The sequence below is a fragment of the Lytechinus pictus genome, chromosome 7 (genome assembly GCF_037042905.1).
Source record: "Lytechinus pictus isolate F3 Inbred chromosome 7, Lp3.0, whole genome shotgun sequence".
NCBI lineage: Eukaryota > Metazoa > Echinodermata > Echinoidea > Temnopleuroida > Toxopneustidae > Lytechinus > Lytechinus pictus.
Genome location: NC_087251.1, coordinates 9,119,474 through 9,180,421, shown reverse-complemented (window position 1 = coordinate 9,180,421; position 60,948 = coordinate 9,119,474). Strand labels below are relative to the sequence as shown.

General features: G+C 36.1%; 2 protein-coding genes across 2 annotated transcripts in view; both read left to right on the top strand.

The window, feature by feature from the left end:
• The first annotated feature begins 272 nt into the window (after positions 1–272).
• LOC129265017 (protein YIPF4-like) lies at positions 273–22,722 on the top strand. Its single transcript, XM_054902996.2, has 6 exons — positions 273–428; positions 9,625–9,790; positions 10,627–10,798; positions 13,146–13,223; positions 17,686–17,799; positions 18,691–22,722. The coding sequence occupies exons 1-6, from the start codon at positions 350–352 to the stop codon at positions 18,826–18,828; spliced, it is 747 nt and encodes a 248-aa protein (XP_054758971.2). The 5' UTR covers positions 273–349; the 3' UTR covers positions 18,829–22,722.
• Positions 22,723–54,721: 31,999 nt separating this feature from the next.
• The window catches only part of LOC129265547 (mitochondrial basic amino acids transporter-like), an 8,693-nt gene continuing 2,466 nt past the window's right edge, over positions 54,722–60,948 (top strand). The window contains exons 1-3 of the mRNA XM_054903532.2: positions 54,722–54,766; positions 55,682–55,765; positions 57,141–60,948. The exon at positions 57,141–60,948 is cut by the window's right edge and continues 2,466 nt beyond it. Of these exons, the coding sequence (XP_054759507.2) occupies positions 57,162–57,854 (693 nt within the window). The 5' untranslated portion in view covers positions 54,722–54,766; positions 55,682–55,765; positions 57,141–57,161 and the 3' untranslated portion in view covers positions 57,855–60,948. The remainder of the gene's footprint in view (positions 54,767–55,681; positions 55,766–57,140) is intronic.

Below are 60,948 nucleotides of genomic sequence, written 5' to 3'. Positions count from 1 at the left end.
CGATTCTCTCTTTTGCATGTATATTGTGCTATAACTATTTTGTGAAAATTAAGCGAAAATTTAGAATGTCATAACTTTCTTATTTTAGATCCTATTTAGATGAAATTTTCAGCATTATGCTTGTCTGATTTTTCTTTTATTGATTTAAATCAACATTTTTTTAAGGTGGACTTGACCTTTAACGTCTATGATTTGGGGAGCTCAAAAGAAGCACTGTCTCAAAAACTGATCAGTGGTCTCAATTCACAGAATACTAGATTTCCGCCCTCTTTAGTTATGTAAACGTGGAGGATTTTAACTCTGAGACTCCGAAGATTTTCTTTTGAAGTTTAGACCACAATCCCGAAACATGTCGAATTCAGGCTCAGTACCACCAAACGACTTTGTATTCGTTCCTCAAACCGAGCCTGATGGGAAAAATGACAACGGTATGTGGATGTTACTATTTTCTGATGATAATTTTCTGGCTGAATGACCAACGTTTGCGTACCATGGTCGTTTGCGTTTGTCTTATTTGGGTGTCCCACGAATGTATTTTCGTGTTTGTGATTTTTTCCCCCGAGATTTTTTTTACAGATAGAGTCTAGATAGATCTAACTCTGTGATCTAACGTTAGCCACATGTATGAATCATCTTACAGATGTGATGCAATATTTTCCTTTTTTAATTGCACAACATACAATTGAGGATGCAGTATAGTTTTTAAAAAGTGTGAAAAATATTGCGATCGAAATTAGACAGCTGGCAGCCGTCTGTTTCGAGGAGTTTTTTAACTTTTTTTTTTTTTTTAAATTTCTCCTCGTACACAGACGGCTCGCTAGCGTGCAGCCACCATTAGGGGACTTGCAATGCAAAATCCCCCCGTCGGGGCTCTTCAATTTTTGTCTTTAATGAATAAAAATTTTGAAAATTAACGCGACCAAAATGCAAATTAATATTCCCTCTTGGCATTAATTGCCAAAAAACGGAGAAAAATCAAGTTAAAAGGAACAAAAACAGTGACTTACCTCGGCTGTCGTGCAAATTCACTTCCCCGTTTTATCCGATCTTAAGTACATAAACATATGGCCATTGAGTCCCCTGTACAGATCGCGCTAGAACTTCGGTCTCTGTATTTGGTGAGTGAAGCCAACGGAGTTCAGCTGAACAACCAACATAACAGAGACCGAAGCTTTTGGTCTAGATCGAAATATGCCATATTCCAGTAGAGGCGCACGGCCAATATGGGAGACTCTCTCCAATACAATAGGGGAGACAATCTCCCACATTGGAGACTTGCTTTGCAAAAGGACAAAAGAAACAACACCAACAAAAGCATGATTTTTTCCACCCAAAATTTTGTCTCACCGAGGTCAGAAGCCCATTTGTTTTGTGTGCATGTGTGATTGACAACAAAAATCCTTACCAAAACAAAAGTAGACGGTAAATATTTAAAGTAGACGGTGAAAAGGGGTAATTTTTCATCAGGAATCTGCTTATCACATTTTTATTTGCCGCCAAGGTAATCCTTTTGCAGCAAATGTAAACAAAGGAAATTGGACTCCAAAACTGGAGACTGTCTCTGAAATTGGATACCCAAATTCTTTACAAAAGTCTCTGATATTGGAGATAATCTCCCACATTGGAGACAGTCTCCAATATTGGCCGTGCGCCTCTACTGTATTCTGACCACTCCTAGTACCAATGAGGTCCAAACATTAGCATGTATGGACCTCATAGGCGACAATGCGTTAAAAACAGGTTAGAAGTAGAACCGTTACTGTTTCCTGCACCAAAGTATGATATTACTCCCTAAATACGATTTTTTTTTCTCGTTTGTTTATCATTTATTAAAAGATTGCCCATTAAATATCATCTTATTTCTACTTAGAATATAATAAAATAAAGGGAAACTTACATTTGAGTCCTTTTTCGATCTTTTCTTGGCAGTCAGACCAGTCGCCGTCGAGTGCGATCAAAGCGGTATGAAGCTGATTTTCAGATCACGTGATACGTGTAGTCATCACCTGATCTATCGACTATCCTTTTTTAAAGACCGCAACAATTATAAATTTTATTATAAAATATATATAGAATAAATAATTGCATGATATTATATATATCTCTACAAATAAAAATATTTTGTGATATAAATTTAATATTTGACGTAAAAATCGCTATTCAACAAAATATTTATTAAAAAATAAAACAAAATAAAAACACCATGGACACAGTGCAAAAAACCTAACGATTTGGCCGCGTTGTTAACAACTATCGTAAGGGGCGCTCTATTCATAAATAAAAAAGAATGTACAGATGTCTACCGCGACGTGGTTTGTCGCAAGATTTGGGACAAATCCGTGGGAATTCTTGAGAAAATACATCGAAAGAACTGGTGAGTACCGATTAAACATTATCAAAGTAGTAAATAGGTTATACATAACTTGTAGATATATATTTTAAATTGATATTGATGCTTAGTTCCAAGCTAGGGCGGCCCAAATGTGCGTGAGTGGAGTCCCAGTTTATTAACACGGGTAAGTATTGGGGTGTCGCCTAGAGTGATTCTGACTCTGAGTTAGGTATCAATTATCATGTAAAGTAGTAATGTCTATGGACTTATGGTCAGTTCCCCCCATGTCTGCGCGGTCTCCCAAGTCTGCGCACCCGCGTATCTGCGCGATTCTAGTAAAACTAAAAGAAGATGCGCAACGAGCACGAACTTTACACATGCAATACATAGACAGGTATTCATAAAAAAATCTGACTCAAAATGGTGGAAAAATAATGAATTCAGGGCATTTCATGTGACGGCCTCAAAATGCAGCCTTTGTCATCAAAATCCCCGAATCGTGTGCAAAGTGAATGAGTGCGCAGACATGGGGTACCATTTTTTTTTCAATCTGAAAATGACTGCCCAAAGGTTTTTTCAAGAAAATCTTAATTCTTATATTTTTTTTCTTTTTTTAATGAGAAATTTGGTACACTTACTCTTAATGATATAAGGAACACTATTAACCAAAAGATTTTGTGAAATAAGAAGAAATTCATGTTAAATCTTAACTCAAATTGTTAGGTGCGCAGACTTGGGGCCCACCATCATACTACTAAAACTACATGTTCGCTAGCATGGCCAGAAGTCAGTTATCATCAGATAATTGAGTGAATTGAAAAGACTATATAATTACATTTTATCATTTCACAGATGAGTATGTCTTCATTACAATGTACTACTACAATAGAAAATTAAGAAAGCAGTCATGGCAGTGTGGTTAAACATGTGGAAAATATTGCAATCAAAATATGTCATATTCTGAATTAGATATTGCATCAGTCAGGATAGCCTAGTGAAACTAAAGCTGAAGCTTTGACATGATACCTGCATAAACTGCAGAAGTGGTAATGTCTAATGAATTTGTTCGTAAGATAAAAGACTTGCCAGTCTTTAATGACAATATACATGTAGGTCATTTCTAGCAAGTGATATAGAAGTAGATTATGCAAAGGTGATCTATGTTCATTATATTACAAGTAGAGCATGAATCTAATTCTCAATATTGATTTTTTATAATCGGTGCATGGCCACTAACTTCAAGATGAGGTTATATAGTTAATGGTTCACTGATAATTTTATCAAATATATAAACATATAATTTATTGCACCGAGCAAAAGTTACAGATTTGGGGACGCCAAATGGCATCAGGTATAAATTGCTTAAACTATCCGTCATCAATCGTATTCATGGGTGTCGATGATTGACTCAAGTTCGGATTTATGGCGAGTCTCAGTTTAAAAACAAATTTCAATAACCTCGTACGTAGGATAAGTGGGTAGCAGCAGCTAGCTAAGATAAGATCATATACTCACGGATATTTAGTCCACGTTGTGAGGCTTTGTGATTTCGGTCTTGATTCGAGTATGAGCTTTACGCCAACTAGTCGAATTCTCGTTGACACATTTTTGTTTTTCCGTAGATGATAGGCTTCTTTCTCAAGTTGATAGCGTATTTTTTTATGCTCAGCTGGTAGGTCAGAACGTATCGTGATCCGCGGGTAATCGCTGCGAAGACTCTTGCTTACGTCGTCGTTTGGTCGTCGCTGCAACCTATCTAAAGCGTTGAATACTTCATCGCGGTCGGACATCGAAACAAATCGAGCGATAATGGGGTTGGGCGTTTTGATGTCGTTGTTCGGCTTTCTAGGCAGTCGATGGACATTATTAAACATCATCCTGCTCGTCTTAGTTGCTGGTAGGTCGAGAGATCCGATGACGATCCGGATAATCTCTTCGACGTTTTCATCTGTTTTTTTCTCGATACCATAGAATAGCAAATTTCTTTTCCTCTCGTGAATTTCCTGTGCGATGATGGCGTCGTGCAGGTTTTGCTCACATTCTTTTTGTTTTCTTATTAATTTAGGAATAACTTTGTTTTCAATGGTTTCCACACGGGACGCAGAATCAGTTGCCGCTCCTTGTAATATAGATACATGTATCGTAGATTTCATGTCTTTAATCTCTTCTCTGATATCGGAAATGCTGAAAATAACGTTATCTAACTTTTCTAGGATTTTAGAAGTAAAATTGTCAAAATGCAGTCTAAAATCAGTCAGTGACTCAGCAGTGGCGTAAGTTTTCGACTTACTTAATGTAGCTTTGGGCGTGTCCATCTTGCCTGGTGCGCAGACATTGGGTACCATTTTTTTTTTTCAATCTGAAAATGAGTGCCCAAGGTTTTTTCCAAGAAAATCCTATATTTCTTTCAAATTTTTATGAGATATTTGGTACACTTACTCATAATAATATAAGAAAAATTATCTGAAAGATTTGTGAAAAAAAAAAAAAATTATGTTACATGTAAATCTTTACTCAAATTGTTAGGTGCATAGACTTAGGGACCACCATCATACTCTTCTACAGAAATAAAAGGAAGCCCGATGTGTCTAAATTCTTTGAATGCGCAATTTTTATGATTACTTGACTAATTATGCGCACCAATATATGAAATACCTTCAAAAACATAATTCAAGATTATTATTGGCGATGATAACACTTTTTTGCAAATAACTTAAAACGATTACTAATAAAAAAAATTGAAAAAAATCTACATACCTTGAACGAAACAAGCAGTACAAGCTTTGTTCGTTTGTCAATAAATACGGTCTACCAAAGTCTATACAGTGGAAATATTGGACACTAAGGGGACCTGCATGTCATGTTACAGTCGGAGGTCACATGGTAAGGTCAAAGGTCATTTTCAGGTCAACATTAAAGTTGACATGCAAGACTCTTATGACACCTAACTCCGCAACCGTAAATCACTTTTCTACCAAACTTGGATGCTAGATGTACTTAGGCAACTTGCATGTTATGCTGCAGTCGGAGGTCACATGGTAAGGTCAAAGGTCATTTTCAGGTCAACGTTAAAGTTTACATGTAAGATTCTCTTATGACACCCAACTCCACACCGCAAGTCACTTTTCATCAAAACTTGGATTGTCCATGAAGTTTTGAGACCTGCATGTCATGCTGCAGTCAGGTCACATGGTAAGGTCAAAGGTCATTTTCAGGTCAACGTTAAAGTTTCCGTGCAAGACTCTCTTATGACACATATCTCTGCAACCGTAAATCAACCAAACTTGGATGGTAGATGTAATTAGGGGACCTGCATGCTGTAGGGAGGTCACATGGTATGGTCAAAGTTCATTTTGAGGTAAACATTAAAGTTTACGTGAAAGACTCTTATGACAAGTGTTATTCCATCCCAGTCATTTCACAATGAAGTTTTGATACAATTTTGTTGCGTGCCCTCGCAAATCACGATATTTCTGGTTATTTTCATAAGTGGGCGAGATACAAAATCGCTTTTGCCTTGTTCATTTTTCTATCTTATCCATCCTTGCCTTTTCTTGGTTTCATCTATCTTAATTTTTTTTCTTTCTTAGCTTTCTTTCCTGATCCTTTCTCTCTCTCTCTGTTCATTTTTTTTCTTTCCTTTCTCTTACTTTCCTTCTTTTTCAAATTTCCTTTTTGTCTCACCTGCATAGCAGAGTGAGACTATAGGCGCCGCTTTTCCGACGGCGGCGGCGACGGCGGCGGCGGCGGCGTCAACACCAAATCTTAACCTGAGGTTAAGTTTTTGAAATGACAGCATAACTTAGAAAGTATATGGACCTAGCTCATGAAACTTGGCCATAAGGTCAATCAAGTATTACTGAACATCCTGCCTGAGTTTCATGTCACATGACCAAGGTCAAAGGTCATTTAGGGTCAATGAACTTAGACCATGTTGGGGGAATCAACATCAAAATCTTAACCTAAGGTTAAGTTTTTGAAATGTCATCATAACTTAGAAAATATATGGACCTAGTTCATGAAACTTATACATAAGGTTAATCAAGTATCACTGAACATCCTGCATGAGTTTCACATCACATGACCAAGGTCAAAGGTCATTTAGGGTCAATGAACTTTGGCCAAATTGGGGGTATCTGTTGAATTACCATCATAACTTTGAAAGTTTATGGATCTGATTCATGAAACTTGGACATAATAGTAATCAAGTATTTACTGAACATCCTGTGCAAGTTTCAGGTCACATGATCAAGGTCAAAGGTCATTTAGGGTCAATGAACTTTGGCCAAATTGGGGTATTTGTTGAATTACAGCCATAAATTTGAAAGTGTGTTGGTCTAGTTCATAAAACTTGGACATAATAGTAATCAAGTATCACTGAACATCCTGTGCGAGTTTCAGGTCACATGATCAAGGTCAAAGGTCATGTAAGGTCAAAGAACTTTGGCCACGTTGGGGGTATTTGTTGAATTGCCATCATATCTCTATAAGTGTATTGGTCTAGTTCATAAAACGTGGAAATAAGAGTAACCAAGTATCACTGAACATCTTGTGCGAGTTATAGTAGTTTTCAAAATCAGCACCGCTGCTATATTGAATCGCGTGATGCAGGTGAGACGGCCAGAGGCATTCCACTTGTTTATTTCCTTCATTATTTCATTCCTCAAACTTTTCTTTGCTTCCTTCTCCCTTCCTCTCCTTTTTCTTTTCATTCTTTCTCTCCTTCCATTATTTTCTTTTTTTTCTTCATTTTCTCCTTCCTTCATTCTTTCCTCCCTCTTTCTCATCATTTCTTTCATTCTTTTTTCACCTTCTAATTCTTTTCCCTTCCTTCCTTCCTTCCTTCATTTCTTCCTTCCTTCCTTCCTCCCACCCTGTTTTTAAATTTTCTTTTCATATTTTTCTTTTTCTTTCTTTCTTCCTCCTTTTACTTACTTTCTTTTTTCCTTTCTCTTGTTTTTTTCTTTCACACATTCATTCATCTTCCCTTCCTTTCTTTTTCTTTCTTTCTTTCTTTATTCAATTCAAAGAATGACAGAAACCTTTTTTTTATTGTATTCTTTCTTTCATCTTTCTTTTATTCTAGTTTTCTTTTACCTTTTTTTCATTTTCTTTACTTCATTTTATTTTCCCCTTCATTTTTGTCTCGCCTGCATAGCAGAGTGAGACTATAGGCGCCGCTTTTCTGACGACGGCCGCGTCGTCAACATTGAAATCTTAACCAAGGTTAAAGTTTTGAAATGTCATCATAACTTAGAAAGTATATGGACCTAGTTCATGAAACTTGGACATAAGGGTAATCAAGTATTACTAAAGATCCTGCCTGAGTTTCAGGTCACATGACCAAGGTCAAAGGTCATTTAGGGTCAATGAACTTAGACCATGTTGGGGGAATCAATATCGAAATCTTAACCAAGGTTAAGTTTGTGAAATTTCATCATAACTTCTAAAGTATATGGACCTAGTTCATGAAACTTGGACATAAGGGTGATAGTGTATAACTGAAGATCCTGCCTGAGTTTCAGGTCACATGACCAAGGTCGAAGGTCACTTAGGGTCAACAAACTTTGACCATGTTGGGGGTATTTGAGGAATTGTCATTATAACTTTGACATTTTATGGATCTAGTTCATGAAACTTAGACGTAAGAGCAATAAGTATTCCTGAACATCTTGTGCAAGTTTCATATCACATGATCTAGGTCAAAGGTCATTGAGGGTCAACGAACTTTGATAATATGGTGGGTATTGGTGGAATTATCATAACTTTAAAGTTTATAGATCTAGTTCATGAAACTTGGGACATTAGAGTAACCAAGTATCCCTGAATATCTTGGGCTTGTTTCTGGTCACATGATCAAAATCAAAGGTCATTTAGGGTCAATGAACTTTGGCCGTGTTGGGTGTATTTGTTGAATTTGCATCATAACTTAGAAAGTGTATGGATCTACACATGTAGTTCATGAAACATAGACATAAAGGTAATCAAGTATAAATGATTGTTTTGCACATATCTTAGGTCACATGATCATGGTCAAAGGTCATCTTGGGTCAATGGACATATTATTCTTTTGTGAATAATTAGTTAATAGCTGTTTTCAAAGTCAGCACTGCTGCTATATCAAATTGCGTAATGCAGGCGAGACTGCCAGAGGCGTTCCACTTGTTCTTTCTTTCCTCTCAATTCATTTCTTTTCTTTTCTCTTTTCTTTCTCTCCATTGTTTTGTTCACCCTCCCTTATATTTTACAAGTCTAACATTGTGTAGCCTTCTTTGTTGAATTTTTTTATCAAGACCTGGCTCGGCCGATCCGACTTGGTCGATCCGCTCGGGCATCGTGCTTTGTCGATTGTCCCGTATTTCATTTTGAGAAATCTGGTCACCCTGTTCGACAGATACCCCCAACTTGGCCAAAGTTCATTGACCCTAAATGATCTTTGTCCTTGGTTATGTGACTTGAAACTCAGGCAGGATGTTCAGTAATACTTGATTAACCTTATGTCCAAGTTTCATCAACTAGGTCCATATATTTTCTAAGTTATGATGACATTTTAAAAACTTAACCTTAGGTTAAGATTTTGATGTTGATTCCCCCAACATGGTCTAAGTTTATTGACCCTAAATGACCTTTGACCTTGGTCATGTGACCTGAAACTCAGGCAGGATGTTTAGTAATACTTGATTAACCTTATGGCCAAGTTTCATGAACTAGGTCCATACCCTTTCTAATTTATGCTGTCATTTCAAAAATTTAACCTTTGGTTAAGATTTGGTGTTGACGCAGCTATCGCCAGGCCTATAGTCTCACTCTGCTATGCAGGTGAGACAAAAATGATCTGTGTTTGGATGTTTTATTTTTTTACATGTATTTTGAAAAAGGAAGAGTGAGAGACAATTATATCATGTCAGATTGCCCAAGAGATTCCAAGGCTCTATATGCACTATCCTAGCAAACCTGCTCGATATCAAGATTAAGTTTAAAATACATTGCTTGTGCTCGTATCATTTGGACAGTGGAGATGATAGTTGTAATATCGCAATATGAGAGGTTGGCTTGGCGGCTTCTTAACATTTTTGTATGGACAAGCTTTGAAATCACAGCTCAGTCAATGTTTTTTGTGTGTGCATGCACGCTTGTGACATCAAAGACATGATGCAGGAACACAATTCAGCCAATGAGAGGAAACTTTGAATTCGTAAAGAAAAAAACAGCTGCAATAATGATAGAAAATTTTCATCCTCTTTTTGGAATGTGTTTCAAATTTCTGCTGATTTATAAATTTGTATCCATAGATATGAATGTGCAGCTGGATCTTGGGGAGATGAGTTACGACAAAGCTAATGAGCAACCAGAACTTAGACCAAGAGGAAATGCTGCCTCACAGTTTCTGCAGAATAAGGGTTATGGTTGGTTGCTTGAAGTTGATGATCATGATGATGATGACCAGGCTCCTTTGCTGTAAGATTATTTATTATGTATTACAAATCATTTCTAAATAATCACTTGAAAAGTAACAGAATAATATGTTATTAATATTTGATTTAACGTTTGCAGAAGATAAATGTATCATTTTGACAGTTGAAAATGACCCTGCAAGTGGGTATGGGGAGAATAACATTTGGCAAAAAGGCTCATTAAAGGTGTTGTTTTGCAATTTAAAGTATGATCTCTTTAGAAGGGACTATTCATGTGTAGCTGATTATCATGCATTTGTATGTTCATGTTTGGAATATTGTATTAAATTAGATTAAGAAATTGGAAAAAATAAATTATTATATTGAATTTCAATTAATACATTTATTTCTTTTTATGAAGCTGTCATCATTTTCAAGCCTAATGATAATCGCTCATGATGGCGGTCTCCTGCATTCCTCTAAATTATATTTTTTGTATGAATGAATAATATGTTTTGTTATTTGTTTTCATTGCTTGTTTTATGACCACAGTATTGTTGATTTGTTATATTTATTGCCTCTGTATATGTCATATTATATATATCATGTGAATGCAGAAATAAAATAAAATATCACAATGAAGGCAATGTGATACATGCATGAAAAACTACTGGTGATACCATTGTATAAATGCTATAGACAAGAATGAACACAGTCCATGTTATATGTAGAAATCCTAAAGGAAATTAACAAAATCGTTTGTTGCAAATTTCCTGACCTTGAAATCATTGCTGATAAGTCACTGAAATTTGCATTTTATTAGGGTTGATACTTGTTGAACATTCAGAATATAGAATTTCACTAATGAGAGATGTTTTTCTCCTTGGGGAATGCATACAGGGATGAACTGGACATTGACTTGAAAGATATCTACTACAAGGTACGATGTGTGGTCTTTCCATGTCCATTTCTTGGCTTCAAGAGGCAAGTCTTGAGGGATAATCCAGATTTTTGGGGACCTCTGCTTGTTGTTCTTCTCTTCTCGATGGTGTCAGTTTATGGGCAATTCAGGGTAAGCAATGTTCTTTCTTCACCATATTTCATGGTATATGGCTACCTTGAAAAATGTTCAGGATTCTTTACCCAAAGTGCAACATTTATCATGTATTCAAAAATAAAATACACACAAGTGTATCCTTAACTTATCTTTTTTATACAATTTATCACATTTAATACTGAAAATTATGTCAATGTGCAACATTGTATGTGTAGCTGTAGTATTTACATTTACCATGGTTTGGTGAAATGAAAAGTGCAGTTAGCAATTATTTTTGAGAGTTTATGTCCCTAAAATCAATGTGGATTTTTGAAAATGATACATCATCTTATATCTGTATCTGAATACTAATAACTATGTATACATAATTTGCCACTGTACAACATGATAGCTTAGATTTTCATTCAATTCACATTTACATGTAGTATCTGAATAGAAGGGATCTGTCTCCCAGACATCATCTTGTTATTACTGGTTGAAAGACAACCATAATAAATTATTTATTGCTTCCCTAATTCTAAGGTTGGGTTTCCCTACTTGTACTTGAGGGTACACATTGCATGTTATATTATTATTGTTTTTTAATGTAATATTGGTATTTTTATTAGTTTGTTTTTAAAGTAGACACCCGAAGACTCAAACATGTTTTATAATGATTATTTTATTCATCACTGTAAAGGGGAAGTATTACTAATTACATAAATACCTTTCCTTGTCCAAATAGTGCATGAGGCTTCCAGATATCAGCCCTAAAAAATTATTCAGTCCATATTTCTGCCTTCATCGGTCCTCCGTCGAGCTACCATATGAGTGACTTCACACTATACACAGCCGACAGCAGCTCAAATTCGCATACTTATTTCAAGCTGTGTCTCTCCCACTCTTATACCTGTCTCTTTTGCTCTCTCCCTCCCTCTGATCTCTCTTCCATCCATTCCCCAGCCCCCACGTATAGCTCATGTAATTCAACTCCAGTACAGTGCATTGACAATTGAGGTCCTGTGTTTGATGTGACTTGATAGAGAAGTGGTCTGCAATCTCTCGCACCAACTGAGATTTACTGACCAATTCTATATCATTTTGCAGTCTTCTGAGCTTAAAGGTCAAGTCCACCCCAGAAAATTGTTGATTTGAATCGATAGAGAAAAATCAAACAAACATAACGCTGCAAATTTCATCGAAATCGGATGTAAAATAAGAGAAGTTATGACATTTTTAAGTTTCGCTTATTTTTCACAAAACAGTTAAATGCACAACTCAGTGATATGCAAATGCGAGAGTCGATGATGTCCATCACTCACTATTTTTTTTTTTTTTTTTTTTTTTGAATAATACAATATTTCAATTTTTACAGATTTGACAAGAAGGACCAACTTAACTTAACCATAAACTGTTAAAACAATGGTAATTCCACATGTTCAGGGAGAAATGAAACTAAGTTGACAAGGAGGAGAAAATTAGAATTTTTCATATTTCATATAAAAAAATACAAAAGAAATAGTGAGTGGGTGAGGTCATCAGTCTGCCAATTTGCATACCGACCAGGATGTGCATATAACTGTTTTGTGAAATTAAGTGTAACTTTAAAATGTCATAATTTTCTTATTTTACATCCGATTTTGATGAAATTTTCAGTGTTTTGCTTGTTGGATTTTTCTCCTTTTTTTTTCAAATCAACCTTTTGTTGGGGTGGACTTGTCCTTTAACTATTCGTTTAAATCTCCACAAAAAAGAGACATGTATATGAGAGGGAGAGAGTGAAAGGACCCCTGACCCCTGTTTGAACTCTTGGGAGGTAGCTAGCTTACCACATGTGTGTGTGTGTGTGTGTGTGTGTGTGGTATAGCTCAGCTCATTCAAAGTGCACTGCCATACGGCCAGCATATACACATCACAGGTACTTAGATTTTCAACAAACTCTCTGCATTGTCAAGTCCAAACTCGGGATTTACAGTCTATAATTTAATAAAAATGAGTAAAATAACATAGCTACTGTTCACTACAGTGTATGAGGAAGTCAAAACCAGGAATCAAATATCTACATGGGGAAAAAAACGGTAAAAGCTAAAGGAAAAACAAACACCAAGGGAAGTGCATGCATGCATACGTGGGTTGCCAATTGTGTGACGTCATAATTGAGACTGTGTCCGATCACGCAATGTCTTAAGGGGGGGTGAGAAGGGTCTCTTATAATTGCATTTCTTGCAATGACATGACATGACATCTATAAAACTTTTTAGTGACTTATTTGAGAATAACAAGACAAGACCTTTCCATCCATATATAACTTGTCTACAATTATCACGTATCATAAATATGTTTTGGGTGTCTACGTTAACAGATGAATATGGTTGTTTTGCAGGTTGTATCTTGGATTATCACTATCTGGATTTTTGGATCACTTGTCATCTTCCTTTTAGCAAGAGTTCTTGGTGGTGAGGTAAGTTGCATTCAAACATGGCATGGCAAAGTTTACACAACAAAGCTCAGCAAGAAAGCTTTAGATTAGCAACACATTGCATAAACAGTCACAGGATATCAATAAGAAATAATTGCAGACACACTGGATACATTTTATTTTTGCTTAGATATATATATTTATTAGAAAATTGTTAACCAATCAAAGTATTAAAATAATAACTTGAAATTCTTTTGTCCAAAAACTCCAAATTAATGTTAAATATCTTCAGTCAAAATTTGTGTGGTTAACTCTAGGGGGTGTTTCACAAAGATTTAAGTGTGACTTGGGTGCGACTTAGAGTCACACTTAAATTCCCAGTTGCGTGTGGTATTGCAGGCATCACCGCATTGCTCAAATCATACTAAGATTAATTACACTACTCTATCAATCAATCAATAATATTACACGTACATATCACATGCACATCAGTATTTTTGAGCACTTAAGTGACTCTAAGTCACACTTAACTCTTTGTGAAACATCCAACATGACATATCGATTGCTGATGTGGTTTACGGTACACCATGTGGAGTGTTATAGAAACAGTGGAAAGAAGAAGAAAAGGAATTGGATAGGCGAGAAAGTGGAAATTTGAGAGTAGAGTATTCTTTTCTTGAAAGTAGTCCTGAAAAGGACTGTAAACCAGAAGAGATTAATGAGTTGAAGAAACAGCTTGAGCAGTAGTCTGGATGAGGAGTTGCTGGCTTGAGTCGGCGAGTAGAGATGATGAGTAGAAGCAGTAGAGAGACTCAACGTTTTGGGCAGGTTGACTGTCCGTCTTCAGGAGTGAGTGTTCACTCGGCGTGCGGCGGTACTTGTGGAGTGCGTGCACATGGTGTACCGTAAACCACATCAGCGATTGTACATGCCACCATGCAAACCTTCAAACAATATCTGACTCAGCTCTACGGGGAGCCTACTCAACGCATCGCCAGGCAACTTTAGCGCGACCTAGTCAAATCAGCCAAGCTTACCAACCACCTTGCCTTCCTCAAACGCTGCCGCGACTCCGACATCATCCCTCCAGGACTACAACTCAAATCTTCCGTTGACACTCCAAAAGCCAAACGTATCCTGCACCAAGCCAGCTTAGACCTTACTCGTGAACGCATCGCACACACCCGACACCAACTCCACGATCTTAACTCAGCCATCACTTCTACTCAATCTCAACTTAGCAGACGACTCAAGGCAGACGATCTAGACAAAATTCAGACATGCAATAACTACACAGCTGACCAAGCCTTCCAGTCCACTAAACTGAAGCAAATCAACAAGTTCGACCGACTCCACTCCCGCAAGCCTACACAAGCCAACCAACAACCTTCTACCGGAGTAACCAAGGACACTCACTGTAATCAACCTCAGCCGACACCAACTTACTCAAGCTGAACACAAAGTACTCTCCCTCGGACTCAACTTCGCCCTAGCTCCTAAGAAGATCCCTTTCTCCGACATAGTACAACAAGTCGAACCCAAGCTCCGCTTTCTCTCCAAAGCAGCCGCCAACAAAATAAGACTCAAAGTGACCAATGCCCTCTCCGACGCCAAGCCACCTAAACAGAACCTCTCCAAGGAAGAACACACTGCCATCCAGGACCTCCGAAGTAACCAAGCCATCCACATCCTTCAGGCTGACAAGGGCAACGCCACCGTTATCATGGACCAAGACGTATACGAGGACAAGATCGAAGACATTCTTCAAGACAAGGACAACTACTCCAAACTCAGAGACCCAACTCCGGCCAACGAAAGGAAAATCAACCAACAACTGCTGACCCTACACCGATCCGATGCACTACCCAAGGCACTCTACTTCCAACTCTGATCTTCTTCAGCCAAGTCACCTATCCTATTCGGACAACCCAAGATACACAAGCCTTACACTCCTCCCCGCCCTATCATCTCTACCCGCGGGTCACCCTGCTACAACACAGCACGCCATCTGGCCAACATCCTCCAACCACTCGTAGGCCAAACCCAGCACCACGTCACCAACTCCAAGCACTTCATTGATGTCATCTCCAAGACCAAGATCCAGCCCTCTGACACACTCGTCAACTTTGACGTCGTCTCCCTCTTCACCAGCATACCTGTAGACCAAGCATGTGACATCATCAAGCAACGATTCATCACCGACCCAGACCCCACATCCAGAACCAATCTCACACCAGACCAGATCCACGACCTCCTCACCTGTCTTCACTCCAACTCCTTCAAATGGCGCAACAACTTCTACAAAAAACTACAAGGAGCAGCCATGGGATCACCTCTCTCACCAATCATCGCTAATATCTTCATGGAACATTTAGAGCACCAAGCACTCAAGACTGCGGACAAACCTCCTTCACTCTGGCTCCGCTACGTCGACGACACCTTTGTCATCTGGCCGCACAGCACACCTGACCTTCACCAGTTTCTTAACCACCTCAACCACCAGCACCCCAGCATCAATTTAACCATGGAGACCCAATGCGACAACTCAATTCCTTTTCTAGACGTTCTCATCACCAAGACACCATCTGGATTCCCATCTCACCAGGTTTACCGGAAACCCACCCACACCGACCGCTACCTCAACTCCGCTCACACCACCACCCATCCTTCCACCAATCAGTCGCCGACTCTCTCATCAGACGAGCCCACCAACTCAGCGACAAGGCACACCTACAGCAGGAACTCAAGCACGTCACCCATGCACTCTCCACCATCAACCAATACCCCAGAAGAAGGATCAACACTTAACCTTCCCACCACCAACCCAGCACCAACAGCACTGAAAACCCAGCAGTGTATTCCTGAATACCCTGTATGCATTTCAGAAACATGGCCAAGATCAAAGGTCATTTAAAGGTCAATGAATTCTGGCCGTGTTGGGAGTATGTGTTGAATTGGCATCATAACTAAGGAAGTTTATGGATCTAGCTCATGAAACATCGACATAAGGAGAATCAAGTATGAATGATTGTTTTGCACATGTCTTAGGTCACATGATCATGGTCAAAGGTCATTTTGGGTCAATGGGCATAATATTTTTTTATCATATTAGTGTTTTCTTCTGTGAATAATATTCATAAGCTATTTTCAAAGGAAGCACTGCTGCTATATCGCATTGCGTAATGCAGGCGAGACTGTCAGAGGCGTTCCACTTGTTTCCATATCCTGTGGGTAGATTTACAAAAACATTGCATCCTTTCAGTGCAGATTTAATTTCATAGACTTGCAAATCCTTAAATCGGTCAATATTCAGCATTTTAGAGGCATATTCAATGCTCTTTGATATTTCGTTGTCACTCTTCGCCAAGAATCCATGGGTCGCCATTTAAGATGAGCTGATGAATATTCAATATGACGTCATAGCAGCCCGCGCTCTCATTGGATGATTTTCACCAACCAGTTTTTGGTCGGAATATTGGTAAAAACAATAAAAAACAAAAGAAAGTCAGTGAAATTTCGGCTCAGATGTCAAGAGGCCCTGGCTCGCTGTGCTCTGCTTTGCTATATCCCTCGCTTTGCTCGGGAAGCAGCCGCTAGGGCTTCGACAAGAGGCTACAGTAGGTAGGACCTCCAAAACATTCATTTTCAGTTTTTTGTTTGCTATTCAGTAACAAGGCAAATGCAATGTTAAGTTATTGTTATTAAGATAATCATTAAATATGAGAATGGTGTTTTTTGTGAATAATTATTTCATATCAGTTTTCAAAGTCAGCACTGCTACTATTTTGAATCGCGTAATGCAGGTGAGACTGCCAGAGGCGCTCCACTTGTTTTAATTACAACACCGTTTTTGTTACAAACATGAATTAATTTCTTTTTCGGAAAAACAAACCTTATTTCATTTTCAGACTAACAAACCTACGGATTACCGAACCTTATTTCGTTTAGGGACTGGCGAACCTTCTGATTAACGAACCTTGTTTCGTTTTCGGACGAACGAACCTTCGGAATTACGAATCTTATTGCGTTTTTGGACTAACGAACCTTCGGAAGAACAAACCTTATTTCATTTTCGGACTGGCGAACCTTTGGATTTACGAACCTTATTTCGTTTTCGGACTAATGAACCTTCGGAATTACAAATCGTATTGTGTTTTTGGACTAAGAACCTTCGGAATAACAAGCCTTATTTTGTTTTCGGATTAACGAACCTTCGGAATGATAAACCTTCGGAATTACGAACCGTTAGAATAAGGAACCTTCGGAATGATTAAACATTCAGAATAATTGAACCTTGGGAATAACGAACCTTCAGAATTACGAAATTCACCCGAAGTAGGATTATGACATCATTGGCATCTGGAATCATACATTACAGCCATGCCTTACTTTGGCGCAAATCAAACTCCAGTAAAAATACCTCCTATTTTACTCGCACGGTGGATTTTGATTGTATTTTTTTTTGCATAATGTAATTCTTGCTTTATTCTGTTTTCCTCTTCAGGTGAATTACTCACAGTGCTTAGGTGTAATAGGCTATTCATTACTGCCTCTCATTATTGCTGCCACTGTACTTCCTGTGACTAGATATATTCCTTTTATTGGTTCAATAGTAAAGGTAAGGCTTTGTTATTCATAGCAAAAAAAATATTCACTTAGAATATATGTTTTCTGGAATTTAGTAAAGAGGTCAACATAGAGAATGCTGACCATCAACTGTTGACAGCTCTTCTGTCTTATCAGGAACTTATTTGCATTTGGTTGCAAATATCACCCTCAAAATGATATAATTCATGAATAAATTTTAAATATAAAATTGATTGCTTGATTGATTGATTGATTGATTGCAACCCTTTTTATTTAACATCTTGTATATTCTGTTCTGATATTTATGAATTAATGTATTCCTACTTGTCTCCTTTATTTAGACAGTAGTTCTCTCTAGAGAACAGAGCATTATAGTTATTTTTTTAAAGGCAGACAAGTTGCAAAATGTGGTGTCCTTTAATACTTTAACACTGAAAATATTTGAATAAACCTTAATCCCACTATAATAATAGGCATTTATAGTGCCATCTATCTAGAAATAATCTATTCCGAGGCGCATTTTTATTGTCATTTTTATTATTATTATTGCTGCCTTTCAGTGCTCAGTGCATTCAAGGAATTAATCCTGCCAAGTACCCATTTACCTCACCTTGGTTGAGTGCAGCACAATTGCACTATAAAATCAGACCATTACCCCAAGCTCTTTGTGTTTAGTTATACAACCCTTTATGTTAAAGATTATCCTGATTAATTGATTTCCCTGTTTCTATTTTTATCCTTTCACTCATTTTATTAATTTTCTTCCTGACTTAATTTCCCTCTCTCTTCCTCTCTTCTGTTCTATCCCTTCCTCTCTATCTTTCTTCTCTCTCTCCTTTAACTTTCTTTCCCTTTTCTCCCGTCACTCCCACCCCCCCCCCCCTTCTCTCTTTCTCCTATAACTTTTCATTCATACGTATAGCTCATTGGTGTTTCCTGGGCAGCATACAGTGCAGGGTCATTGCTGATACAGGAAGAACTTGCTCAGAAAAAACCATTATTACTCTACCCAGTCCTTCTACTCTACATTTATTTCTTCTCCTTATATACTGGAGCTTGATTGAAGGATCTGTCCACCAAGTTGTCCAGTGTACCTTGATAGAACCATTTATCTTTGATATATAAAGACATTGTGAGACATTAATCTTCAAGGCAGCTCAATACCATACCTTAACTGAGAAGGTTATTACTTGTAGAATTGCTGAAATTGGAATACTCTGTAGTTGCTCAGTTTTGAGCATTGAGAGGCTGAGTGATCTAAAAAAAATCTTACATAATATAATTTAATGTGTATTTATCTTGCTTAAGATTTGTATTTAATTAGGGAATGCATGAAGCAGCATTTTATCTGTCAAATTGAAGATGTGTTATGTTACAAAGTTGTGCAGACAAAGTCATGACATCATATTTTTTTCTAAAATTTAATTGGTTCTAAGTTTTGTACTGTCACCAGACTAATATAAGTGGCTCATGAATATACATTATATAATCTTTTGACTTTGTACACCAAATTTCATTTTTGGTTTGGTTTAGTTTGGTTTTTATTTACCGTATAAAAATCACAAGATATGAGATTAAATATAGATATATAAACATGCACATAAAACTATACAGATGGATCACTCTATTCAGAGCCATTGATATAATGGCTCTGTTCTCCCTAGAGGTCCAGTCAAAGTAACATGAGAAATAATATGACACATATAAATAATGATACATTAATGATAACAAGTATTTAAAATATAATTAATTGAAAACAAAAATAAATACTACACAAAAGCGAATGGTAAACAAAATAATGATTAGACACAATTACACAATAACAGTCCTAAACCTTCCCTTTTCCTAAGGGACTTATCATACACACATGTATGAAAATATGAAATTATTATAATTTCATGTAATAACATAGAAAAAGGAAAGTGGGGATGTGACATCATCAGCCCACCTAATGAATATTCATAACGATATGTGTATAACTGTTCTCTAATACCGGTGATTATTTTCAACCCAAATATGGAATTATAACAAGTCCTAATAACAACTTTTCTATCTCTTGTATCCTACATGTATTATCAGGAGTTTGTGTTTTTCTGTTACGCACCTTTTCCCACAGGGTTATAAACAAAATGTGAAATAGATATCATATTAGGTGAATCTTTACCATAACAAAGTGTTTGCTGTAGCCCACTTTGGGGTGAATGAGCTGAAGCGAGCTTCCGTTTACATGATTGTGTCTTCATCAGAACAAAGTCAGACCAGAGCTTGAACCTTCAAGCTCTTGCCTTAAGCAGAGCTGCCAAGTAGTACGATTTTTCCGTATTTAGTACGTTTTTGCAACAAAAATACAGCAGTACGTTTTTTCTTTTAAAAATACATTTTTTGTAAAAAATGGTTATTAGATCAATGTAATTTCAGGTAACTTGTTTTTTTTTTCAATCATTTTGTAAAAACCAGGGTGAGATATACACAAGTTTCAATGTTTTTTTTTTTCATCTGCAAGAGCAGTGTACATTTTAGCTTGCATGCAGCTTGAGCACCGTGATTGGCGAGTGCGCCAAGCATTTTAATATGAAATACACTTTTTTGGGGAAAAATACAAAATGTTTATCTCACACGGTAAAAATACTGATTTTTTTTGTCAAAATACTGATTTTGGGGGATAAGAATACTGAAAATGCAAAATACAACTTGGCAGCTCTGCTTAAGTGCTTGCTATGCATGAATGTGTGATGACTTCGCTGTATACCGGTATCATTGTAAATCTGTATGGCATGCTCCGTAAAGCATTATGGGATCGACCTTTATTGTGGACACTGCATACTGGCGCACTTATTCGCATTTTATCAGGCTATTCTGGAAATGTTTTGGGCATACTTTTTTTTCTGCAAAATAAGGGGATAGTGGAAAAATGAGCCAATTTTTTTCTGAGCAGGCCAGTGGGCTAGAGCACCAATATCATTTTGATGGAGACGTCCTTTATGATACCTGTATATGTATTCAGAATAACAGTGAATACAAGAGAATAATTCCTAAAACTGATAGAAAATATTTTAGTGACAAGTCTTGAGTTCTGTAAGATAACTTTGAAGCTACATGTAGATAATTATCTTTGAATCACAACAGTGCAACATTAACCAAGCTTTAATAATGATGTATGCTAGATCTACTTTTATTATATGCCTATTGCCTTTATATGTTTCTATGCTTACATGTACAAGCTGCTCTACAATCTATGATTTGTGCAAATATACAGTGTAGATGTTATGTGTGCTCAGAAAGCCATAAAATTTCAGTCCTGCCTTGCTCCCCCTCTTATTGGCAAAAAAAATTAATAAAAGAGGCTATATCAAAATCATTATTCTAATTGACTGTTGTGTGTTTATCCACCAACATACTTATAAAAGTGTTATAAAAGAGTCATGCAATCAGATAAACTTCCTAGCATATCAGCTAGTGTGCTTCATTGGAAGGTTAGGTTTAGCAATAAATAATCATATGATTTATAATCCATGATGCTTATATTTTCATGTTATGTCTCAAGAAATGCATGTGTACAAAAGCTAGATTTGTTATGCTTTCTTACGAAGGAATTTTCATGTTGTGGGAAAGTAGTGACTTGCACTGTATTTTTTTTTATGTAACACATTATTACATTGTATGTATATGAAATAATAATAGAAATTATATACATGTACATCATTTTTGTCTCGCCTGCAAGGTTAACTTTATGAAATGTCATCATTACTTAGAAAGTATGTGGACCTAGTTCATGAAACTTAATCATAAGGGTAATGGTGTATCACTGAAGATCCTACCTGAGTTTCAGGTCACATAACCAAGGTCAAAGGTCACTTGGGGTCAATGAACTTTGGTCATGTTGGGGTATTTGTTGAATTGTCATCATAACTTACACATTTTCATTCATTTTCATTTATTTCCATATTCATTTAAAAACAAACAATCATCAAATCACAAAGAAGAATATACATATATATCACATACAGAAAAACACCTATAAAAATGGAAAGAAAGTGAGAGAAGGCTATTTTACATACATATAAAAAATACATAACAAATTGAAATATGGTGGAAACACCAAAAGCCACGGGGGCTTATCGAGGGTATTCCCATACGATTAAAAAACAAATTAAACATATTTTTATGAAGAGATGTCAAAGCCAAGATAGAAAGAGAAAGAGTGAGAAGGAGAAAAGACTGTAAAGGAAATGAAAATGAGATTGCATAGTAAACAGGAGAGATTGACACACTGTAGCATGTTTCTACAAACATCTATTATCATTTTGCAGTATATAGTATTTGTATTTTCTTTTAAATGATGACAAAGTAGGACATAATTGTAGCTCAAGTTGGATGCTGTTCCAGCATTAAGTACCCATGAATATAATAGTGGTTCTTGAGAACTTCAATTTCAATAAAGGTAAACGTATATCCCCATTAGTAGTAAATTCTAAAAATGCAGAACTTGCTGAATGGCCCTGTCTAAAGCCAAACTGTCGTTTATACAAAATATTATTTTTTTCAATGTAATTTATTAATTTGTTATAAACAACTTTTTCAAATGTTTTAGCAAAAACAGATAAAAGAGATATTGGCCTATAATTTGATATTGCTTTTTCACCTTTTTTATAGACCGGAACTATTTTTGCTACCTTCAAGTGATCAGGAAATATTCCCGAGTCTAGTGAGTAATTAAAAATATTGCACAGTGGATGTATAATAAAATAAATAGATTTCTTGAAAACTTCAATACTTATTTCATCAGATCCAGGACTCTTGTTGATTTTAAAAGATTTAACAACATCAATAACGTCAGAAATACTCACTGGAGACATGAATAATGAATTACTTACTCTATTTTCCATGTAAAATGAAAAATCTATGTCACTTGAAGGCATGTCATTAAGTTTTGATCCTATTGTACTAAAATAGCTATTAAACCGGTTTGCAATTTCTTGTGTATCGTCTATTGTTACATTATCATCTTTAATCATTGTACATTGCACCTTGGTGTTACGCTTAGCTTATTCATAACTTCGTTAATTGTTTGCCATGTTTTTTTCATGTCACCGTTTAAATGATTGAATTTATTTATATATTTCCTTTTGCACTTTCTCACTTCAGTGTTAAAAGCATTTCGACACTCCTTATACTTATTTTTCTTACATATAATGATGGGTTTTACTTTCGGTACAGATTATGTTTCTTCACACACATTTTGCGTAGTTTGCTATTAAACCATGGTTTATTCTGTTTAACTTTACATTTAATTTCTTTGAAAGGGAAGCATTCATTATACAATTCATTGTATCTATTAAAAAATTGGTTAAATCTGTCATTAACATCAATTAACTCATAATATGTCCCCAATCTTGCTTGCCCAATACATGTACAGAAGTGTGAAAGTGAATCAGAATTTATATCACGTTTTAAGCAAGGAGAATTGTGTATGTTGCACTCTTGAAATTTTGAAATTAAAAATATTGCACAGTGATCACTAAAATCACAAGTACACAAATCACAAGTCCATTTTATGGATCTAGTTCATGAATCTTGGACATAAGAGCAACCATGTATCCCTGAATATCCTGTACGTGTTTCAGGTCACATGATTAAGCACAAAGGTTGTTGTAAGGTCAACAACCTTTGGCCGCATTGGGGGTATTTGTTGAATTGGCATCATAACTTTAAAAGTTTATGGATCTAGTTCATGAAACACTGACATAAGGGTAATCGAGTATGACTGATTGTTTTGCACATTTCTTAGTCACATGATCATGGTCAAAGGTCATTTCGGGTCAATAGACAAAGTATTTTATTATCATATGTGTTTTCTTTTGTGAATAATTATTCAATAGCATTACTGCTGCTATATCGAATTGCGTTTTGCAGGCGAGAGCCCGGGGGGGGGGGGGGCACTCAGTATATAATGCATAGTGGGTATGTGCCGCGGAGGGGACCCCCATTTTTACACTCAAATTTCCGTTCCAAGGCATATCATTTTTTGTCTTATTGAGAAAAAGAACAAAGAAAGCCGCTCCAAAGCATAGCATTTTCTTCTTATCGAGAAAAAGAAGAAATAAATCCGCTCCAAGGCTTCGCATATTTTCCATTACGCCGTTCCGGTCGCATTGTTCTGCTACAATGAGCCGCAATTTTGGTGAAAAGCGGCCGCAGAGCGCTGTCCGACCATCGCCTCTGCGATAGCGCACCCGGCGCCCGTGCCGCTGGGCTAGCTGCATGCACGTTCCATAGGGATGCATAAGCACTCACACGCAGGGACCCGTTCCAATGACCCCCGTTTTCACAAACATTTGTAGTTCCGAAGCCCGTTCTGAGGACCCCCGCGAGGACCCTCCTTTTTACAATAAGCCCGCTCCAAGGCCCCCGTTTTTTGTCTCGCCCGCGGCACATACCCACTACTTTTTTGGTCGAGTGCCCCAGAGGCATTCCACTTGTAGAAATTATTTACATGTATTTCTTTTATTCATGGTTAAATGACTGTGAAGAGAGAGACACTCCGAGATCCTAGTCCAGTGATTAGCTGTGATATTTTATCTAAAACCAAGGGTGCCACCTGGGTATGTTGATGGAGGGAAGGGGGGGGGGGGGGGGGCAAGGTGACCGGTATGTAACATCTTTCTTAGTTTGATATTAGTACATATATATATATATATTACTATTCAATGTTTATGAGTGCGACTGTTCCGAATATTACATGAGCGTGCAATTTGAAGGAATCTATTCAACAACGCGAAGCGGGGTTGAACAGACTGCTTCAACTTGCACCTGTAATATTCGAACGGTCGCACTCATAAACTATTTGTATATATTGTATCGTGTTTTTGGCGTGCTATAGCTGATTCCTCTGCCAATGTCATTCTTCTCTTCTTGATATATCTTTTTTCCTCCTTTCTTTTTACACCCACGACTTGAAGTAGGCCCCGAGTAGTTTATCTCCCTCCCCGTCCAGAATTGCTTTCAGTGTGCCTGTAATGCTTGGTTGGTTTGGGTGTGTCCGGGGGGGGGGGGGGGCACTTCCATTGACCAGATACCATGCGTGACCAAAAAAAAACCACTTAAAAAGGATCTCTCTTTCAAGATATGGCACGTTTTATTTCGCTAGGAAAACGTGTTTTTACGGTCCAAATTGTGAGGGTATAACAAGACTAAAATACTCTATTAAGCATGTACTTATTGCCCCAACACTACGTGTTTATGGTCCAGTTGAGCGAGGTCGGGTGGTACTAATGAAAGTAAAGGTAAGCCGACGTCCGTGACATAACAAAATAAGATATCGTGGGCGTTGTACTTGTTTAGGGGGTCCGATTTAGGGAATATACTTAGAGTACCGTTTTGTTTCCAATATTTGTTAAGGGTAGGGTTTCACATGCCAATACTCGGTTAAGGTGTGCATTTTCAGAACATGGAAAATACTTGTTTAGGGTGCTTTTCGAAACCTCATGGTCTCGCTGGTATCCACTCGCCAATGAAGTGGTTCCCCCGGGGTTAGTGACAAAAATTGTTGGGAGCTCGAGCTAGCTAACAGTGAATGGATGAGAAAATTTTCAAAATTTAAAGAATTTAAAAAGTTGTTTTGGAGTACTTTGCAGATTTAGTAGGATGCTAATGACAGCATTTACTATATATGCATTTTTTCATTTTTCAAAATTTCGGGGGGGGGGGGGGCAAATGGCCCCCGTGCCTCCCCAGCTTGGTGCCGTTACTGGTATGGGGCGGACCCGGCCCCGTATACCTCGTGATATTTTTAAACATTGCAGATGGCCACTTTTTTTTATCATATCTTGGGTAATACATGCACAACATTAACTTCAACGCAGTTACGGATAATAAACGAAATATTTTGAGGTAGCACAACATATAGCAAATGAGTATGTGGTAAAATTTGGAAAGTAGCTAGCGAGCGAAGCGAGCCAGAAAAAATTGGCCTTTTGAAATGATTTTTAAAATTAAAGTCTAATTACGGTGATGTATAGCTTTGGAAATTTAGATAGAGTTAACATTAAGAGGCTTTTTACGGTAAATCTAGCCAGCGTAATTAATTACGTTATAGGACATAATATAGGGGGATATAACTAACCCTTGGCTGTGGATTTTGTTGTTGTTCTGAATGCGACAATTATTGCATAAAATTTAGCAAGCTTATAATAGACGCCATCTACCTTTCTTCCCGTTCTTTATATTTTTTAATCCTCAGCAGCTCGGTAATGTTATTAAGTTCTTTTCTTTTTCTTGTCCCTTAATTTCTTTATGGCTCTATCCCTTCATTTCCCGTTTCTTTTTACCTCTTTCTCCCATTTCGCTTCCCGCCATTCTTGCCTGTGCCATTGAGTCATTTTGTATTATTTTTATGTAGTATGTTGTAGTAATGTAGTATTTCAGGATATTTTGTATGTTCTTCTTTCCTTCCAGTTCTTTCTTTCCTTTTAATTTCTTTTTCACTTTTCCCTTTTTCTTTCCTTTGTTTTTCTTTCCTCTTTTTCTTTCTTTCTTTCCCTCTCTGTCTTTCTCCCTTTTCTCTTTTCCCGTTTTTTTATTTTCCCGGTGAAATCCGCCAAGGGGGAGGGGGGCAGCTTGCCCCCCTACGCCTGCCTGTTAAGCCACTGGACGAATTGAAATGCAACCGGCACCTATATAAACTCCTCAAAAAAAGTTTGGAAATCTGACTTTGATCAATAATTCCTCCTCGGTTTTAGTAAATATCAATGTGTAATTAATATCAATGAATAGATCATTTAATTCTCTTTAAAATTATACCCTACATGATATGATTATGGTTCACATGGAGGTGCAGTACCTTGAAATGTGAGGGAAGGTCAAAATTCAAAAGTTGCAAAATGACACAATATTGAAAATCACTGTTCTTTTTTCCGTGGTGTTGAGTGAGTTTCTCAGCGGTTTCTTTTAATTGTTTTCATGTACCTTAACACCAACATTAACATGGAATCAAACACACCTCTGCACAAACAAACATGCATGGGTATTTCAAACCACGACTCAACCATGTTATCTTACAGAACCGTCACTACATAAACCACAACAAAACATAAAAAATGGAGAAGCATGGGCTTGATTTGAATGGATTTTCATCTCTATTGACACAGACAAAAGAATCATGTTCTGTATTGACCCTTCATGACTATTTCTGCTCGTTTTGCAGCTTTTCAATTCAACCCCATCCAACACTTTTGAATCCTGCTCTTTTTGTGATGGCATGATCATAACAAGCATGGTATCATTTTAAAGAGAATGAAATGATCTTTTGAATGTTGTCAAATATGCATTGTGTAAAATTGGGAGTTGGGAGAAATTATGTATGTAACATCTTTCTTAGTTTGATATTAGTACATATATATATATATATTACTATTCAATGTTTATGAGTGCGACTGTTCCGAATATTACATGAGCGTGCAATTTGAAGGAATCTATTCAACAACGCGAAGCGGGGTTGAACAGACTGCTTCAACTTGCACCTGTAATATTCGAACGGTCGCACTCATAAACTATTTGTATATATTGTATCATGTTTTTGGCGTGCTATAGCTGATTCCTCTGCCAATGTCATTCTTCTCTTCTTGATATATCTTTTTTCCTCCTTTCTTTTTACACCCACGACTTGAAGTAGGCCCCGAGTAGTTTATCTCCCTCCCCGTCCAGAATTGCTTTCAGTGTGCCTGTAATGCTTGGTTGGTTTGGGTGTGTCCGGGGGGGGGGGGGCACTTCCATTGACCAGATACCATGCGTGACCAAAAAAAAACCACTTAAAAAGGATCTCTCTTTCAAGATATGGCACGTTTTATTTCGCTAGGAAAACGTGTTTTTACGGTCCAAATTGTGAGGGTATAACAAGACTAAAATACTCTATTAAGCATGTACTTATTGCCCCAACACTACGTGTTTATGGTCCAGTTGAGCGAGGTCGGGTGGTACTAATGAAAGTAAAGGTAAGCCGACGTCCGTGACATAACAAAATAAGATATCGTGGGCGTTGTACTTGTTTAGGGGGTCCGATTTAGGGAATATACTTAGAGTACCGTTTTGTTTCCAATATTTGTTAAGGGTAGGGTTTCACATGCCAATACTCGGTTAAGGTGTGCATTTTCAGAACATGGAAAATACTTGTTTAGGGTGCTTTTCGAAACCTCATGGTCTCGCTGGTATCCACTCGCCAATGAAGTGGTTCCCCCGGGGTTAGTGACAAAAATTGTTGGGAGCTCGAGCTAGCTAACAGTGAATGGATGAGAAAATTTTCAAAATTTAAAGAATTTAAAAAGTTGTTTTGGAGTACTTTGCAGATTTAGTAGGATGCTAATGACAGCATTTACTATATATGCATTTTTTCATTTTTCAAAATTTCGGGGGGGGGGGGCAAATGGCCCCCGTGCCTCCCCAGCTTGGTGCCGTTACTGGTATGGGGCGGACCCGGCCCCGTATACCTCGTGATATTTTTAAACATTGCAGATGGCCACTTTTTTTTATCATATCTTGGGTAATACATGCACAACATTAACTTCAACGCAGTTACGGATAATAAACGAAATATTTTGAGGTAGCACAACATATAGCAAATGAGTATGTGGTAAAATTTGGAAAGTAGCTAGCGAGCGAAGCGAGCCAGAAAAAATTGGCCTTTTGAAATGATTTTTAAAATTAAAGTCTAATTACGGTGATGTATAGCTTTGGAAATTTAGATAGAGTTAACATTAAGAGGCTTTTTACGGTAAATCTAGCCAGCGTAATTAATTACGTTATAGGACATAATATAGGGGGATATAACTAACCCTTGGCTGTGGATTTTGTTGTTGTTCTGAATGCGACAATTATTGCATAAAATTTAGCAAGCTTATAATAGACGCCATCTACCTTTCTTCCCGTTCTTTATATTTTTTAATCCTCAGCAGCTCGGTAATGTTATTAAGTTCTTTTCTTTTTCTTGTCCCTTAATTTCTTTATGGCTCTATCCCTTCATTTCCCGTTTCTTTTTACCTCTTTCTCCCATTTCGCTTCCCGCCATTCTTGCCTGTGCCATTGAGTCATTTTGTATTATTTTTATGTAGTATGTTGTAGTAATGTAGTATTTCAGGATATTTTGTATGTTCTTCTTTCCTTCCAGTTCTTTCTTTCCTTTTAATTTCTTTTTCACTTTTCCCTTTTTCTTTCCTTTGTTTTTCTTTCCTCTTTTTCTTTCTTTCTTTCCCTCTCTGTCTTTCTCCCTTTTCTCTTTTCCCGTTTTTTTATTTTCCCGGTGAAATCCGCCAAGGGGGAGGGGGGCAGCTTGCCCCCCTACGCCTGCCTGTTAAGCCACTGGACGAATTGAAATGCAACCGGCACCTATATAAACTCCTCAAAAAAAGTTTGGAAATCTGACTTTGATCAATAATTCCTCCTCGGTTTTAGTAAATATCAATGTGTAATTAATATCAATGAATAGATCATTTAATTCTCTTTAAAATTATACCCTACATGATATGATTATGGTTCACATGGAGGTGCAGTACCTTGAAATGTGAGGGAAGGTCAAAATTCAAAAGTTGCAAAATGACACAATATTGAAAATCACTGTTCTTTTTTCCGTGGTGTTGAGTGAGTTTCTCAGCGGTTTCTTTTAATTGTTTTCATGTACCTTAACACCAACATTAACATGGAATCAAACACACCTCTGCACAAACAAACATGCATGGGTATTTCAAACCACGACTCAACCATGTTATCTTACAGAACCGTCACTACATAAACCACAACAAAACATAAAAAATGGAGAAGCATGGGCTTGATTTGAATGGATTTTCATCTCTATTGACACAGACAAAAGAATCATGTTCTGTATTGACCCTTCATGACTATTTCTGCTCGTTTTGCAGCTTTTCAATTCAACCCCATCCAACACTTTTGAATCCTGCTCTTTTTGTGATGGCATGATCATAACAAGCATGGTATCATTTTAAAGAGAATGAAATGATCTTTTGAATGTTGTCAAATATGCATTGTGTAAAATTGGGAGTTGGGAGAAATTAATGGCCAAACTCAGAGTTCCAAACTTTTTTTGAGGGCTTTATAATGATTCCATTATGGATATAATGACTTAAAAAAACAGTCATTGTTATTGGTGTTGCCATTATTTTTTCACCGTCATTATGAAGTTAACCATTAAAAAAAATAATTGTATTAATATTTATTATTCGTACCGTTGTTATTGTGATCATTGGTATTATCGGTATATCATTATTAACAGCTTCTGCTGTTTTATAATGACACACCCGATCCCCCTGTAATTATCTGGAGGTTACTTGACGACTAAACAACAAACGGTCCAGCCGGTCGAATAACGAACGTGTAACCCCAAAACGTGAGTATAAAGGATCTATTTTGTGATAGATAAAATTTTGACCTAACATTTTATCATCCGTTTCCTTTTTTTTTTCCTTGGTCGTGAAAATCATTCCCCTCGATCCCCTTGCTTGACTTCTTCCTCCTAACTTTATCTTCCTTCATCTTTATTTTTTCCTCCCCCTTTTCCATTTATTCTTTTTTTGTGGCCATGGGGGGGGGGGGGGGGCAGAGGCAGCTTCGCTCCCTGAATCCCCCATGGTTGTCTATGTGCCCGGTCTATGTGTTATAATTTTCCAATTATGTGTCAAATAGGAGACGAGAAAAGAAAAGAGAGAGAAGGGGAAGAAAGGAAAAATAAGGAAGGAAAGGGAGCTAGGAGAAGGAAAAACAGGAAAGGAAGAAAGGGGAAAAAGAGAGAAAAGGGAAGGAAAAGAAATGAAGGGGTGAGGGGGATCAGAGAAAAGGAGACGGGAAAAGAAAGGATATGAGAGGGGAAAGAAAATAATGGAAGAGGAAAAAGAAAGAGAAAATGAGAAGGGAAAGAATGGGGGAAAAGAGAGGAAAAAGGAAAGAAACGTGACAGAAAGGAAAGAGGAACTAGGAGGGAATTGGGGCCAAGGATTAGGGAATAAGAGGATAAAGAAGAAGGGAAAAGTGATAGGGAAGAGGCAGGAAAGAAGTGAGAGGGGCAAGGGAAGTGGAAGAGATAGAAGGGAAAGGGAGAGAAAAAGAAGGGTAGAAATAGAGAGAAGAAAAGAAGTGAAAGGAGACCTTTCCCCAAAAATGATGAGTATGGGCCTGAAAGAAGCAAGCCAGAAAATGAGAGATACGGAGTAGGAAAAAAGGGAGAGCCGAAAGGAAGCCAAATCATGGAGGAGAGAGAGAATGGAAACAAAATTATGGAAAGGGGAAAGGGAGAGAGAAAAGAGCAGAATGAATAGAGAATTCAGGGGCGGAACCAGCCTTCGCCAATAGGGGGGGGGGGCGGATTTTTTTTCAGCCATATTTTCCCCGATCGGCCCGGGGGCTGATCGGCCGCTCGAACATGATTTTTTTTTTATTTGAAGGGGTAGTCGTAAAAGTTACTTCTTAGTTTTATTCTTATAAATCAACATAAATATATAATATCATAATTCTTATTTATATAATGCGAGCGCGAAGCGCGAGCAATTTTTTTTTTGAAATTTTATATATTTTTTCCTAAAATTTGGACATTCTATAGGCAATGTTTATTATCCTGAAAAAGATGTGTATGCAACTATACTACGAATGCAAAGCGCGAGCAGAAATTTTGGATATACGTTTTGAACTGATCGAAAAGGTAGGCCTACCTACTGCTTGCAGTTAGCCATGAAGACGTTACATATTTCAACAATCAAATAATGCGAGCTCCAGGCGCGAGCTGACTATTTTTGACACTTTTACCTAAAGAATGGAAATTCTATGCACTTTTTGTAACTTACCGGTAAACAGATTAGGTATATAACTTAACAATTGAAGCGAGCGCGAAGCGCGAGCCGAAAGTTTCGAGATTTAGACCTAAAAATGAGACACTCTATTCACGTTTTGTAAATAATGAAATGATGAGTAATTGGGGATCTTCCTTACATTAATGCGAGCGCGAGTAGAACATTTTTATATACGTTTTTAACTGATCGAACAGGTAGGCCCTACCTGCTAATGACTGTTTGCACTTAGCCATGAAGAAGTTGAATATTTCAACAATCAAATAATGCGAGCGGAAAATTTTTGACATTTCTACATAAAGAATGGAAAATTTTAATCAATATTTTTCTAAACAAAATGATGCGTGGTCACATTGCTTGATTTGCCAAGTTCCTATTCTCTACGTGTATTCCATAATGTTCCATTAAACAAATGTATTCAGAATGCTCAGATTCTAGGTTTAAATCTAAAACATGCGATATAGCCTGCATCAGTGGCGTACCTGAGATTTTTCACAGGGGGGCAAAAAAAAAAAAAAAGGTCTTCAATCACAAATGAAGGATTTCGTACCAGAAAAAAATTTGACAAGCAAAAAAAAAAAAAAAAAAAAAAAAAAAAAAGGGTCTTCAAGCTCGTCGGGGGGGGGGGGGGGGGGGGCAATAAAGGTCTTCAAGCTCGTCAGGGGGGCAGGGATACGTCCTTTGCATGGGTTGTGGCTCGTCAGGGGGGGCAGACTGCCCCCTCTGCCCCCCCCCCCGTAGGTACGCTAGTGGCCTGCATGATCTTTGTTTAAAGTGTATAGGCCTACTTAAATTATCCAGTTTCACATCAGAATATCAATAATTGTCTGCTCACGCTTCACGATCGCATTATTAATGATACCCAATTAACTATATCCTATTTATGATTTACAAAATATGAATAGTGTCCCGCTTTTAGGTCTAAAATCTCAATTTTCTTCCTCTCGCGCTTCGCGCTCGCATCAATTGTTTAGTTACATACCTATCCCATTTATTAATACAAAAAGTGCTTAGAATGACAATTTTTTAGGTCGGAATGTCAAAAATATTTGCTCGCGCTTCGCGCTCGCATTATTGAAATATATACCGTCACTGTAAGCAGTCCTTAATTAAAGGACAAGTCCACCCCAACAAAAACTTGATTTGAATAAAAAGAGAAAAATTCAACAAGCATAACACTGAAAATTTCATCAAAATCTGATGTAAAATAAGAAAGTTATGGCATTTTAAAGTTTCGCTTCATTTCACAAAACAGTTATATGCACATCTCGGTCGGTATGCAAATGAGGAACTGATGACATCACTCACTCACTATTTCTTTTGTATTTTATTATATGAAATATGAAATATTTTGATTTTCTCGTCATTGTCATGTGAAATGAAGTTTCATTCCTCCCTGAACACGTGGAATTCCTTTTTTTAACATTTTGTGCTTCAGGCAAGATGGTCCTAATCGTCAAATTCGTAAAAATTTAAATATTGTATAATTCAAACAATAAAAAACAAAAGAAATAGTGAGTGAGTGACATCATCGACTCTCTCATTTGGATGTAACTGGCTCGTTCATATAACTATTTTGTTAGAAATAAGCGAAACTTTGAAATGTCATAACTATCTTATCTTACATTCGATTTTGATGAAATTTTCAGCAATGTGCTTGTCTGATTTTTCTCTATTGATTCAAATCAACATTTTCCTGATGTGGACTTGACCTTTAACAGGTCCCTTTTCGATATTCTAGAACAGTAAATAAGAATTTCTGCTCGCGCTTGGCGTTCGCAGTAACCATCTAGTTACATACGAATCTTGTTCAGGATCACACAACATTGCCCAGAATATCAAATTTTCAGGACAAAATACATGAAAGTAAAAAAAAACGCTCGCGCTTTTTATAAGGCTTTTAATATTATTTCATGTTTATGTTAATTGTTTTATAAGAATAAAACTAAGAAGTGACTGATCGGGGAAAATATTGAGGTGAATTTTCGGATCCGCCCTTAAATTGTGACACATACACACACACCGGAAAAAATGGTGCCCCCCCCCCCTGAAAAAGCAAGGACCCCCAGTGCCCCCCAAGGAAAAAATCCTAGCTACGCCACTGCTTCCTCGTCATCTTCTTTTTTCTCCTCTCTTTTCCCTTTTTTTTTTTTTCTTTCCTTTCTTTTTCTTTTGCTCGAGGGGCCCTGCCCCCCAGCTGTATCCGTCTATGAAAAGGAGACTGAACTTAAGAAAAGTGAGTCAGGAAACTAAGGGGAAATATAAGTGGAAGCGAAAAGCCGAGAAAGGACAAGGGGAAAGGGATAATGAATACAAGAAGAAATAATATCAGGGTTTTTTTTCAACAAAATTGTGAATCTTGTCTTTCCGTTGATGCCCACAATCAAAGTGTTGATTATTATGACAAAGTTGAAAAAAAGTTGACTTGACCTTGTCTGCGATATCCTACTGTAGGCCTACTGTTAATCTAGGAGCATAAAAGCCCCGGCTTATAACTTCATACATTTTATTTTCTTTGATTTTGCTAGTACCTTGATGCGATTGAAACCCCGGGTCTGAAATATATATATATTTATATTTGTTTTTGTTTATATAGACCTACATCTATATAGCCTACATCTTTGTCTGCGGCCTTGTTTGAAAAAAAATAATGGTGATGCCACTGCAGAAACGAAAAGAAGAATAACTTGAAAAACTAATACTATAGTATAGGGCCTATATCTGCAAACCGTATAAGCACTTGAAGCTCTCACTCAGTCTGCAGCTTTGCAAATCCTTCACGAGAATAAGCCAGCGGTCTGAATACACAGCCCAATAATGACTTGTGTAATAATTGAACCAGCAAGGGTTAAAAGTGCTAGTCTTTTGTGAAGACCAACTTATTGATTAAAGTTTCAATCAGGGTACGCCTGCAGACTAGGCGAGATTGATTGATCGCTCACGCGCGTCGCGTCGAGCTAGCTTTTAAAATTTTACATCGGCGAGTGACTTGTCACGTGTGATGGCCGCTGATGATGCGACAGTACAGTCGAAGTGAAGGAGACCGGACCTCACGTTAGATTTGTAAAGTGACAAAAATAGAGAGTGGATGAAAGTAGACCGATTATTTTGGCATGCCGTAGTCTGTCATCACACCATTTCCTGCAGACCATCGACAATCGAAAGCGGATAGTGAGAAAAGGGAGTGAATGTGAGACTGGCGGGCCGACCAACCGCCCACATTAGCACAGACACCACCCCCTGCTCTGCTCCACTACCAGCGCTCTGGCCTTGCCTAGCCGTCCAACCTGCTCCTTTCCGGTCCTCAGCCAGGCTGCGCCTCACTAGTGACCGTCTGCAGCCACTCTCAGATCAAGTGACGTTCCTCATTTAAATTAGGAAGGTAAATAGCAACCGCGTAGCCAGGATTTCATTTTGGAGGGGGCGGTAAATGCACGCGAAGCGTGCCAACACTTACAGAGCGCGCGAAGCGCGCTCCCTAGGGGGTGGGTGCACTGCAGGGAGGGGGAGTTTCCCCCTCCCGCGCGAAGCTTTCGGTGTTTCATAAATTGAAATAAAAAGGAGCCGCCTTCCTTGTCTCTAGTACCTATATCAGCTCCAAGTCATTTGACTATATTGTGATATTGAACCTTGTTTTCAAAAGTGATTTTAAAACGAACAAAAAAGGGATAAAATGGAGGAAATTAAAATAATATTAACCCCGCGCGCGGAAGCTAAAGCGGTTTTTTTTTTTTTTGCAAAGAAAATGGTCCCGAGAAAAGGTTATTTTCTAAGTTATATTGCTAATACTTCCCTTGGAAAGATCAGATTTGATTACAAACAATTTAGCGACAGTGCATATCTTAACTCGCAAAACAGAGGAGAAGAAGGATATATGCCGGGAGGAAGATATTCCTCCCCGCTCAGAGCAATGAAACTCTGAAATTTCAAACGGGCGGACGTTTCATCAAATGCAGATATCTCTAATTCAGTTAATTTTCTAAGATTATTGAACTTCATTACAAGGAAAATAGTGCGCAAAAAGTTTAAACTTCTGTGATTATTGAAATTATATAAAACACGATGATGTATAATTTCTTTCACTTATCCTGATGCGCTTCACTTTGAATGATAAAGAAACTTAAGTGTCATTCAAAATTCAAACTGAGGGCGCAAAACAGGACAGGAGTTGAATGTGCAGGGAAATGACATGAAGTTGAATAGAATTTGATAAAAAAATATTGCACTTTTTTTTATTTAATACGACACGAATTGTATACCTTCCTCTTTTTAAATTAGAAACCTGTTTGCCCCCAAATTATGGTTGTTTAGTAATGAGCTGAAAAGCGGGAGAAGTTGCCTATATGGAGGTGACGGCAGAAATTGAGATAAAGATTTTACCCGCCAGGAGCCGACCCGACCAGAAGTTGCGCGATCAATAAAAAAAAAAGATAAATTCATATACTTCGGCCTAACCTTACTCTAATTCCATGCCCTAATGTATACGTTTGAACTTTAACGGGCAAGAAACACATATAGCTGAGGTGGAAAAACAAGATTAGAGAAAGGGTGAGGGAAACAAAGGAGAACTGCAATATTGTCATTTAACCGCGCGCAGCGCGGAAGCAAAATTCATATATAAATTTAGAGCAAGAGTTACAGAGTTTCTTTTTTGAGAAAAAAAAATAAAGAATATAAAGAAAAACCCACAAAGCTACCTTTCTTCCCTTTCCTCTCTTCGCTTTTCCTTTTCTCCTCTCTTTTTCTCCTTCTTTTTTTTTCTTTTTGGGGACGTTTTGGGGGGGGGGGCGACCACCCCCACCGCCCCCCCCTGGCTACGCGCCTGGTAAATAGGTCTAGATCTACGTTCCTTTTCCGACATGTCCGAAACAGAATTTGGAAAAGAAAACCACGGAACGAAAAATTGTTTGAACGAAAATGAGCAGGTATAAAGTTAGATCTAACTTGTTAAACTTAAAGTTAAAGCCAAAGGTCAAGTCCACTCCAGAAAAATGTTGATTTGAATAAATAGAGAAAAATCAAACTAGCAAAACGCTAAAAATTTCATCAAAATCGGATCTAAAATAAGAAAGTTATGTCTATGACACTTTAAAGTTTTGCTTATTTTTCACAAAACAGTGATATGCACAACTCAAATGAGAAAGTTGATGATGTCCCTCACTATTTCTTTTGTTTTTCATTGTTTGAATTTTATTTCATTTTTTATAGATTTTACAATGAGGACCAACTTGACGTTGACTGAATCATATAGCATAGAGCTGCTCATTACACATGTTCAAGGAAGAATTAATCGTTTCACTTGACAAGGAGAAAAATAGAATATTCCCTATTTCATATAATAAAACACAAAAGAAATAGTGAGAGGATGACGTCATCAGTCTCCTCATTTGCATACCCACCAGGATGTGCATATAACTATTTTGTGAAATTAAGCAAAACTTTAAAATGTCATAACTTTCTTATTTTACATCCGATTTTGATGAAATTTTCAGTGTTACGTTTGTTTGATTTTTCTCTTTTTATTCAAATCAACTTTTTGTTGGGGTGGACTTGTCCTTTAAACTAACTTTTTGCATGCTGGTATCTATCGGTAATGAGTAGATCTAGTATGTTTTGGGGCAAGTCCAAGAAAATGTCACCCCTAAGTTAGAAGACAAAATGTCATTTTTATTTTAAGAAGTTATCTTAAATTCTAAAAAGTGGAAGTTTAGAATTTCATTAAGAAAAATGTAATGATATGCAAATTTATGCTAATTTAATTGGGGCACCTAATTTGCATTAAGTTAAAGCCAAAGGTAAAATGGGCATTATGTATGGGACAATTATAAAAACTCATAGAAAATCAAAACAAAACTTGGGAGATTTAGTAGTATACTGTAGGTTGGACATGGACCCCCTAATATCTTATTACTTTTTTTGGGAAAAAGTGGTGTCATCTTATTAAATATGCAAATTAGGTCTTGTCCAAGGTAGACAGCTGGTAGCCATCTGTTTCAAGGAGTTTTTAAACATTTTATTTATTCATTTTTTCTCCTCGTACACAGACGGCTTGCTATCGTGCAGCCACCATTAGGGGGTTAACAATGCAAAATCCCCCGTCGTGGCTCATCGATTTTTGTCTTTATTCCATAAAAATATATAAAAAGAACTTGTCCAAAATAAAGATTATTATTCCGTTTTGGCCTGAAATCCACCAAAAGGGGAAAAAATAAACTTAAAAGGGGAAAAAGCAGTGACTTACTTCGCCTGTCGCCCAACTCCCACTTCCTGGTTTATCCGAACTTAATGATAAACATATGGCCATTGAGTCCTTGTACAGATCGAGATAGAACTTCGGTCTCTGTATTTGGTGAGTGGAGCCAACAGAGTTCAGCGGAACAACCAACATAATAGAGACCAAAGCTTTTGGTCTAGTCCAAGGATGCAATGTCCCATACGTAACATTTTGAGGATTTTTTTTAAAAGTTAAGTTGTTACTCGGAATACAAAACTTGTATTGTTGCATCTCTGGGAAATTCTGATTTATTGGGTATGAAAATGTTATACCACAAAAAGTTTCAAAAATATAGATTACTTTTTTATTAAAAGTTAATTAAAAAATTGTTAAATGGGACAACATGTTATGGGACATTTATATGCCTTTCACACTGCATTTCCTCAACCCCATACTATCCTCAACCCCGGACTACCCCATACTATCTTTTTTTTTATTCACCCTGTCTTTCTTAACCCCATACTATTTGCTTAGCCGGGGTTAACGCCTTAAACCTGGACTATCACACAGCTCATGAATATTGATGATTTTACCATACAGAGCGCGATTAACGTGCAATTTCAACTTCTGTGATTGGCTAATGCTTAGCCCCACTTTTCCTTAGCCCTGTTTCGTTTCACACTGCATAATCTCTTAGCACCGCAATTAGCCGGCTAACCCTGCTTTTTTGCAGGGCCAGATAGTACCGTACTATTTACCATGCTAGCCCACTTTGCTAAAACGTAGAGTGAAAACGAAGTGGGCTAAGCTTAACCCCGGGATATTGGTGGGGCTAATACGCCCACCTCCTTAAAGGAGAATGAAACTCTTGGAGCAAGTTAGCTTTTGTGAAAGCAGAAAAATCAAAGAATAAGATCAACAAAAGTTTGAGTAAAATAGGACTTGCAATAGAAGAGTTATGAGCATTTGAATGTCGAGATCACTAATGCTATGGAGATCCTCCCATTGGCAATGCGACCAAGATCTATGATGTCACAGATGAACAACTCTCCCCTTTTGGACACTGAAAATATACCCCAAAACATCTCTTTTTGCTCATTCTAATCATACGACAAACGATTCATCAATGATATAATGTTGTGAAACCTCTGTACTTGTCCTCTCATAAAGAGAACACCTCACCTTGTGATAGACTCTATAAAAGTGAGAATATAAGTGAAATAAGTACTAAAGTAATGAGGGAGTTGTACGTGTGTGACATCACAGATCTTGGTCGCATTGCCTTAGCAAGCAGTGTGACAACCATGCTACATCAGCTGTAATGGCCAACACTTCAAGAACGCAGGGCTCAATTTAAGGTTGTCATGCTGTATTTATTGCAAGGCTCCACGTTAAAGAAGAAGAAATGCATCTGATACATGTAGGTTGAGAGTGAATTTTTGAGTGAAAATCACTTTCAACATACTGGGCCTACATAATAAATAGTACATGTAGTTAGTTGTAGTAGAGTAGTAGCAGTAGTAGTAGTTGTAGTAGTAGTAGTAGTAATAGTAGTAGTAGTAGTATTAGTATTAGTATTAGTAGTAGTAGTACTAGTACTTAGTAGTAGTAGTAGTAGTAGTAGTAGTAGTAGTAGTAGTTTTGTGATAGATTTTTTACATACTATTAAAAAAATGTTATCATATTTTACCCTTAAAAAAAAAATCTTTCTCCATTCTTCTGTTTGTAACAGTTCCCGAAAGGAATGGTTTGATATAATAGCAAAAATACAAAATAGAAATTTTATGAGAAAAACAATATTTATTGTCATGTGTAAATATGATTTATAACCATCACAACCATTATCTTGATAATCATCATTATTATTACTATAATAATAACAAATGATAAAAATTATGATAATAATAATAATGATTATTATTATTGATATAATTTTAATTTTATTATTATTATTGATATGTTTTTATCATGACTGTCATGTAATTCATCATATTAAAATTTGACGTTCGACCTGAAATTTTTGGGGGATGATTATACAGGCCATTATCCCCCCCCCCCCCACCCCTCCATGATCACCAACTACGCTTGCAGCACTTTCTATTCTTTAAAATGGTGTGAAAGATTCCAAGTTATGCCCTTTTTCCGTTACATGTTTGTGATTTGAAACATGATTACTTTTACTTTTGACTAAACGCAAGTATGCAACTGTGATTCTGCAGCATTGTCTTTTGAATCATTATTCAAATCGTGATTCTAGGGTTTAAAAAGTGGGGCATAGATGCACCCTATTCTTACTTTCTTGTTCATCAGACAACATCATCAATAGCTTAATATCTATAGTATGTTTTTATTTGCAGGTCAACCTGAAAGGCTGAAACGGGACAAATATTTGTATTTTTCTGTGGAAAAGTAATCACCTAATTTATATTTGGTTTTACACCTAGACATAATATGAGCTATTTCTAAAACTTTATTTTAAAAATGATATTCAAATGAACCTTTAATTTTCCTGTTTTTATCAGACCTTGTATACTTTATTGTCTTTCAGGTGCTTTACAATGCAAGAATGATTTACATCATGACTGTTCATAATGAAACGCAGCATAGATGTTTGTGATGATTGAGAATCAAGAGGAAAAGGAATAAGTAGATCTACATCTTTGTAATACTGTCTGCAGCAATGGCTGCAGATTTTGTTGCTGGAACGCTAGGGGGTAAGTGGTACTTTATTATTGCGTGGTCCCTCCTCTACCTATAAAGTGATCACTTAATTTAGTTCTAGATGAAAACAAAATTACCCAAAACTATTGTGATAACCAAAAAATGGTATCAAAATGGGTTTTCATTTGAATTGAACAATCCAATTACCCAAATCCCTCATACTGTAAAATCAACCCAAGTATTTAATTAAAAATCTTTAATAGTCCAACAATATTGTTCTGTTCCAACTTCGAATGGGATTCTTGTATTGGTAGATTTGATTTCCTTGTTAAATTTATAAAAGAATGAAATTGTAACTTTGATAAAAAGTTTGTGAACATGTGAGTTTATAGTAGTTTTGAAAAGACCAATCTAAATGTCTCAAAGTCCAAAATATCCATGACATTGACAAATACTGTTTACAACATGTCAATGTTTGAAAATAATATTTCTGAAACTGATTCCATCCGATGTTTATGTTGAATGTTGTCTAATATGAATATTCTTACATCACCTTTTGTAATACTACATGTTTCACATGCAAATAGTTGGTTTCAAGGTTTTTTGTCTCGCCTGAACAAAGTCCGGCAGAGACCTAGTAATGAGTATTCTGATTGGGCATTTCTTTAGGTAAATTGTTCCAAATGAATGCACCAGCAAAAGAAAAATTTGTTTGCCCTTTGTGCAATATAAAACCAGTGCTTTGTGCACTACGATAGCGAATGCTCAGTTTCAGATTTTTAAAAGATATTTATTAGGCTGGATTTTGAATAATAAAGGAAAGCAGAAAATATCATTTTACATTTAGAATAATTCCATCTATCTTCGATGGGAACCCATTTCAGTGTATTTAAAGCTAAATTACAGTAGTTGCAGTAAAACACTGATTTCAAAAGAAAGTCTGTAAAACCAAGGTTAAGTATTACGATATCATCGTCGATCTAGATTTGGTACAGTTACATAAACTGAACTTTGTGAAATCGTACAATCTAAGCTGAAAGACAATCACACTGAAGATCGCCAACACAGATAGGCACACGTGGGACAGTGTATATTATATTGCTGGAATAAAGACCCGACGTAAGTGCCCGAATCCACGCTTATTTTGCTTATTTCTCAGCAATTACACAATTTCTTCCAGAATCCTTCGGCACATATTTTTTATTCATATCAACAGACACTTGGGTGGTCATTATATTGGATTCTGTAAAAAGTCATTTTGAGATTGTTACCACAACTGGCATTTACCTTTAAATTAATTTGGGTAGGAGTTCTTACATTAATGTAGTAATGTAGTTAGTTGATAATGTAGTTAACATCTTACCATGATGTCTTTTATCAGAACATGATTGTCAACTTCTGTAAATGGAATAGGCAGAGGCATAAAATTGTGAATCTATATTGATCTATATGTATATGAAGTTTGTAATGCTTGAGTAATTATCAATTCAGGTCTTGTACATGTACTTTGGACTTATTTTGCCTTTAAAAAAAAAAATAAAGCGATGAAATCTGGGAGGTAACCGTAAACAGAAGATACAATTGTCATGCATTTTGACTGAAAAATATCTTGAAGGGTGTGTGTGTGTGTGAGAGAGAGAGGGTGTTTGTGTGTGTTGAAAAGATCACATTTGAATTTTTATGGTCCGGAAAAGATCGGATAAAGAGAATTATAATGTACCAGGATTACTCACAAGGGGGTTTAAAAATGATGAATTTTAAGTTGTTTGTAAAGTCTCAACGTTTAATGTGGCTTAAGCGATTACTTTACGGAGAACGAGATGCAGGATGGAAGTTGTATTTTGATTTTTGTTTTCGATCAGTTGGGGGGAGATTTCTGTTTCTATGTGACTTTGACACTTCAAAATTAAATATAAAAATGCCCCCATTTTATTCAGAAATGATGAAGGCTTGGCAAGACTTAAGGAGATTTCGTTATTCTGAAGAGGAGGTTAACCCTATTATATTCAATAATCAATATATTTGTATAAAAGGTAAAACAATTTTTGACAATGATCTTTTTAATAAAGGAATATTTAGCGTTGATCAAATCTTTGATAATGGCCACTTGAAGCCTGTGACTTTTTTTCAAAATCTCGGTATTACCGCAAATCAACTTCTCCAAATAATAGATATTGTGCACGTTATACCAGCAAGCTGGAAAAATTTTAATAGTTTAATAAAGTTTTAAAAAATTGATTTGGTAGACTTTGGGATAAGTATGAATATTGGAAAACAGGAAACAGCTTTTGAAGTAATTAAATCAAAAACAATTTATAACTTGTTTATTACTAAGCTACAAGAGCTATACAAGTTAACACTTAAGGATGGTCACAGTGATTTTGATTTTACTGATGTAGAAATTTGTAAATTATTTGAATATATCAGGAGTACAACTCTTATAAGAAAACAAAGGGAATTTCAGTTAATGCTTTTACATGGAGCAATATATACAAAAGAACATTTGATGAGATTTGGTTTCGTGGGAGATAATTATTGTTCGTTTGGTTGTACAAAAACTGAATCGTACTTTCATATACTCATGGATTGCATAAAAGTTAAACCTCTTTGGCAATTTTGTATTGATCATTTTTGTTTAGCTGAATTAAGAACTTTGAATTGGAGGGAAATATTCTTAGGGTTACCTGGAAATTCTTGTAGAATTAAATGTGTCAATTCTGTTATTCTTTTTATTAAATATGCAATTTTTAATTCCAGAGCTGAAGGCCGGGTACCGTCATTTATTAAAATACACAAATATATAACGGGTTGTATAGAAGAAGAAAGACGCCTGGCAACGAAGTCAGGCAAGTTAAGTTTACATTTGCAGAAATGGGATGAACTGAAGGTGAAAAGGGATTTGAATGTGAACAGGTGGGATGTGTCTAGTGTGGTGCGAGTGTGAATCCTGGTGTGAATGTTGATTTTTTTTTTCTTTTTACTAGTTCTTTTCAATTTCCCCTTCTCTTGTATCAATATGATTTGCAGGGTTTTTTCTTTCTGTATCCTATTGCGCCAAAATGTTAAACGTTCATTATGCAGATTTGTATATATTATGTTTGTTTACGTATGCGTGGTATGTGCATGTGTGTATGGGTGTTAAGGTGGGTGTGTGTATGTGTGTATGATTATGTAAAGTTATGTTGAAGCTTGATTTAAAATGGGATGCAATGATAATACATTTAGGTTGATTTCTGTTTTCCTGCAAATCATTTATATAGCCATTTAACATTAATTATTATTGAAATACATAGAGGGTTGGGGACTCAGTTGAGTTATTTTTTTTTTCAGATATAAAAGTATAATTTTAAGGAGTTTCATTCCGTCCTTATTTGCTTCAGTTCTTGGTAAATATATATGTACTTTTTTGCATATCCTTGTTGATATGAAATGAAGATTTGTATTTTGTTTTGTATTTATCTGCAGTTTATGTAATTCATTTGAATGAAATCCTTAATAAAAACATATTGAAAAAAAAAAAAAAGTGTTACTGACAAGAGCTATAATCCATATGGGCCTACTAGTACCATGCACATTGGTGTAATGGAACCAGAGATGCCGTACTCCAACATTTGTTTTTGCCCAAAACACTTCAGGTGTCATGGAAGGTAATGCTTTTACCAATTTTTATCGGCAACTGCAGAACATATCCAATAGGTGGTTTCAGACCGCCTCAAAGTTCGTCAGTTCCAGGTATTTTGGCAATGTGAAAGCAGTTTACAGGAACTTTTAGCCCAGCGTGTAGTTGGGCGCAGGCACCGTTGGTGGCTGCTGAGCTAGTGATTTTGAATCTCGCGCCTTGCCTGCTTATCAGACCATACTACGCATGCTCGTAACTTCAGGAATTTATCCCGAAGGGTATGTTTTGGGGCGGTGTGAATGCAGGAATAATTAATGGGTATTTTTTAGCCTAAAAAAGTTCTCGTAATTTAACAGGGATTCTTATGATCGAGGTGGTCACCTCAAGAGAGGTTTTTCCCACGTACTGCTCCCTGTTTACAAGGTTGACCAGACCTCTTACCAGAATAGAGGATAGTTGTTTTAAGCTAGTGTTGCTAATTAATTTCCCAGATTGAATTTTTTTTTGAAAGTTACAGTGTATTAATCAAACAGGAACAAATTTCGTACCACTTCCCCTTTAATACAAGATGTCTGTTTGGAAGACTACTTTCAGTTTGTCACAACAGTCACACGTCTTGAACTTCAAAGGTCATGATCGAGCCAAGTCAGCACTTCGGACTCCATTTGCAAATGTTCTTGCAAGCCATTGGTATACTATTGATCTATAATATATTTTATAATGCAATGAAGCTTATTAATAAGCCTATATGTATGTACTCTGAAATTCAAGAGAAAGATGGATCTGAGATACAGATTTTCATAAAGACTGCCAATGCTTGACTCCATGATGATTTATCCATATTGATCATTAATATTATGTAGAATTTGTACTTTGTAGACCTGCAGACTACATGTACACAAAAAGGAAAAAAATCCATGTTTTTACTGTGTGCAATGTAGTTGTAATATAAAGTGAGAGGACATTTTATTGTACATGTACAGTAGAAATAGAAAATTAACATTGTCGCTATATAGAACCCACTTTTGGTAAAATTCTGCCTTTGAGTCGGTCTAAATTGATGCATTAATTAGGGAAATCTTCCATGCAATTTTTTGAAATCTTTATTAGAAGTAGGACTACATATCTAATCAATCCATTTTGCATTTTTGAAGCACTATAAAAATGAAATAAATTTGGGAAATTGTCATCAAGCTCTCATCAAATACATGTATTCAAGATGACTTGCAGTCTCTGAATATGTTAACTTGCTATTCTTGAAAATTATTCAATTTTATTATTATGTGATGGTATCTGCAGTAATTTATATGTTTATTTTCATCTTTTAAAATCATATTATATTTCATGTATGTAAAATATGGAGACTGTAACTCCCCTTTAATACAGATAGATGCTGCATGTACATGTATTGTACAATTTATGTGTGAACTGCTTCCTCACATTAACTCTAGTTTACTCATTGTGAGTGGATAATAGTTAGAGCATGATAGCTCCAATGCTCCATGGTTAGAGCAAAGGGTTGTTCCACTTGTTCATCTGGTAAAATATGCATCACTCATTTTGTTGAAAGTTTTCTTCACATCACTGTAACTGAAAAGTGCAAACAATCGTTGTGCATCAAGCGTAACATTCAAGATTTTATTTTTGGTCAGTGTACGAATACAAAGAAGTTTGGTTTCCAATGCCTTCAACAATAAGTATACACAAAGATGAAAAGTACAATATATCATAACAATATCAAAATACTTTACATTGACAATCACAATAAATTATTTAAGGTCAAGTCCATCCCAGAAAAATGTAGATTTGAATAAATAGAGAAAAATCACACTAGCATAATGCTGAAAATTTTATCAAAATTGGATGTAAAATATTAAAGTTATGACATTTTAAAGTTTCGCTTATTTTTCACAAAACAGTGATATGCACAACTCAGTGACAAGCAAATGAGACAGTAGATGATGACCCTCACTCACTATTTCTTTTGTTTTTTATTGTTTGCATTATACAATATATCATTTTTTACAGATTTGAAAATAAGGACCAACTTGACTGAACCATACAGTATAATATTTAACAATGCTAATTCCACTTGTTCAGGGAGGAATTAGTCTTTGTTTCACTTGACAATGGGGAGAAAATTAGAATATTTCATATTTCTCATAATAAAATACAAAATAAATAGTGAGTGGATGACATCATCAGTCTCCTCATTTGCATACCAACCAGGATGTGCATATAACTATTTTGTGAAATTAAGCGAAGTTTTAAAATTTTACATCCGATTTTGATGAAATTTTCAGTGACATTATGTTTGTTGGATTTTTGTCTTTTTATTCAAATCGACTTTTTGTTGGGGTGGACTTGTCCTTTGATAACTGTCTGCAATTACTTTAATGCCCCTAAACTTCATACATGTAATATACACATGTACATGTAGGCCTTCTCACTCAGAACAACCTTTCACTTCCAGACACGTACACGGTACATGTAGACCTGTACATGTAGACCTGATAATAATTAATACAAAAGAAACAAGCACAAAGAGAAAAGAGAATAGTAATTTAAAGTATCATCTTTAATACAATTCGTGTCTTGCCTAGATTTCATAAAGCCTAGATCTATATGAAAGTATGTTTTCATTGTTTTGGTCTATCCCTCAATAGTATCTGTCACTGCTACATTTCACTAGTACTGAAGGTCCTAAAGCTATGTTGGTAGTGGATAATAATAGAAACATGCTTTTGAGATTTTACATGTACAGTACATGAAAATGTCTTTTGGCCAGAATCTGACCAAAATAAGAAAAACTGCATGTTTATATGTTTACTTCAGTGAATGACAATAAATATCCTTCCAATTTTGTACTTTTTGTCTCACCTGCATAGCAGAGTGAGACTATATGCGCCGCTTTTCCGACGGCGGCGGCGTCAACACCAAATCTTAACCTAAGGTTAAGTTTTTGAAATGACAGCATAACTTAGAAAATATATGGACCTAGGTCATGAAACTTGGCCATAAGGTTAATCAAGCATTACTAAACATCCTGCCCGAGTTTCAGGTCACATGACCAAGGTCTAAGGTCATTTAGGGTCAATGAACTTAGACCATGTTGGGGGAATCAACATCAAAATCTTAACCTAAGGTTAAGTTTTTGAAATGTCATCATAAGTTATGATGACATAACTTAGAAAATATATGGACCTAGTTCATGAAACATAAGGTTAATCAAGTATTACTGAACATCCTGCTTGAGTATCACGTCACATGACCAAGGTCAAAGGTCATTTAGGGTCAATGAACCTTGGCCAAATTGGGGGTATCTGTTGAATTACCATCATAACTTTAAAAGTTTATGGATCTGATTCATGAAACTTGGATATAATAGTAATCAAGTATCGCTGAACATCCTGTGCAAGTTTCAGGTCACATGATTAAAGTCAAAGGTCATTTAAGGTCAATGAACTTTGGCCAAGTTGGGGGTATTTGTTGAATTACCATCATAACTTTGAAATTTTATAGATATAGTGTATAAAATGTAGATATAGGGGTAATCAAGTTTCACTGACAAGTTTTAGGTCACATGATCAAGGTCAAATGTTAATGAACGTAGTATTGTTTCATTATATGAATGGTGTTTTTGTGAATAATTATTTGATAGTAGTTTTTAAAGTCAGCACTGCTGCTATATTGAATCGTGTGATGCAGGTGAGACGGCCAGAGGCATTCCACTTGTTTATTATTGGTCAGTGGTGAAGCTCATGCGGCACTTTGCAATTGCTTGATTCAATATTAGTATTTGTTTTGAAAGAAGAAGCTTCTAGCAGCAGATCAACTAGTTGGGCAAATATTTTTGATAAAAATAAAGCCTGCTAATTGATCTTATCATTATCTGTCAACAATCAACAGTGAACATATACATCAATACATGTATTATCTCTAAAAGTTTTTTCTCTCGCCTGCACTATACATGTAGGTGCTGCTTTCCGATGGCGGCATTGTCAACATGAAATCTTAACCCTTTAGCACCTGAACCGCCCGAGACCGCCCTTCCTATTACACACTGAACCGCCTTTAACCGCCCGTACGTTTTCTTTGCGCTATAGTATCTCTTGTCTATGATTTACCGTGGTAATATTGCGTGTGCGTACCGTATAGGTTGGCTGCTATATAGATCTGCATAGAAAAGTGTATGCTCCTATTGAGTATAATAGAGAAAAACCGATTGACATGCATCGGTGTGTAGCAAGTTCCAGACTGTTGCGCAGTCGATCTCAGCAAAGATGGCTGCGTCCATGTCTCGGAAAACCACTTACTTCGCCGAAGAAGCTCGGGCGTTGCTATATGTTCATCAAAACGTTGGATATCACACAGAGTGACATCTAGATGTGAGTTGGAATTAATTTATGACATATTTGATCCAAGATTTGGCGAAAACTTTAGTAATCTGTCAGTATTACTTTACATTTTTTTGAAGGCGTGGGACTGGGGCGGCTGAAACCCGAACTTTAGTTTTTTTTTCTTTTCGCTCTGCAAACGATTGTCAAAGGTCAATATTTTTACTGTACATCTGATTGAACTTTGCCATGTACCATTCTATTCAACAGGTCCTATGCTACAAAATAAATATAACTTGTAATGAACAGAAGTAAATTTATAAAAAAATATTTCAATTTGTTTGAAACAATGCCTACTTATTACCAGTTTTATTGTTTCCTTCAGTGAGTAATTGCCATTATGCATAGGAATCTGTAGGTGCTATAGGGTTAACCAAGGTTAAGTTTTTGAAATGTTATCATCGTAAATTAGAAAGTATAAGGACCTAGTTCATGAAACTTGAACATAAGGTGGTTTCAGACCGCCTCGAAGTTCGCCAGTTCCAGGTATTCTCTGATCGGGAAATTTACCCCGATCAGAAAATACCAGGTATTTTGGCGGTCTGAAAGCAAACTACGCGTAATATCCCCGAAAGAAAATACCCGATGAATAGTAGGTACTTGGCGAAATTACGAGAACTTTCGCGGGGATTTTTCCAAGGTCGTGGGTATTTTGGCGGTCTGAAAGCAAATTACGGGAACTTTTAGCCCAGCGTGTCGTTGGGTGCGGCGCCGTGGGTGGCTGCTGGGCTAGTGATTTTGAATCTCGCGCCTTGCTTGCTTATCAGACCATACTGCGCATGCTCGTAACTTCAGGAACTACTTCAGGAACTTATCCCGAAGGGTATGTTTCAGGGCGGTGTGAATGCAGGAATAATTAATGGGTATTTTTCAGCCTAAAAAAGTTCTCGTAATTTAACGGGGATTCTTGTGATCGAGGCGGTTTGAAACCACCTATAAAGGATAATCAAGTATTACTAAACATCCTCCCTGAGTTTCAGGTCACATGACCAAGGTTAAAAGTCATTTAGGGTCAATGGACTTACATGTAAAGAACATACAAAAACGGGATATTTCAGATGTTAAAATATTTATGAATCAAATCTTCTTGAATTGTTCCAAAACAACCAAGTTTCTCGGAATCACTTTAGATGATACACTGTCCTACAACAGCCACCGTTCTATTTTAGCTAACAAGATCTCAAAAAATATTGGTATTCTTTTTAAACTTCGCAATTTCTTGCCACAGAAGGAGTTATTTATGATATATAACTCTTTCCTTAACTTATCTTCAATATTGTAATATTATTTGGGCGAATGCTGGAATAAAAAAATTGGAACCCCTTCATAAATTGCAAAAGAAAATTTTAAGAATATGTACCAACTCCCCTTTTAGAACTCCTTCACGACCTTTGTTTTTTAACCTCAATAAATTACCCTTAATATATACGATATTCATAAATTTCAGATAGTATCTGTGATGTTTCGTACTATTCATAACATAATTCCTTTCAATATATCCTGTATGTTTTTAATAAATAATTCTGTTCATTGTCACAATACTCGCTCAAGTAATAAATTTCATTATCCCAAGGTTAAAACACAAATTCTCCTAAATTCATTAAGGCATTATGGCCCACGCATTTGGAATAATCTCCCCGATTGAATCAAAGACTCAACAACAATTACGTCATTTAAATCTAAGTTAAAAAGAATGTATATAAATGAATACCGGGTATGCAAAATAATTTGTTTCCTTTCTCCTTGCCGAAATCTCATACATTTACCGCACCACCCTCCCTGTGTGTTTGCTTGTGTTTGTTGATGCTGTGTGTGCATTTTTTTCATTCAATGGACTGGGAACTACTACTCACAAGTTTTTATAAACTTTTCTGTAGTTTCCAATTTTCTCTGATATTATTTGTCATTCCTGTACATTTGTATATATATCATTTTTTATGCTGAGAAAATAAATAAATTGAACTGAACTAAAAAAAAAATATATATATCAATGGGGAGATTTGTGTACAAAGTAAATGGAGAAAAACAAATTTCAAGAATGCTCTAAAAAGTGATAATTCTCCTTTTCTCTAGTTTTTAAAGACTGATTTGTTATGAATACTGATTAATGAAGGCAATCAAATTTTTTTTTTTGAAAATTGAAAAATATGAAGAAAAAAAAACAAACAATAGAAATACATAAGAAATTCATGAAACCATGAAAAACAAGATTTTTTTGTTGTTTGAAATGGCTAATTTCCTTTTCAGTCATATCAAATATGTCTCAGTAGAACATTTTAAAAGAAATACATTTTAAATTATTCTAATTTTTGAAATTATGGGGAAAATTGTGTACGTTCTCTATGGGGACAAAATGTCCCATACGTAACATGTCATTAATTTGTTTAATTAGAGTCTGTAATTAGAGGGTTTGGGCTTATGACATGAAACTTGCCTTAGATATACTAGAGTGTTGTGACTTCTATCACACTAAGTTACAGGTTGTCAAATTAAATACTTTCAGAGAATTCTCAACTTGAAAAAAATGTTTTAAAAATTGTCTTTTTTCTGCGTCCCATATGTAACGGCTCATCTTTTCTCTCTAAAAGGCCAAGGTCAAGGTCATATGTCACTATTTTTTTGCATGATTATTCTTCTCCTAGATGTCTACCATCATGAGGGTATTCAGTCTAATCAAAGTCATTTAACACTATTTTTCAGGTCATTAAAGCCTCTGAAATGTTCCATACATGTACGTAACGCGCGCGAATTCTTGGACTTACCCATAGGTGGTCTGAATAAAAATGAATAACACGGCTGTTTTTCGACTCGCCTTATGTCCGCCGTAGGGGAAATGTGCCTGCAGCATAACGTTCAAGCTAACATTTCAAGATTACAAAATTTAAGCACAGTAGCAGTCATTGAACTGTGTTTTCAGCTGTTAGAATTAAAATATGTGATTTTTTCATCTTTTTTTAAGAGTTCTAATTTGGCCTTTTAGGACCCTCTTTTGTCAATGTTTTTTTTCATTTTTTTTTTAAATTGCCCTTTGAACACTTACAGTACTTTACAGATTTAGTGATTGATTTCCACAAAAAAAAAAGGTCCAGAATTTTTTGTCAGCCCATTCCATTCTTTAAAAGGGGTATAAACAAGACATAGATATGCCAATATTTTATTTTGAGCGGGCACTTGATCAGTTACATGTAAATTTTGATATAAAATCTGTAAATTTATCAAGTAAAAAACAGTTTTTTGTTTACATGTATATTCTTCAAATCATAACCGCTTTCGGGCACACACACACATATTCATATAATCTAGTATTGAATTGGAACAGTGACATCGACTTGTTGGGAGGTTCACTAAAACTAAAGATAAGGTTGTAATGATGTATATATTTTAGACTGCATTCTAACAACTTTTTTTTCCATATTTTCATTGTAAAATGAGAAAAAAAGAGAGGAACATACTGTAAAACATAATGTCATCAGAGCAAAGTACATTCAAATATGATACTACTGGACAGACACTCTTTCCACCCCTTTCTCATTACAAAAAGATGTGAAGTATCGATGAAAACCCCCTTCAATGTAAATAAGCTCTTTGGCATCGCAATTGACTTTTTTTTCTACATTTGATTGTGCAGGACTTACCTGGATAGTGTGTGTACTTAGTGGAGGGGGGGATTTGGAAGGTTTCTCTTAACTGCAAGTCATTTTTCTTTTTAAAGGACTCGGATTGTTCACTATTCATTGAAATCAATAGTTAATTGCTCTCAGGCTCAATGTGTCCTTGTTACTTCCAGGAATTGATTTTGTGATTATGTAATGTATTTTGGAAAAAGGCAAGCCTTGGAATCACTCTTATTCTTTTGCGCACTGATGTTGCAATATTTCACATTCGTACAATTAAATTGAACAATCATAATGATTAGTTTTCTCCCCTACCTTTAAAGTATAGAAGCTAATAAAAGGCAATAGTTCTTGGATAACATCTATACATTAATCATCATCAATGGTGTAATATGGAAATCTTGAATTAAAGAAAATAACATGGAAACAATTGCCAAAATTAATTCAGCGTGCATGAGAAAGCAAGAAAACAGGATTAAACCTGGGTATTTGGAAATGGGTAATTAATACAGTCAAAGGCTCAATTGATACCTTCAGCAATTTAGGCCTGCTCTGACCTGACATACAGTTAACAAAAATTTAAATGTCAGACATGTAAAAGCAAAATTAAAAATAGGTTTCCTCTTATTTCATAATGAATTTGAGAAATGAAAATAAATGTTTTTTTTTTCCAGTCAACAAATCATTTCAGCTTTTTTCATTTTTGTCAATTAAAACTTGGGTAGGGGTGTCTAAAATTTGTATATATACAAGTGTACATGTAGATTGGCATGGTTGAGTATTAAAATATATGCACACATTAATGCCTGCCCAAAAGGAGTTTAGAGAACCAGTGAGTTGGGCTTGATATGAGGCTGGTACAAATATGGAGCCCAGAAATTGCTTTTAACTAGAACAAAATCATGCTCCCAATTAATATATAGTGAATCACATTTTTAGCATGAACCTATAGATGTCTGTAACTTTACATGTGACATGTGTATAATGCACATGATGCTTGTCTGTTGTTGTCAACTGTATAATTTAGATTCTGGAAATGTGTGAAGAATAGAAAGAAATGAGGAAAAAATATAGACTATTCAACTACAAAATTTTATGAATTACTGTGTACATATATGAACACTAAAATTATGTTCATTGAAATTCATGCATTGTTATTGTTATGGTGTCATCTTGTCTTCATAATTGAACAGAAACTGTCTGATTTATGACCGAGCATTTTACAATGTATCTACATGTAAACAAACTTTATCAAAAATTGAGCTGCATCTTTCTTGTAGGAATCCAACAGACATCTTTTCATCCTTACCCTCACATTTCATGTACAGAAAAAATGGGGATGCACAAAAACCATTGTGAAATATGCTTACTTTGCTCATTGACCTAGTGTGATTCTTGCAAAAAGATAGGCCTACAACTGAAACTTATGTTAAAGGGATGGTCCAGGCTGGAAATATTCATATCTCAATAAATAGAGTGAAATTCACAGAGCAAAATGCTGAAAATTTGATCAAAATTTGATCACAAATAACGAAGTTATTGAATTTTAAAGATTTGCACTATTCCGGTGAAACGGTTCTTAGCATGTCTTTATGAATATTTATTAGGTGGGCTGATGATGTCATATCCCCACTTGTTCTTTTGTATTTTATTATATGAAATTAGGTTTATTTAAAAGTTTTCTATCAAGAACTAAAACAATCGGATTGACAACTGATTAAGTGCATTAGTTATTTATTGCCGCAACTTATTTCATCATAATGGAAACACATCAATGACACATGCATGAAAAAATGAAACATTTATGATTTCATGTAATAACATAACAAAAAGGAAAGTGGGGATGTGACATCATCAGCCCACCTAATGAATATTCATGACGATGTGCGTATACAGTAACTATTTTCACAAAATATTGATAAACTTTAAAATTCAATTACTTTGTTATTTGTTATCCGATTTTGATGAAATTTTCAGCATTTTGCTCTGTGAATTTTACTCTATTTATTTAGATATAAATATTTTCAGCACGGACTATCCCTTTAAGTTACCATATACCCCTCTCACATTGGTTATTCAAATTTATCCAGGTGCTGTCATGGAACGGCAGCACCGCTATAAACCTGCAATAAATGCATTCACAGTAGAAAAGTTATCACGGCACAGTCCCGAGATAAATTTGCATGTACTCATTCACACTGCAGCAAGTGATTTTTATTACCTCCGTAACAAAACACGTCCTTCAGATTGAAAGACGAGAGTCTTTACACTAGATCACGATGCCCCCACATATCACAAGTGGTTTATTCCGATGTTGTAGCAGTGTGCCTTCACACTGAAGAAACACCGCGACAGTTGTTGGGCTGTCCTGCTGATATTGATGGCTTGGTTAGCGATAATTTGTTGCAGAGGTTATTGCAAGGTGAGGTTATTGCGGGTCCCAGAATTCACACTGAAGGCAACACTGAGCTACATGTACAGTCTCGAGATAGTCCCGGTACTGTTGGGTTGTTTGTGGCCAGTGTGAAGAGGGTATTAGTGTAATAACTAATTTGATCCATTTATCATTCTGTAAATCTTTTACTCCTCCCCCCTCCCTTTAATACAGGTGTGGCAGGTGTTCTTGTTGGGCATCCATTTGACACAGTCAAGGTAATTACTCACACAGAGTGTAATCATTCATTACATTTCATTATTCAGTCTTTTTTGTATGTGGTTGCATGTTTGTTGTGTAGTCATTAAACCATCTGTTCCAGTCTGTTGACATTGAATACACTATTCTATTATCTATTGAAAAATTATTCACTCAGATTTTCCTCTCTACTGTAGTATAGAGATAAGCTAAGGATTTTTATTACTTAGCTGAACATTAATATAATTTCTTTTGATTATTGAATTGCATATTTTTTAAATTACTGCCTAGAATTAATTATTCAGAGGGGGGATGAGAAAGATCTCTGGTCATTATAACATGTGAGTAAAAAAAACTTTACACTTAACAAATCCCTAGTTTAAGGAAATATATATGGCTGGAAAGAATATCTTCTTCCAAATAATTTGATACCATATTTTTGTTGTATGTCTTCGTGCTTGGATGATCAGTAGGTATTCTTTGCAGTGATCTAAATTTTGATTTGCGCCAAAGTAAGGCATTACTGCAATGAATGAAGCTAGATGACATCATTGACAAATGGATTCATTCATTGCAGTCAAAGTAAAGTTGTTTATTCATTGTTATTTTGTGTGTGGAAGCACCAGGGTGTAGCGGTTCTGACTCTTGCCTTGTAATCAGAGGGTCTAGTGTTCGAATCCCACCATGGCCTAGCGCCCTTTGGCAAGGCGTCAATCCACACATTGCCACTCTCACCCAGGTGCTAATTGGGTACCGGTAGGAAACAACGGTCATTGTGGTTGGTTTAGCAAGTGTGCGCCTAACAGGCTGCTTGAAATGCTATGAATCCAGTGACCGGGTAATAATAATTGTGAAGCGCTTTGAACAGTCGTAGATTGATAAAGCGCTATATAAATGCCAATTATTATTATTATTAAAATCTTGAATCCCTTCAGGTTCGTCTGCAGACACAGAGCAGTGTTGCCCCCAAGTACTCTGGTGCATTTAATTGCTGTATCAAGATAATAAAACAGGAAACGGTAGGTTTAAAACGTAGTATGTAAACATTTCCATTATATAAAGTTCCAATACAGGTACTGAAAGGTAGCGGAATCAAACTGTTTTTGTTGTAAGATCTCCTCAATGTTTACTGTACTTTATAAATTTTTTGTCTGGTTTCTTTATTTGTTATATTGTCAACACTCTATTCTCAGTAGAAGTGTAGTAAATCCAAATTATGAATCTAGTTTGTTCCCCATGAATGTGAATGACTGGATTTTCCTTACACTTCTAATGTTCAGCGTCCCTACTCCTCCTCAACTCAATACTCTCCTCTTATCGCATCTTGTATTACCTCAAACTGTCAACCTTAAAGTTAAGAAGCCTTAATACACCTTTATCAGTAGACTGGTGTACTGATAGATTAATATTTTGTTGCCGTTTTTGTAGAATTTTAATTAATTTTAAATTAATTTAATCTTTTCTTTTGGAGAAAAAGTTTCATTTTGCAATAAATGAACATTACATTATTATTTTTAGGCAAAAAATGTCTCCAATTGTTTCATATTACACCTTTGTATCATTATATAAATCAGAGAATTACTTTGCATAAATAAAAACTAATAATGATGAGCCATAAGACTATTTTCATGTCTTTATAAAGTAATTAAAGGACAAGTCCACCCCAACAAAAAAGTTTATTTGGATAAAAAGAGAAAAATCCAATGAGCACAACACTGAAAATTTTTCAAAATCGGATGTAAAATAAGATATGTAAATTAAAATATTTTAAAGTTTCGCTTGATTTCACAAAACAGTTATGCACATCCTGGTCAGTATGCAAATGTGGAGACTGATGACATCATCCACTAACTTTCTGTTGTATTTTATTACATGAAATATGAAATATTGTAAGTTTCTCCTCATTGTCAAGTGAAACAAAGATGAATTCCTCCCTAAACATGTGGAATTAGCATTGTTTAATACTTATATGGTTGAGTCAAGTCGGCCCTTATTGTCAAATCTGTAAAACGAGAAAAGAAATAGTGGGGGACATCATCGACTGTCTCATTTGCATGTCACTGACTGTCTCATTTGCATGTCACTGAGTAGAGCATAACTGTTTTGTGAAAAATAAGCAAAACTTTAAAATGTCATAACTTTCTTATTTTACATCTGATTTTGATGAAATTTTTAGCATTATGCGAGTTTGATTTTTCTCTATTTATCCAAATCAACATTTTTCTGGGGTGGACTTGACCTTTAAGTAATCTAATATGTATGCAGATTTCCTTAAAGTAGTTTATAAGTTGAGGTTATGATATTTATTTGTTTGCCTATTTAGTTGATGACCAAGAATTGTTGGCTGATGGTTTATTAAATTTTTCTGGAATTCTCTTTTTCTTTCTTAACCAGGTGTTTGGTTTGTTCAAGGGCATGGCTTCTCCGCTGGTAGGTCTCACGTTCATAAACGCTCTAGTGTTCGGTGTACAGGGTAATGTACAACGGCAGTTTGACCAATCTTCTCTCTATAGCCATTTTATTTCTGGAAGTCTTGCTGGATTTGTGCAATCCTTTATATGTGGGCCAATGGAACTCGCCAAAATAAAGGTACAGATAGATACACAAGGCAAGGAAAGGAAAGGAAAATACCATGGATCTATTGACGCCCTGCGGAAGATCTACAGGATGGAAGGGTTTCGAGGATGCTACCGTGGTCTTATGTTGACCATTGCAAGAGACACACCTGGTTTAGGTATCTACTTCATGTCATATGAGTTCTTCTGTAGTGAAATAGCCAAGATGTATGCCGATGGTCAGATCGGAATCATGGGACTTCTGACTGCTGGCGGTCTTAGTGGTATGAGCTCTTGGGTTTGTACGTACAGCTTTGATGTTTTTAAGACAAGGCTTCAAGCTGAAGGGTTGGATGGGCAGAACAAGTACAGAGGTAGCATCGATGTCATACAGAAGAGTATCCGCAATGAAGGAATACGGGTCATCAACAAGGGACTCGGTACACAGCTCCTGAGAGCATTTCCTACCAATGCTGCAATATTCACCTGCGCAACATTATCACTTGAACTAATGGGACAGACAAGTAACAATAGTAATGGAAGACAGGGTTGATGGTTGGTTCAGAAAATATTGTACAAGGGAGCTATTTATTAACATTATCTGTTTAACATTTTTCCATAAGTCTTATTGTATCATTGAATGTATGTTATTGTGTCACCTTGATCACAGCATTGTGTACTTGAATTGCACAAAAATATATCAATATCATAAATGATCAAGAGCTTATTGCATTTTGCAAATATTATGCATGTACATGTAGTAGCATGATCCAGACAGATAATTTGTTTTGAGATATTTCTCTGAAAGAAATGCATGGATTTTGCATGATGAAATTATATTTGCTTTCACTAGAAACTAAATTGTTTGAATTGGGCATAGAATATATTTGTGTATAGAAATTGTGTTATTCCAATACATTCATACTTATACAGACATCACTGATACATGTAGTTTATTTTCTTTATAGAGATACAATGGTATTGGAGTAGAAATTATCTTATTCGGTGACACTGGCTCTGTAAAAACAACACTATTAAAGTAACTTTGTATTAAATCCTGTTGTACATCCAATCATATCAAGGACTCTATGGGATATACTATAATGGCATTGAACAGGGCTGAGGTATGATGCATGTGGGAAATGTTTCAAAATTGTTTATTCACCAATACCAAATCCTAAAATAGGTAAATTTTTCAAAGAAACTGTTCAAAGTAATTGAAAGAGAATCTTGTTTGTGGACGATATTCCTAAAAAAAATTATGAAACTTATTACATTAGATATTTGTTTATTCAGTGTTTGGAGGGAATTTGTGATCCCATATTTTGAATGTATTAAATCCCAGGGAATTGGGATTTGAATCATGCTTTTAAAAGAATATAGTAGAAAATTGTGGAACATCTTCAATCATGAATACAAATTAGATTTTTTTTTATAAAAAGGTGTGGCATGATGTATTCTACCATATGAATAAGAAAATTATCATCTTGACCCTGAAGACATTCGCTTTTCATATGGGCTAATCTATGTCATAAATGGCACCATTCATGAATTTACAAGGTATAAGTACTTTGAGAATTATATTAATCATAATATATTCTAAATAGTATACCACTACATGTATGTTTAAAATGTGATGCTGCAAGCTGAAACAATCATTCACCTCAGAGGGACTGGTCATTTCTTTAGATCTCACAGCTGCTGCATTGTTTCAAGCACTGATCTCTTGGTTGCCAGTTTTTGAAAGACCTTGGATTTGCACCCCCCAAAATTACTGTTTTTTAAATATTATTGTTACTATTATTATTTCTTTAACAGTGGAACAACTAATACATAATGATAATTATAATAATAGCCAATACTAGCCAGTTGTATGTATTTACATGTATATCCAAATGCCGTGATTGCTCACAACACTCATACATCATAACTAAAAATTAAAACATCAGCATAAGCATCAATGCAATCAATTCAGTATCCACCTCAACATTTCATAAATAAAGTTTGGAGGTTTTATTTTGTTATTCTCTTAGTTGTGAGGATGCTATAGCCTGGTGAATCTTTTATTCCAAATACAACATACCCTGCCACTTGAATTAGGCCTCATTGCCTCCAATAATATCCCATCTGGGGGCCATTTCATAAAGCTGATTGTAGGTAAGCACCCTGGCTGCAATCCATCAATAAACAGAATGGGTTTGGAGGCACCTGTAGCTTGTAGATTTTAGTTGAAACATATTATATTAAGCTAAAATGTATTTGTGATGTTTGAAATGTATGCAGGTGAAAGGGAATGTTTCATCCATACATACATCTTATCAATATTTTGTATCCCGTTTGGTCTACTAGCAGATGGTATCATTCTCAGATTCTTTAACATCATCATGGCCGTACTGCCCACTTAGACCCCATTCTCATTACTATCCTGAAACTGTTAACATGTAATGAGAACGGTCCAAGAGGTCTTGGAAGTGATCTTCCAAACTGGTTTGGAAAACCACCTCACGGTGTAGTTTTCAAGATCGCTTTGCCTCATTTAACTGTTTTTAGCGTGAGGACACAACCGTTCTTCAGGAAGCGATCTTCGCACATTTTGAGCGCACTACTCGACACACTGTATGTAGAATATGTACGCTACAGTTTCAAATAGCTTGCAAAACTTTACACCCCAAGAGCGCTCCCCTAGGAACAAAACCCCTTTACATTAAGTGGTTTTAGAAGTACTTTCGGCTGATCAGATGGGAACGCTAGCGAAGTGATCTTACAACTGGTTTCTTGAACCGGTTTCCTGTAAACTAGTTTTAGAAAGTATAATGAGAATGGGATCTTGGTCAACTAGCAGATGGTCTCATTTTTGAACAACATCATGGCCATACCTCCTCATCACTTGGTCTGATACTTACTTGGCATATCTGTCATTTAGTATAATGCCCAGTCTTAATACTTTTACACTCTTTGTCATATGACTATTTGGTTTGTAAACAGCTCACCTAATCATATAGGCTATATGGTGTTAGACCACATGGAGATTAGATGAAATGGTCATAGCCTAATTGCAAATTGGACAAAATATTAATGGGGCATGTGGAAAGTATGACATAGTTAGTTGATAGGATAAATCTATGTGGGATGAGACCAACCGAAAGTGGATTTAGGGGCAGTTTTGATAATCAACAACTCAAGGGTGTTTTTTTTCACAATTTGTTTTTTTGTTTAGACTTTAGATCATGAAGTTTGAAGTGAGCCTTGCTTTGTGATTACCCAGTAAGATACTATATTTTTAGATGTATTGTCACTAATTGTGGACCATCATTGAGTTTATTTTGTATATCAAAAGAGAAAAAAATATTACCCTGCAGAGTTTTAATTTGATTTAGTGAAAAATGGAAATGAATACTTCATTTTCCATTTACATTTTTACTGTGAAATAATGCACTATAACAGTAATAGGACTTCAAAATATCAATGGGGACGGGTCTCCAGTTTGTCTATTTTCCCCCATGATTTATTTAGATTTAGCGTCTACTTGACCGTGTACCATCAGTGAACTGAGTAATAATGCAAAGTATGTTTTACTTTATGATTCTTTCTGTGAATTTGAACCCCCACCCTTCGTTTTTTATAATTAGTTATATTTCAATGGAAGC

What these genes read in the sequence shown, in the direction of transcription:
- LOC129265017 (XM_054902996.2), top strand. Translation starts at nt 350, where the DNA reads ATGTCGAATTCAGGCTCAGTACCACCAAACGACTTTGTATTCGTTCCT. An exon ending in GATGACCAGGCTCCTTTGCT is followed by an intron (nt 9,791 to 10,626) that starts GTAAGATTATTT and finishes GAATGCATACAG; the next exon opens with GGATGAACTGGACATTGACT. An exon ending in CAGTTTATGGGCAATTCAGG is followed by an intron (nt 10,799 to 13,145) that starts GTAAGCAATGTT and finishes GTTGTTTTGCAG; the next exon opens with GTTGTATCTTGGATTATCAC.